This window comes from Aulonocara sp. 'chitande type north' Nkhata Bay, linkage group LG3 (assembly GCF_057382095.1).
Source record: "Aulonocara sp. 'chitande type north' Nkhata Bay isolate Kocher_YH1m ecotype deep benthic linkage group LG3, A_spYH_male_GT1.1, whole genome shotgun sequence".
Taxonomy (NCBI): Eukaryota; Metazoa; Chordata; class Actinopteri; order Cichliformes; family Cichlidae; genus Aulonocara; species Aulonocara sp. 'chitande type north' Nkhata Bay.
This window is the reverse complement of record NC_141346.1, coordinates 22,219,032-22,290,692: the sequence shown is the minus strand read 5'-3', so window position 1 is coordinate 22,290,692 and position 71,661 is coordinate 22,219,032. Positions and strand designations below refer to the sequence as shown.

Below are 71,661 nucleotides of genomic sequence, written 5' to 3'. Positions count from 1 at the left end.
AGCCCAGGGTGAAACTCAGCCACAAAGTAAGACTCATTGTGATTAAAAGCCATAATGTTATCATGGTTACCTATCTTTTCACTCCCACTGTTTCTTTCGGTTTTATTCTATTAGATGAAGGTGAACTGTCTTCTAGAAGCTTTTACTACAGTTTAGCCCAGGGTGACACTCAGCCACAAGGTGAGACTCATTGTGATTGAAAGCCATTTAATAGTGATGCTTAGATTAAGCAACAGCAGAAACATCACCTAACAAGTGTTTTATTATATAGAAATATGGGTTACCAACTAATTTATTTCCATCTATTATCAAAGCAGAATCAGAATCCACCACAAAAATCCTCTCACCAGGTATAAACCAGCCAATAGCAGAGGATCCCTTTTATTCTCCAATCCAGACGGTAAGACTGGGGGCAGTTATGCCTTACGTGTTGCATTCAGATAATATGTGATGAAGATGAATAAATGGGTTTCATAGTGTAGACACTCCAATGCTAACTCCAGTGTTATAATATAGATATACAGTGGTGTGAATAAGTGTTGGCCCCGTCCTGATTTCAAATCAAATCAAATCAAATCAAATCAAATCACTTTTATTGTCACATCACATGTGCAGGCACACTGGCACAGCACATGCGAGTGAAATTCTTGTGTGCGAGCCCCACAAGCAACAGAGATATGCAAAACACAACAACACAAACGAGCAAAATACAAGAATGGCCAACCTGAAACTAATAAATATATGTACAATATATAATAGTGTATGCATTCCTGGATGTGTATACTAAATATTATAATAATTTCCTAGTGTTTTGTATTTTCATAATAACATGTTTCAGATTATCAAACACATTTTAGTAACATACAAACTCAAGTAAATAACTCAAGTAAATACAAAATGCGGTTTTTAATTAACGATTACATTGATTGAGGGAGAAAAGTTATACAAACCTGGTCCTGTGTGAAAAAATGATTGCCCTTTTTGTTAAATCAGGAATTAACTGTGATTAATCACATTGTTCGGAAAGCTTGGAAAGCTCAGTTTCACTAACAGTACTCAGGCCTGATTACTGGCAGACCTGTTGAATCAAGAAATCACTTAAACAGAACCTGTCTGACAAAGTGAATCTGCTTAAAATATGTCAAAAAAACAATATCATCATCATCTAAAGAAACACCTGAGAAACAATGTCACTGAAATCTATCAGTCTGGAAAGGAAACAAAGCCATTTCTAATGCTTTGGCACGCTAATGAACCACGGAGAGAGCCATTGTACACAAATGGAAAAAACCTGGAACAGTGGTGAATCTTCCCAGGAGTTACTGGTCTACCAAAATTACTTCAAGAGCACATCAACGAATCATCCAGGAAGTCACAAAAGAACTCAAAGAACAACATTAAAGAACCACAGGCCTTGTGTTTCAGTTAAGGTCGGAGTTCGTGATTCAACAATAAGAAAGAGACTGGGCAAAAATGATGGAAGAATTCAAGGAGAAAACCACTTCTGAACAAAAAGAACATAAAGACATGTCTCACATTTGCCAAAAACATCTTCAAGACTTTTAGGAAAATATTCGTGGACTGACAAAACAAAAGTTAATTTTTTTGGAAGGTTTCAGTCACATGACATCTGTAATAAAACCTACAGCATTTCAGAAAAGAAACATCATAGCAACTGTAAAATATGGTGGTAGTAGTGTGATGGTCTGGGCTGTTTTCCTGTCTCAGGACCTCTACCAAAACATCCCGAAGGAGAATGTCAGGTCATCTGTTCAGGACCTCCAGCAAAGCAGACTTGCATTTTACAGCCGGACAATGGTCCAAAACACACAAGTCCAAATGAAGATTTTGGAGTGGCCCAGTCAAAGTCCTGACCTCAATACTGACCTAAACTGAGTTGCTGTTGCATGACCTTAAAAAGGCGCAATACCATGTAGGTTTGGATTTTTTTCATCCTTAAAATGAACACCTGTATTTAGGAACAGCATTTTGTGTTTACTTGTGTTATCTAGCTCTAATATTTAAATTTCTTTGATATGAAACATTCAGGTGTAACAAAAATACAAAAAAAACAACTCAAAAATCTGGAAGAGTGCAAACACTTTTCACATCACTGTATATAGCGTATTTACTCATTCCCAAACTTGTGTTAAATAATGCTGCCATGAAATAATACGTATGTAGAAAAGAAACCTTGATACAGTACAGAGTACAAGAAAAATATACTTGTTTTTGTTTTTTGTATTCCATTCTATCTTGCAGGTTGCAGAGTGATCTGATTGAAGACATAATCACATCTCAGTGAGAGATTTTGTAATTGAAGATTTTTCATTTGGTTTTGGTTTCTACATTTATAAATCGTGATAACTTTTGTCTAGTTAGTTAGACACAGCTGGCTGCCAGACCCACATGGTTATAAGTAGATATGAGGCTGAATGCTAATAAAAGCACCTGAATGCTAATAAAAGCACACTTGACCTGTCTGTTGTCTTCTATGTGTATGAATGCTGTTTACAAGAAAAGAGTCATTACAGCTTGTAACACACACACTCACTGTGGTCAACCACTAATCTAAAATTGTTGCATTACATTTTTTCCCCAAACAGACGCATCACCTTCTGGGTGAGCCTAACAAGCTTGTCTCTAACTGAAATATGGTCTAGTACAAGATAAAACACAGTGTTGTACAAAAAAAACTTTACAACAAATGATTCATTAAATTTAAACAGGATTTGCGTTTACATGACGCACCCATCCCTCATTGCAGTTAGACCTGGTGACTCACTTAAACAGAACTCATCTGATGAAGTGAAATACGCTAAAAGATCTCAACAAGCAGTAATAGACAAGGGAAAAGAAGGAGGACACTCAAAGCAACAAAGTCATTGACATCAAAATAAAGATTTTGGAGTGGTCTAGTCAAACTCTGGATCTAAGCAAACAAGAGTGGGCCAATTTCTTTTTTGCATAGGGCCAGGTAAGTTTGGATATTTCCATTAATAATCTAATCATCTTTTAAAAACTACATTTTTACTTTGGTTATTTTTGTGTTTTTCAGATTCACCACAGCCCTACCATAATGTTTACCTCATCTTGCAGACTGTGTTCATCAAGATGATGGTGGCTCTGCTGCTGCTGATGGGTCTACTTCACTATGGGAAAGTTGGAGCTACAACAACTAACTCATGTTCAACATCATGTAATTGTAACTGTCAGTAAATCAAAGATGGCGGTGTGCTTTGATGCAGTGGTTTTCTGCTCTTCACGTTCGGTGCTTTGTTTTCTATATTTTCTACATATACAGTGGCTTGCAAAAGTGTTCGGCCCCCTTGAATTTTTCCACATTTTGTCACATTACAGCCACAAACATGAATCAATTTTATTGGAATTCCACGTGAAAGACCAACACAAAGTGGTGTACATGTGAGAAGTGGAACGGAAATCATACATGATTCCAAACACTTTTTACAAATAAATAACTGCAAAGTGGGGTGTGCGTAATTATTCAGCCCCCTGAGTCAATGCTTTGTAGAACCACCTTTTGCTGCAATTGCAGCTGCCAGTCTTTTAGGGTCTGTCTCTACCAGCTTTGCACGTCTAGAGACTGAAATTCTTGCCCATTCTTCTTTGCAAAACGGCTCCAGCTCAGTCAGATTAGATGGACAGTGTTTGTGAACAGCAGTTTTTAGATCTTGCCACAGTTTCTCGATTGCAAAGACGCTTACACACATGGATAATGGTTAGAATAAGTCTCTGGGTCAGAGAGTCCCAAACATGATATTCTAAACCAACTTTGAATCACTAGAAGCAAAATGGATAATAGTATTCGATTATCAAGGCTAGGCAGAGAGGTGTTTTCCTTTTCTGTCTCTTACAGAGAAAGACGAAGACACCAGACGAGGTCATGGAAATATGAGGATGCTTCGCAGCAGACACCAAGACTGCCACATCCGTGCAGTAGGAGGATAGTTGCTATAATCTATGCTTTTGTCTCACTATATAATGTTGTGCAGCGCACTTGAGCGTTGTCCTTTTTATGAAGCATGCTGCCGATTCACACAGAGGTCACCAGCACTGTGTAAACTTATAATTTCAACTGCCAAAGCAAACGAAATCTTTTTTAAATGACAGATCTTTCTCCTGATGGGCCCTGCCCATGGGTGGATACCAGGGAGGTCCAGACCTTCAATGGAATTTTACAGCCACACACCCAGACCATGACACTTATGTGTGTTTAATTGATTTTCTTTTATTCTGTGTTCCCTTCCTCCTTTTTCAATTTCTTGTATTTAGTCTATGCGTGTTTGTGTGTCTCCATATGAAGTCTGTTTACTTTTTTGTCCGTGTCAAGCTCTTGTGTTGTAGTCAGTCTGGGTTTCCTGTTTTATTTATCCATCATTCCATTCAGCTGTGTTCAGGTGTTTTCTCTCATCCCTGAGCTCATTTATGCATTTAAGTTTTCAGTTTTCCTTTGTTCATCGACGGATTGTGATCTGTCCGAACCCAGGCTGTGTGCTCTCTCCTAGTATTAGTGTTCTTAGTTTCTATCAGTTGATGGCTGAGTTTTGTGCTTCAGCAAGCTGCTATTTACATTTAGTCTGCATTTAGTTCTTCCCTCTAGAACCACACAGTGCTTCCATGTGTCAGGTGTAAGGGAGCGGATGCTGTTGGCCCCTACCCACCACCCACCCTTACATGCATCGTAACCAGACATTTCTATGTTTAATTTAAAAGCAGATCCTGACGACACAATCGTTGTTTTGGATAACTAAACTAAAAAAACTAAACTTGTCGCGCTGACCTAGTAGGTGTGGCTGTTACTCCTCTCTTCCTCCTCCTGCCCACTACCTGCTCTGTGCTGCTGCTTGCACGTGACTGCTGATTAGACCTTGTGTGCAATCTACAACTAAGCGCAGCCTGGTGCGCGCCGCTCTGCCAGGTGAGCTGAATTAGAGCAATCAAGGGCTGGCGTGCCTAGTAGACCATAAAATGCATGCAGCAGTCATTTGACCCGGGTGCGACATACTGAGAGGACAGCAAATGAAGCACAATCCACTTTCCACTGTGAGGAAGACTTTGAGCTAGACGGGCTATTGGTAAACGCTTGGACTCGTATTTGCTGCTTATATGTTTTGGATCTATGGAAGCTCAATTGTGGAAATGTATTTGTGCTTTGGGAAATAGTTACTGCATTTAAGTTTAAAAAATTATATTGATATTAAAATGAATGTTTAAGTTTGAGTAAATTGTTTATGTAGATAGTAGTGATGGCCAAATGAAGCTTTCTGAAGCACTGAAGCTTGTATTGAAAAACGGTTCATTACTCGAAGCTTTTCAACACAGTCCTCTCTGGTGACATCTGGTGGCCAAAAATATGAAGAGCAGCTTGAATCCACAAAATAAAACCAACCGCTTCATTATGATTGCTCACTACAGAGTGGAATTCTGTCTGATATTGGGCCTCCGTTGTATGGAACGCCAGTATGGAGTGCCAGGACTGCCATAATGAATTAATTAAATGTGGCAATAATTAATTAAATAAATAGTTATGACACATGTAATTAAATTATTGACACATTTAATTAATTATGTATGTATTTCACATTTTAATTAATTATTGACACATTTAATTATTTAATGATTTATTTCATTTTGGCAGTCCTGGCGCCTGGCTCTCATCATGACATAATTTTATCTGTCAGCCTCACCCATCAAACTCAGGGGGCGGGGTTAACGCTGCCCATGCAGCTTCTCTAACATTTGATTGGTTGCCGTGCAAAGTAAGTCAAAACAGGTCGATCCTAGATAATCGATTGCTTGTGTAGACTTGGGGCAGCCAGGTATCCCAGAATGCAGATCAAATCACAGGCAGCAATGGTGGTGGTGTAGTTTTAAAATACCCAGTTTTTCTGTCACCAGCTACACTTTTAACAGTGTTTTAGCCGCGAATGTCGCGACGTATGTCTGGTCAGGTTGTCAACATAGAACATGTTTGCAAAAGTGCTCAGATGTTTTCAGAGATTTCACTAGCTCTGCTAACAATTAGCATGCAGAGTGCACCCAGGGGGTTACGTTAACCGGTTTGTTTACATATTCCACTCTCCGTGTTTCACATGTTGCATTCGCAGATTCTCATTTTCACCGAACGATCGTCTCTTTCCGCCTGGTCTTGTGTCTCTGTGCTTCTGTAACATAAAGAACGAGCTGACATTTTCCTCAGGACACCAGCGATCAGCTCAACAGGCCCTCAGTATACCTGCATGCATCCTCCTCATCATCTGTCAGCTGTTTAACACCTGCTGCTAATTCAAGAAACACGCCTACGTTTCCTGGTGATAGTCACAGTTTAACCGGGCAGCCGGTACTCGATATAAAGCAATGTCAGCGCATTTTTCTGCACAAGATAAGTAAATATAGTGTTTTCCCCGAGCGCAGAGCTGCTGGAGCTCTTTTCCTTACAGAGCACTTTATAGGCGAACAGCTTCATCAGCGGCTGATGTCCAATCACCGGCACACAGCTTTGAAACCTCAGCTGAGTTTTAGCTCTCAGTGGTTAAACGCTGGACTTCATTCACTCAGGTTCTGTCTGTCGGGTCACGTTTACTTCGCTGTTTTATTTACAACTGAGCAAATCGGTTTGGCTGAGGTTAAAGCTACGTTTCATAACTGCATAGTTTCACAGACATTTAATGGTTCACTGGCACATGTGTTAGACTGAACTATCATCTAAATATCATCTGTTTTTTAATAGTTATTCAACTGTATTCTAAGCACCAGCTGTCTGTTAGAATGTGATTTTTTTTTTCTCTCTCTGTTGGCAGAGGTATAAAAATGCGCAGGAAACTGTGACGTGCATGGCAAACTTCACCGACAATATTTAGGGAGGAATAAACACACATCAGACATAAATGAACCATTTGCCTGTCTCCATAATTGAGAGAATTTTCTCTTCTTATGTCAACACTCTCTCTCTCCTTTTTTTGCTTTTTCGGTCATGTTATGTTTACCTGTCAAAGGCTTGTTACAAACTATGAAACACATCGTGCAGACTTCTGGATGTTAGAAGAAAACTAATACTGCTCATGAAGGAGACTAAAGGCAGGAAGGTGTCCTTTAAAACTAAACATGCTAATAGGACCTCCCTATTTATATCATAGTTTATGATATAGCACGTGTATTTCAGTAATAGCCTGCTGACAAAAAAATTGTCAGGTCTCAGTTCTCAAAAAAAAAAGTTGTCAGATATCAGACAAAAAATTGTCAGGTCTCAGTTCTCAAGAAAAAAGTTGTCAGATATCAGAACACAAGGTACCAGAGAGAAAATCTTCCTGCAGGTGGCGGTGTTGTCATGTCCCACCCGAATTGATTTCCAAATACGTCATCAACGTGTGACAGTGGGAGAGCGTAAGGTCATTGACCTCACCGGAGTTTTACCGCAGTTCAGGCTCCTAACGACATAAGGTAAGTTTAACTTTTGTTCATATTTTTGCTACAGTTGTGTTATATTAAGTTGGCTAATTCATTCTAGCTAGCGACAGTGGTGAAACTGATTTTTTTTTTTTTTTTTTTTTATTCGGATATATTTCTGTTTTATTAGGAGACTGTCTCACCCCAACATCGTCAGACTCATGGCAGTTGCCCGCACTGAGTCCTGCTTTTTGTTGGCAGCTGAATACATTCATGGCGCAACCCTGCAGCAAGTGCTTCACACAGACAGCTGCTACTCTAATAGTCTGTGTTGTTGAAGGATTCAGCACTTATGTTTTTTTTAATCTATTTTTAGACAGCGATGATATCGGCTACACACTCCACAGAAGCCCAGAGTTACTGTTAATATCAAAAATATAATGCTGTCCTTTGAGATTTTAACATTTAAGACTGAGTGTAATGGATCTAAAACTGTTTAAATCTCTTCAGCCTGGTAACAAGGAAACTTTAAAAACAGCAGCAGAAGGTTTCAGTAGTGTAGTCTAATTTGTTCTTTTTATTTAATAATAATCCATATTATGTATAACAGCTACATTCACCCTGGAGAGAAACTGAGTGAGACCATGAGGACTAAGCTGGGTTTCCTGGGTCCAGAGGTTTGGAGAAACTTCTTCCCTTTCTTTCATCACAGCTGTCCTGTGCCAGAAGTTCTGTTGACCCACTGAAAGAGGCGTCATTTAAGAAACACCAGGAACACTGAAGCTCATCGCATTGATCAAGCAGGACTCATGATCTTCACCAGCAGCTCCCTCACAGGGAAATCTTCAGCACTCCTCCGTAGGCCCACCCCAGAAGATGGATAAACCCAGCATTTCATGAACACTGTGATGGAGACCTTTGGTTTGTGTAATGTTATAAATACTCGGATACTCCCCAGGGGCTCCGGACTTTTACATAAAGGTATTATATTCAGTCCTGTAGAAAGTTATATATTTAAAAAGATATGATCCTCTCTGGTTACTCTGGTATGAATAACTCTGAATCACATTATGGTAAATAACACACTATCTGCAAAAAACTGTGAAAACTGTGACCTTTGACCTTCATCAGGTTTTATTTAATTGTGTCAGAGAAACTCAAACGTGCTCTTTATACAGCTGAGTACATCAAGTGTTTAAAACGGAAGCTGTGCAGGTCTGAGATAAAAACTGAGGTCCTGTTAATGCTGATATATAGTGACACAGTTACATGGGTGATTAATCCTTTTGTTTTTTTGTCTTTAACTTTATCAATAAAACAGCTGCAGCTTTCACTACAGCACATGTGGTACTTTAACCTTTGTATTGTTTTCATCAGTTCATTTTGCAGTTAACATGTGAACATGTTGGATGATCTGTCTGCTGTCACTGGGTGGTGCTGAGGTCTGAATCTGAGGGCAGCTCCTGTAATCACAAAGAGAACAGAACCATCAAACTCAAATATAAATTTTATCCCTCAAAATTGAAACAAAGCTGATTCTTCTGTCCTCACACAGTCAGGATCTGAAGTTGTTCTCTTACATTTTTTTCAGTATTACAGTACACTACAGTACTTTAATCCATAGTTCCTGATTAATGAAGAGCTACAAGGTACAAGCTTTTTTTTTTTTTAAAGTTGTCTTTACAGATGTGGCAAGAGACGTGCAAACAACAGCATGTTTTCAATATTTAATAATCAGCTCTGCACAGGAGCTGAAGCAGGATGCAGCCTGTTGCTTTTACAGTATAATACTTGTAATAAAAGTACAGTAACAGTAATTAGTGACTGAGTAGCCCGGAGCGTTTCTCTTGATTTCTTTAGTCGGTGTAAATTCATTCACCTGCACAGATTAGCTAAACGAACCCTGACAGCAGAGTCCTCATCTTAGCTAGCTAGGTCTCAGGACCGAGCTAAGGACGGTAGTTACGGATTAGCTGACAAACACGTTTAACTTACCGAAAAAGTGCAGCAGGGCCTCGGGTCCTTCTGTCGGGGAGTCCAGTTTACTGAAGAACACCTCAGACTGTCAGGTTAAAACACTCGGTCGTGTTTTCGTAGCGTAAACGCTGGCCCTCCTCTCAGAGCCTACGTTCTATCTGCTATTCCCGAACAGAGATACGCAAGTTTCTCCGTGACTGCAGCTGCCAGTCAAAGCTGTTATGATGACGTTTCACCCCAATTTAACATCACCGCGGTAGGAATTAGAATCAAACTTATGGGAGAGGAGACCCCTTGAACATCAATAAGCGTGATGAGAACTATTGATAACAAAAGAAAGAATCTTTGGAAAAAAATTATCTGAGGAGAATAAATTTATTTTAGTCTGACCCCAGTCCCATCCGCTAACGTGGGGGAGGCGGGGTTTATGACGTATATACTGCAGCCAGACACCAGGGGGCGACAGAGACGTTTTGGCTTCATTTTTGGGGAGCTGTCGTGTCGTCCATCTTTTATACAGTCATTGGGTGGGACATGACAACACCGCCACCTGCAAGATTTTCTCTCTGTATGGTACCTTGTGTTCTGATACCTGACAACTTTTTTCTTGAGAACTGAGACCTGACAATTTTTTGTCTGATACCTGACAACTTTTTTCTTGAGAACTGAGACCTGACAATTTTTTTTCTGATACCTGACAACTTTTTTCTTGAGAACTGAGACCTGACAATTTTTTTGTCTGATACCTGACAACTTTTTTCTTGAGACCTGACGATGTCCTAAAATGTACACCGTACCAGAGGTCCCTTTACTATGGTTCGGAGCCGCAGACCTGTTTTATATACGCGCGGAATAGTTTTCTATAAGAGATCACTGCAAAAAGTGCAGCCTTACCTAATGTCCACCCTACTGTTACTCATTTTATATTAAGATTTAAAAATCGAGTTCATATTGGTATGGTGAGTAACCTTCAATAATAGTAATAAACCACACAGCAATAGTAGCTGTGTGCATGATAACATATTAAGTATTCCAAAGTATTCAGAATACGATACTCTCATTGAGTAACATAACGGAATCCGTTACAAAATACATTTTTGGGACATGTATTCTGTAATCTGTAGTGGAATACATTTTAAAAGTAACCTTCCCAACACTGGGTGTTATCTTATAATATTAAGCCTCTTAGGGTGACTTGAAATGAAGTTTGTAAAGCTGTTGGACACCACCTACCAACCTATTTAGTGATGAAATATCACCATGAAACAGCATAGATAGAGATTTTCTAGTTCTTAATGCAGGCCCTTTTCAAAGATCCACCTTTAGTTCACGATCAGTGAACAATGGAAAGTGTTACTGTATTGAGTCCAGGGTAATGCTGCTATAATGACATGAAATATAGGGATGCATGTATTTCCAATTTCATCTTAAAAGAGGTGACATATTACAGGGTCTAGCTTACAATAAAAAGCGCCTTGAGGTGACTGTCATTGCAATTTTGTGCTGTATAAATAAAACTGATATATGACAAACCTTCCGAGACCATCTTGATCACATAGCAGCACCATGCAGTACAGAAACAGTAGCAAACAGAGAATCTGCTTGCTTGCTTCAATGAAAAAGACAAACCAAAAGATCAAAGTTTTGATCACACTACATTAAAATTGTGTTTTGAATAGTTATAACTATGAATTCAACAAATCTTAAGCAGGTATTCCAAATGCATTCTTATGGAATTCAGACTATAAGAAGAGTACTTTAAAATGGTCATACCTGTTTGCGAACTACTTTTTGAAGATAATATTGGAATAAAATATTAAGAAAACAAAATTGTTTCTATGTGTGTTTGTCCTTTTAAATGCTGTTTTTTTTTTTTTATTCTATACCATAATACCTTACATGTTGCAGAGTGAACTGACTGAAGGCATAATTACATCTCAATGAGTATGAGAAGAATAAAGTAATCTAGATGTATTACATATTGTTTTTGTTTATTGAACATTTGTCACTTGGTCTTGGTTTGCATGTTCATAAATTGCAATAACTTGTGTCTTGTCAGTTAGAAACAACTGGCTGCCAGACCCAGATGGTTAATAGTACATATGAGGTCTCGCCTGGCTGGTCTCTGGTTGGCTCACACTGGCTACAGGTTTTGTTTACATTTTGCTTCTCTCTCTCTCTCTCTGCTGCCTGGCTGGGCGGAGCTCGTTAAGGGCTCTTGATCTTGGCACACGCACCTGTGATGATTGCCACCACCTGATGATCTGTCCGGGTTTGTCTGTAACTATTTAACGCAGTTCACCACTGGAACGTTGAACCTCCCGTGGTCCTACTCTTAGCTCTTTCTAAGAAATCTCCCTGTTGGAGTAACCTATGCTGTCTGTATATAGATTTCCCTGGACCTTGTTATGGACCCTCCCTTTGACTCCTGTGTGTCGCTGGCAAGAACTCTGTCTGAGTCCATCCGTTAGCCATGACAGAACATTCCAGCCAGAATATGGACTCAGCAGACCAAGACCAGGACCCGACCCAGTGAGCCCTGGCAGCACAGGAGGCGCTGCTGGTCCATCACGAGGAGATGTTTTTGCATCTCCTAGGCGAAATTGTTACCCTGATCTAGGCAGCAGCCCAGCTTATGCCACTGGTGAGAATGCCTCTTGTGGCTGATCTTCAAGAATATTTATGCAGTTGAGAGTGGTACTGGTATTAGACTGAAGAAGGGAACAGAAGCAACAGCATCAACTCTATCACTTGTATGTTTACAACAAGGAAACAATATTTGGGGATTTTAAATTATTTTAATAGATGAATACATCTGACTATTCAGATACAGCTGATTTTATAGTTTAATACTCTTAACAGCAATAAAATACCATCCATAAATATTCAGGCTACCCACAGAGAGTCTTCGTCTCCTTCACGAATGCTCCCGGGTACTGCACCATCCACTGGACCAGATCTGGGGCACCCTTTCTGCACAGGCACCAACAAGGAGTAGTAAAAACCAACTCCAAAAACCTTTTTGTTTTTTGTTTGGTTTTTTTTGTTGTTGATGTTTTTGTTTGTTTGTGTGGGTGTGGGCAAGATGCGATGGCTGCTGTTTTGTCCATCCATCCAACCGCACACTTCTTTGGCTTGGCCGTGAGCCCCACCTGCATCAAGGATTCCAGGTCGACGGCCACTTGCTGCACATGCTCTGCCCATGTGTTGCTGTAGATAATAATGTTGTCCAGGTGGTAATCAGCATATGTTGCATGTGGACGTATCCTGTCCATGAGGCACTGGAAGGTGGTTGTGACTCCAAACAACGGAAGTGAGACAAATTGGTACAAACCATAGGGAGGCCATTTTATTTTCCTTGGACTCTGCAGACAAGGGAGTCTGCTGGTTGCCATTGATTAAATTCAGTGTCATTAAAAAGGAACAGTACCTAAAAAGGTCCAGGTATTCACATTTTAAATCTCAGTATTTTTGCACATCTGCAAAGTTGTTTTCAATTTTGATGGGAGACCTGTAGTGTTACTAAGACCTCAATACAAATTTTATCCCCTCAAATTTTATCTCATTAACTTTCTCTTGTTTTGCAAAATGATAAAGACATTAAATACTTTCATCAATACTTTTATTTTATTACCACCCCAACACAAAAGCAACCTCTATTTCTTGGATCATTTTTTAGGCCAGAGGCATCTGTTTCTCTTATCCTAGAGCATCACCATGGAGTGCACTTAGTGACAAAGATGGAAATAAATGTTCAAAAGTTACACTAAATTAAAGTAATGTTTTTTATCATGTATTGAGATCAGAAATACAAATTTTAGAATAGAATAGAATAGAATTCAACTTTATTGTCATTGCATATGCACAGGTACAGGGCAACGAAATGCAGTTTGCATCCATCCAGAAGTGCTTTAGTGATATAGGTATATTACAATATATATTAGCAATAATATACACAGCAAATCCAGCATGTCCAAATTAACACTGTCGGATTTGATTTCAACACTATTAAAGTGTCTATATGGGTCCACACCAGAGAGTGTTAATTTAACTCTTTTTGGAGAGTTGGTACGTTAACTCTGATTTAGTGTTAAACACCAAATCTGTCTGGAGTTGATCATTTAACACTTGGTGTTAAGAGTTTATATATTAACTCTCAAAGAGTATTTTAGTTTAACTACGTAAGAGTTATCTTCTAATTCATTCTAAAAAGCGGGAATTTTACTGTTCTGAACTTCTAGAAATTTCTTTTGGAAATAAACATTTACTAAAAAGATGCAATGGTTTTTGAAAAACATTTATTCTGAACTGTGCACCACAATTTCAAAACATTTTCTGAAAGATGTAACAGTATACATGTTCTCACTTTCATTAGAATTTTGTTTATCAAAAGGTCTGACATGGTAAATGCAAATAACAGCATTCTCATCACTTATTTCTTCAATACAATATGCATGTCCTTCATTCATCCCTTTGTGGAACTTCAACGCACTTCTGCTCTCCCCCATATTCCATCTTCACAAGCATATCCTGTGCGGAGATTGAATAAAAATTAGTTGACATTAATTAACGGCACAAATAATCCAGTAAACAATTGCAGCACAGTAAAAAAAAAAGGAATCCTCTTTGAGCCATTACTTGTGTAAAGTATTTTCCCAAAAGACAAAGACACAGGCAACAGGTAATACTGAACTAAATGTAAAACCTCAACCTTTTTCATTTTTACCTAAACCGTGTGCACAAAACTCTGGAGGGATCTATGCTAACGTAGAATCCAGTCAGGACGTCAGCTACTGCTGTTTGCTCGTGTTTTTTATGGGCGATCGTTTTCAGGCTTCAAGTAGCACCATTATACCAACATTTCACATTCTAGACATTGTTTTATTTGTATTTGACCAAAAGTTTGACTGAAAATTCACATGCAAGCTTTTTTTCAAGGCTGTGGTATTTGCCCGCAGACAATACCTTTCAGCTAGCTAAAACAGAATATTATGCTATCACCGAGCAACATGGCTAATGCCTTTCACACAGCTTTGTCTCAACTCCAAAGAGCCACAGAAGTAAAAGCTAATAGAAATAATTGAAACAATCTTTGAAAAAATGACTTACCAAGCATGGCAAACAACTCAAATATGTAGAGCAAAATGTTCTGAAACGGCTTCACTTCAGCTTCGATTGGAGGCGTGCTGGGGGCGGAGTCTGTGAATTTACTCTGTTGGTGTCATAGCCCCTCTAGGAGTTCAGAGTTGAGAGGTCAGGAGTTAATGTTTCCATTGTAACACCTCCAGATTTGACATAGAAACACTCATTTTTAACACTCGATTTTAACTACTTCATTTTACACCTCAGAGTTACATTAAAAGAATGTGACTCTGCTTAGAGTAAAATTAACTCTACTTTTGCAAGAAGACTATTAACACCAAAAAATTTAACACTTTTGAATTTGCTGTGTAGATATGTAAGTATATTACAGAAATGGGTCTATTATGGTATGTTATAATGTACACGGTATGAAGTATGTTGTGAATATTCTATAACTAAGTATGTACAAGTGAGTACAAGCTATGTACATGTTATGAACAGGATACAAATATGAAAAACTATACAGAATATGAAATAAATAACTTTACAGAAATCTGAGATATACAGCTATACAGAAATGGGAACTATGCAAGTTGTAAACAGTTGTAGGATTAAAGATTATCGAATGTACAGAATGATTATTTACACAGAGCTATACAGTAGTGCAGTTAAGATAAGTGAGGGTGTAGATAGTTTCTACAGAGGCTATATAAAGTGCTAGTGGTTGTGAGTGGTGGTTCACTCCATGTTATTATTGTGTGTTTGAGGGTACAGTTGTCCATTGTGGGGGTGTGTATGTTCAGTCCATGAGTTTAACGTGGGTCAGATGTCAGGAGGCAGAGTTCAGGAGTCTGACAGCTGTAGGGAAGAAGCTGTTCCGGTACCTGGTGGTCTTAGTCCGGAGGCTCCTGTGGCACCTCCCAGAGGGCAGGAGGGTGAAGAGTCCATGTGATGGGTGACTGGGGTCTTTGATGATTTTCCCAGCCCTTTTCAGACACCGCTTCCTGTAGATGTCTTTTATGGCAGGAAGTGGTGCTCCGGCGATGCGCTGGGCAGTTTTCACGACCCTCTGCAACGCCTTCCGGTCCGAGGCAGAGCAGTTCCCGTACCAGACTGTTATACAGTTGGTCAGGATGCTCTCGATGGTGCAGCGATAGAAGTTCACCAGGATGTCTGAGGACAGGTGGTTCTTCCTCAGAGTCCTCAAGAAGAAGAGGCGCTGGTGAGCCTTCTTGACCAGCTTGGAGCAGTTGGTCGTCCAGGTGAGATCCTCGGAGATGTGGACTCCCAGGAACTTGAAGCTGCTCACACGCTCCACAGCCGTCCCCTTAATGTGGATGGGTGGATGTGGGTCAGCATTCCTCCTGTAGTCCACGATGAGCTCCTTGGTCTTCTCGGTGTTAAGCAGCAGGTTGTTTGTGTCGCACCACTCAGCCAGACGATCCACCTCCTCCCTGTAGGCGGCCTCATCGTTGTCACTGATGAGGCCAATCACCGTGGTGTCATCTGCAAACTTAATGATGGTGTTGGAACCATCAGCAGGTCTGCAGTCGTGGGTGAAGAGGGAGTAGAGGAAAGGGCTCATCACACAGCCTTGTGGTACACCGGTGTTCATTGTGATGGTAGATGAGCAGCGGTTATCCAGCCGGACATGTTGGGGGCGGTTGGTCAGGAAGTCCAGTAACCATTTGCAGATGAGGGAACTGATGCCCAGGTCTGTCAGTTTCCTGATGAGTTGTGAGGGGTGGATTGTATTGAATGCTGAACTGAAGTCTATAAACAGCATTCTGGCGTAGGTGTTGTTGTTGTCCAGGTGTGAGAGGACAGAGTGCAGTGCGATGGAGATTGCATCCTCTGTGCTCCTGTTCTGGCGGTATGCGAATTGGTGGGGGTCCAGGGTGGGGGGGAGACAGGATTTGAAGTGTGCTAGGACCAGCTGCTCTAAGCACTTAGTGATGATGGGGGTGAGTGCTACTGGGCGGTAGTCATTGAGGCAAGATGGGTTGGAGTTTTTGGTTATCGGGACGATGGAGGTGATTTGAAGCAGGCCGGTACCACAGCGTGGGCCAAGGACAGATTGAATATGTCTGTGAGCACTCCTGCAAGCTCCCCAGAACACGCTCTGAGAACACGCCCGGGGATGCCATCTGGACCTGCAGCCTTGTGGACATTGATCCTGCTCAGCACCGCTCCTACATCGGTGGGGGAGAGAGTCAGAGGTTGGTGGTCTGGCGTCACGTCTGCTTTGGTTGTGGTTGTGGGGTTCCCTCGCTCAAAACGAGCATAAAAGTTGTTGAGCTCGTTGAGGAAGGAGACATCAGAGGATGCGGGGGAGGGTTTGGTGGTCCTGTAGTCTGTAATGGTCTGGAGTCCTTGCCACATGCCAAGCAGGACTCCAGACCATTACATTTAAGCAGAAATGGCAATTATCATACATGAACAGATTCTCTCCCTGACATTTTTGGAGTATATCTGAGTTAAATCATTGGGCAGATAAATATCTACTATGTTTGAATTACAGAATACTTTATCTATAATAGCATTTACTGTCCTGTAACTGAAAATAACTTCAGTGACTTGACTTCAGACATGACCCCTAGAAAATGTTTAAAATGTTCACTACTTTTGAGACATATCTCAGCACAGTTCACCAAACTGAGCACAGGAAACAGGAACCAGTCTACAAGCTGCATCAAACACAGCATTAGTCTGAACTGGTTTGTTGTTCCGCCCACTGACAGTGAACTGAAACAGTGAGGCTTGATTTGACACAAAAACAGCTCAGCTTCTTTGGGAACGCTTCTTTTGTAAAACTATATAATAGCATTAAGTCTGAAAACTATTTAATTATTTTAAAAATACTTTTAGTAGCAAAGAGTCACCTGTGCTCACTATTGTTAAGTCTTCCATCTACATCAAGACGACATGGAGATCAGAGCTCTCTGCATCAGACTGTGTGAGTAGTTGCTCTAGTTCTACATTATTAATAGATTTAGGTTATTCATTCTGATTAAAAATATGACAGTTTACTTTGTTTTATATTTTAGGCTAGAAAAGTAGTATTTTTGTGGACATATGAGATGTAATAATACTTTTAAACTTTTAGTACATTTAGCAATTTTACAGTACATGTGTTAGTTACTCTGTACCTCGTTTATCTCTGTTCAGTGATGACCATCATGATTATCTTGGGTGTACAGGATGAGAAAGTTGGTGAGTACCAGCTGTTTGCTTGTCCATATCAATGTTCACATTTTGGACAAGGAATTTAGCAGAAAAAAAATAACTTGTGAGAGAAAAAAATGTTTCTGTGATATTTGTTATTGTTTTATTTACTGTTTTATTCATTCACTGTTGATGTGTGGGATGCCAGATTTAGTAGTAAACTTTAAACTGAGTCTTTCTTTTTTCTTTGTTTCAGATGCAGTTTCTCTTCGTGTTGTTCCAAACAGATTGCAGTTCTTTGAATATGAATCAGTGACATTTTATTGTGAAGGAGTCGATTATTGTGAAGTTGTGCATAGAATTAAAGGAAAAATAGAATCATGTAGTAAAACTAACAAGAGGACACCAACAGGATCATCCTGCTCCATTCAAATTGTTTATGCAGACAACAGTGGAGAGTACTGGTATGAGACTGAAGGAGGGAGAAGAAGCAACATTATCAACCTCTCTGTCACTGGTACCTTTGAAGAAATAAACATTAAACAAAAATTAAAGAACTTTTTTATAATAAGTTTTAATTAAATTTAATTTCTAGTATTTAACTATCAAATGCATCTCATTTAGCTGGTCCTGTGATCCTGGAGAGTCCTGCTGTTCCTGTGTTGATGGAAGAAACTGTGACTCTGAGCTGCAGAAGCAAAATTCCTTCCTCCAACTTCAAAGCTGATTTCTACAAAGATGGATTTTTCACCCACAGAAGCTCCACAGGAAGCATGACCATCCAGAGAGTTTCCAAGTCAGATGAAGGACTTTACAAATGTAGCATCTCAGGAGTTGGAGAATCACCAAAGAGCTGGCTGAAAGTCACAGGTGAGACACTGAGATGTTTTAAAATAAGGTTTTTATGTATAATTGTGATATAAATGACAGCTGATGCTCTTTATGTAAAACTGGTAAATCCGTTTGTATTAGCATCTTTGAAATACTGAGAAGTTTCCAGTGTGCAAACCTAAATTTCAAATTTAAACAACTAAAACAGGTGTGCCAAACTTCCATAGTGTTTTAGAAGTTTTAAGTTGGTTGGAAAGATATTTCATGTCATTATGAAGAAGCTAAAATTAACGTTTGATAGTTTACCATTCTTTTCTCATTTAAATCTTCCTGTCTTTTCTAACCATCATTTAGATTCTCAAAATGTAAATTACACGATTAATCCAGACAAAGAAGTGCGCCATTCCTCCTCTGCTGCCACACCTTGGATCATTTTAACCATTTTAGTCAGTGCTCTGTTGGTGGCAGTGGGACTGTTTCACTTTGGCAAAGGTTACTGGAAGAGAAGTAATGAAAATTATTATTATTGTTATTATTGTTGTTGTTGTTGTTATTATATTTATATTGAAAATTAGTCTGTCAGACAGATACATTGTCTGATTTTCTATTCAAAATAATTAATAAATATTTATTTCTTTAATCTCCGTAGAGGCTGGCACAGTGGAAGCAGGCAGAGCAACATATTCTGCTGTAAGAAAGACAAGAGGTATTTTACTTTGCAACAGTAGCACAAAATTACTTTTCTGAAGAAATGGATTGGTTTTGTTTTTTGCATCTTTGTTAGATGTGTATGTGATATTTATAAATGTATGGATGCAAGTGATAATTTGAGCTTCCAAAAGCCTCCAATGAAAACCGCAGAATACAATTTTAAAGCTCATCTTTTAGACACGTACTGTATCTCAATATAGGTCCATGTGGTATTAGATACAACTTCAGACATGCATTCAGTTTCAAAATCAACTTTAAATTGAACCCAATTACTTTCTCTTTCAAACATTAATATTCAGTGACTAGCATTAATTGTCTCACAAAGTATTCTTCAAGAGAAAAAAATGCAGAATACAACCAAGAATTTTACAATTTGACAACCCATAAAACAAAGAAATATATGATTTCCTTGTTTTGTCATTAAGTCATCAAAAATTTGAAAATAAATAAAATACCTTCAAATGATATCTGAGATTCTTAGGGGGTAGAGTATATACTGTACACTAAACCTAATACAAATAGTTAAAAACTGTAAAGTTTTAATATATATTTTAGATTAGAACAAAATAAGCTACAATACAATAAATATGTAAGATTAGATTCCCTGCTTATTACAAAGAAAATACCACAGGTATTTGAGTCGTAATAACTTAGAAATTTCCCCATTATTATGTTCTTTTGTCTTTCTTGTTACTCTACAATAAGCGTTTTATTAACAAGCTGTAGTTCCACATTATTACCTCCAGTTTTGGGGCCCTTATTATCCATATTATACATACATTTAAGTGTAATATTATTAATCTGTAATGACTATTGTTACCATGCTGTTAAGTGACTATTACTTTGGTAACTGCATGGTCATAACTTGGAAATTCCTAAATTATGTTATTGTTGTTACCATACTATTAAATCTTTACTTCTAATAGAAAGTGCTACCCATTTAATTTAATCTCTTGTCAAAGCAGAAGCAGGACCCAGCAGAGTGATGTCCTCAGCAGGTCCTTGCCAACCCATTGCAGTGGATCCCTTCTATTCTGTAATACAGTAGGTAAGACTGGGGACAGGGATGCCTTATGTGCTGCATTCACACAATGTGTGATGCATAGTTTGGGATTGGTAAAATAGACAATTTCTTACATGTAATATGTATACTTTTTCATGCATTCGACTCACTCACTCCCAGATTTGTGTATGTAAAAATGCTGATTTCATTATATCCTCCAGAGAACCAGCCTTTACATTTATTTCCTCTGTAATGAACATTTTTTGGGGTTTTTTTTGTCTAGGTCTTGATCTACTAAACAGGACTTTCAGGGCTTTTCGCTGATATCTCATGTGTTTGGGTGGTCTCTTTTAGCTCCAAAGATGCAGGGAATCATAAAAAAAAACGTTAATGGGAAGATTCTCTTTTTCTTCAATTCTCAGGAGGATATAGAAACAGAAACCTAATGTTTTACATTCACCGTGCTTATTTGGGAACTACTATATGAAGTGGATATTGCTGTGAAATATGCACCATTAAAGTAATTTTGTTTTCAATTCAGTTTTTTTCCCCCTCTACACTTCTTTTGTGTGTCAGGTTGAAGAAAGAGACCTGTCTGAAGACTTAATCACATCCGAGTAAGAGCGAAAACAACGAGATTTTATCACATATTGTTTTTGTTGTTAACCAAATTGTACATTGTCATCTTAGTTTGGTGTACATGTCTGTAAACCGTTATAACTTTTTTTACTCAGTCAGATGCAGCTAGTTGCCATTCCCATGTGGTTATAAGTATATATAAAGACTGAACACAAGCACAAGCGCCTGCCTGATATGTAGAAGTTGAACTTTAACCAACGTGCTTGATCTTTCTGTTTTTACACATGTATGAATGCTGTTACAATAAAAGTGCTGCTGCAGCTTTCATAGACACCCACTGTGGTCAACTGCTGAAGTCAAAATGTCACATTACTTTATTTGAAAACAGATGACCCGAGTTTGTGGTCAGCAATGAAATATAACAGCCAAGTTTGATACTGAGGATGACTTTAACTGACTTTAACTGTGGTCTAGAACTGAGACAAAATAAGTGGTGACTTCATGCTGCAACTTCTCTTCAAACAAAGCCAAAATAATTATGTGAATTTCTACATTTTTTGGTCAGACTGTGTGAAAGCAGAAGTCGTGAGGTAGGTCAAACATGATTTGAGCAAGCACATAAATATGGGGAGATGTAGAACTGAAACAGATACAAAAAAAAAAGAAAATATCGCTGATGGCCCGCAGTCCAGTTGAAGATGAGAAGGAGGAAAGTTCTTTATATTTGTAGGGTGTTACCTTACAATGTTAAGCCTCTTAATAAATAAATGATTGTAATTGGATTGTAAGGCTCTAGAGGTACAACTTACCGACCTATTTAGTGACCTTTGTGACCTTTGATCTTTGAAAAATCACCATGAAACAGCAGAGACAGAGGTTTACTAGCTCTAAATGCAGGCCCTTTCTGAAGATATACCTTTAGTTTGCAATCGATGACAAATAATGATATGAAATATAGGGATGCACATATCTCCAATTTCACCTTATAAGAAACATGCTCGAAATGTTCCTGTGCAGGACAGGAAACATAAGAAACTAAGGAGGGCCACTCCTGCTGACTATTGCTTGAACCCCCAAAATCTGAAGATGGTGCTAAATTTTCAAAGCACTGAGATGAAGACAGAAATGGACATTGTTAAAAGTCCGCTTGTTCACTGTAGCTGGTTTATACTACGTTACCCATGATGCACCTCGGTATCTGTACTTCCGGTTGGGAACGTGTTCAGCGCAGCGCTGCACAGATGAGAGGTGTGTCGGAGGAGTAACGTATTAACGTGCATTCGGTGTGAGTTAATACTGCGTGCGTGCTTACCATGTGAGTATTGTAAGATGAGAGTGAGGCTTGTTGACTTTATCTGTGTAATTTGCTATCGCTAAGAGGCTAGTCCCGTTGCTATCGCTAAGAGGCTAGTCTCGTTGCTATCGCTAAGAGGCTAGTCCCATTGCTATCGCTAAGATGCGTTTTGTTTGGCCTACTACAGGCAGCCTTGTGTTCAGCCCATATTTCATTCCATATACGACTTACTGTCAAGCATTGTGGTTGTAGGTGGATGTAACTATTTACTATGTTTATTCTCTGAATCGTTGCAATCTGCAGAGGTCTGGTTTGCCAATGTATATACAAGCCAGAAATTCATTTATGGTCTTAGGGTGCCATCTAGTGGCCATGAGGTTATGGCAGATTGTATAACATTACGCTGGAAACCCACAGTACTGTATAAGGGGTACACTGCTATCCATAGTGGTTAATACAAATGTTTGTTCTTTCTGTTTACAGATGACCACACACACACATACCCATATACACACTCACACCCCCGTTACCTGCATGTGAATACTGTAATGCCTCCCTACCAACGCTGTACATCCTGTTGATGTCATCTGCCACCTCTTTAGTAAAGTTATTTGAACTACATCACTGTGGAGTACCATTCCTTCTGACCGAGGACGACTCAGTTGAAGCGTGATCGGCAATCAGTGCAAACATACATTACAAGTGGTCCTTCGAGCCGGATTCGCCTTGGCTGAGTTAATGAGATGGCAAACCCTCAGGATAGAGGTGCATCGAGTAGCCCCCGTCCAACGCGGGAGAAGAAACTTCCAGGACATCTGGTGGACTATGAGCACAACCTAACTGAGCCATCTAGCGCTCCAAGTAGTTCAAGCAGCTCCGACTATGAAGAGGATGAGAGATGGCAGAAGATGGAATCAGTTTGGAGCAGTGTCCTCCAACACATGACTCAACTGCAAGTGTCTATGGAGGAAACTCGTGGGACATTACTGAAGCGGGTGGAGCGTTTGGAGCAAGCTTCTAAACCTGGCAGTCCTCTTCCCCCAGAAACAGGAGCGTTAGAACAACCCCAACATATTTCCTCCATAACAGAAGTTGCACCACTACAACCTAGCAATGAGGTGTTACATGACACCACAACACCGGCGAACATGCCGACGCCAGTGGAAACATCTGCTCCATCACCTCCCCGTAAAGCGAGCCTTCACATTCAGCCAGTGCTGCACCCTGCCACTTATGTAGCTGCATCGACGCCACTCAGGAGACCTGGGCGATGCACTGCTGAACCCTTCTCATATCAGCGATCGGAACATCAGCTCCTGATGAACAGGCCAGGCCAGGTGCAGCTATTACATTCTGCATCCCCAGCTGATCAGCCACTACAACATGCTCATCTTTCAGTGTACCAGCTATCACAGGCTGTGGACCCAATGAGTCTGCAGCAGATGTCACATCCCGCTGCTCCTGTCTTCCAAGTCAGACATCCAGCTAATCCTGTGTACTTGCAGCAACCTTCACGTCCACCAGCGCCTGTGACCCAGCCATCACAGTGGACAGAAGCTCATCGCCCTGTGCCCACCATACTGCATCCTGAAGCTGTGCCTGATCCAGCTGGCAAGTACTATGTTCCTTATCCCTCAGGCAGTAACTATTCATCATCTTCCTCTGCTGAACACCATAATCCACAGGTTGCCACAACTCACCCAGCAGGAACGCCTCTACCAAACCTGATGGAGATGATGGTGGCGTCTTCATATGGCATCCCAAAGCCTAAGCTGGTGATCTTCCGGTCGGGGAGAGAGAGTGACTTTGCCTTATTGAAGAAAGGGCTGGACAGCACCTTAGGGCCACATTCTCATCTGGGAGAAGAGTACAAGTATCAGGTCCTACTAGATCATCTAGAGCATCCCAGCGCCTTACAGGTAGCCAAGCGCTACATTCACGACCGCACTCCCTACACTAGTGCAATGAGGGCGCTAGAGCAGAGGTATGGACAGCCAAGGCAGTTAGTCCAAAGTGAGCTTAGCACTATATTAAACTGCCCCCCTATTAGAGCCGGAGACTCTCAAGCTATTGAAGACCTCTCCCTGTCGGTGTCCAGCCTGGTTGGGCTTCTCAGTACCATGGATGAAGTAGCAGCCAGTGAGCTTCATTGTGGTTCACATGTGGATAGACTGCTTACCAAGCTCCCTCTGAACTACAGGGACAACTTCATCGAGTACTGTATCACCCGGGGGATCATCCGCAGTGGCAGCAGCCGAACATACAATATGTACGACTTCTCAGAATGGCTCGAACGGAAATCCCGAGTCCTTCAGCTATCCAGACAAGCCTCTCAAATGCCCCCGGACAAGCCACGTCCAGAGAAGAACCTACTCAAAGCCTCAGCAGGGCTCAAGCCACACAACAGATCTGCTTCCATCTACTACGGCCCAAATCCAGCCCAAGCCAAGCTAAAACAGGAGGGAGAATCTACAGCTCCAGATCCGACAGTCCAACCTAAGAAGAAACAGAAGTTCAAACCTTATTGTCCATACTGCGAAGGGACAGAGCATTATCTGAATGGCTGTGATGGATTCAAAAGGCTAGACCTCAAAGCTATGGCTACCTGGATTACCGAGAAGGCCAAATGCTGGCGCTGTGGCCGTAAACATTCTCCAGAGCAGTGTACTCTGAAGAAGCCGTGCAGCACCTGTGGTGACCAGCATTTGTCGGTGCTCCATGACCTGGTTGAGGCCAAGAAGCGGGACCCTAACATACTAACTGTGAGTACTAGTATGGTCTACCTAGACTATTCAAGTCACTCAGGTCGTGTTATGCTTAAGGTAGTACCAATCCAACTACATCATGGGAGCAAATCACTGGATACATTTGCTGTGCTCGATGATGGCTCAGAGAAGACTGTTGTGCTTCCAGCGGCAGTTACAGCTCTAGGTTTGGAACAGGAGGAAGCAACACTCTCACTGAGAACTATCCGTCGAGATGTAATCCAGATGAAGGGAGGCTTTGTCTCATTTCAGGTGTCACCAAGGGCTAAGCCCAAAGTGAGGTACAAAGTAACACATGCCTTCACAGCCCAACAACTGAGCCTAGCTACTCAGTCATGTCCAGCTGAACAGCTAAAGAAGAAGTATCTTCACTTACAGAAAGTCCAGATTGAGGGATTTAACCAGATCCAACCTTTGGTGCTGATTGGCTCAGATAACGCTCATCTCATCACCCCTGTCCGCCCCGTCCTTCGGGGGTCGTCCAAAGGGCCAGTAGCTATCTGCACCAAGCTCGGATGGGCCATCCAGGGGCCGGCCAGTAGTATGCCTACATCTGAGGGGGACCTGCAGTGCCTGAACATGTGCCTTTCTCCTGCAGAGGCCCTGCATCAAGATGTGAAGCGTTTGTGGCAACTAGATGCTCCCCCCTACAGGACAGAGAAGGAGGTCACACGGTCAAAGGAGGACAGAGAGGCGGTAGCTATGTTGGAGACAAAGACTATCAGAGTCCCAGTAGACGGTGTCGAGAGATACGCCACTCCGCTGCTGAGAAGAAGGGACTTTCCACGGATGTGTGTCTCTCCTGAAGCAGTAAAAGGCCTCCTCAGATCCACCGAACGTAAGCTGGCCAAGAATCCTGATCTGACCCTCACATACAGCCAGGAGATCCACAGGTTAGTAGATTCTGGTTATGTTGTTAAGCTGAGCCCAGATGAGACACATAGCCCTTCTGAGTCATGGTATGTACCCCACCACATGGTACATCACAATAATAAGGCTAGGGTGGTCTTCAACTGTTCGTTTGAGTTTCAGGGGGCCGTCCTGAACCACTACCTCTTACCAGGACCTCCCTTGGGGCCCACTCTGCTGGGGGTATTACTCCGCTTCCGCCAACACCCTGTAGCTGTGAGTGGAGATATCAGAGCCATGTTTCACCAGATTCGGCTGCTCCCAGAGGATTGTCCTCTGCTACGGTTTCTGTGGAGGGATTGTGAAACTGACCGGCCCCCAGACGTATATGAATGGAGAGTTTTGCCCTTCGGAACGACATGTAGCCCCTGTTGTGCTATTTTCGCCCTACAGAGACATGCAAGGGAGCACGAAGACACCCACAAGGACATCTGTGACTCTGTCCACACAGCCTTCTATGTGGATAACTGTTTACAGTCCCTATCCAACCCAGAAGAGGCAAAGCAGCTCATCGACCGAATGAGAGATTTACTCATTCAAGGAGGATTCGAGATACGTCAGTGGGCGAGCAACGTGCCCGAAGTAGTTGCTCACCTGCCCGCTTCAGCTAGATCAGAGAGCTGCGAGCTTTGGCTGAACTTCAAAAGTCTCGACCCACAAGAGTCAACATTAGGACTCAGCTGGCACTGCCCGACAGATGTCCTGGGATATAAGCACCGCCCTATAACCTACTCCACGGTCACGCTGCGCAACGTGTACAAGGTACTAGCTACCCAGTATGACCCCCTAGGTTATATTTGTCCCTACACTACAAGGGCCAAGCTGATTGTACAGGCCCTGTGGAGCACAGAGAGAGGATGGGATGAGCCCATCGAAGGGAATCTACTTCAGTCCTGGCTTGAGTGGGAAGGTGAACTGTCACACCTTCAGCATGTCACCATTCCCCGCTGCTACACTCCTTCTCACAACTCCAGCAATGTGACATACGAGGCTCACATATTCTGTGACGCATCAGGAAAGGCGTATGGGGCTGTGGCTTATCTCCGAGTAATCGATCAACAACTGCCCATCGCCACATCATTCCTGATGGCTCGCTCCAGAGTGGCCCCACGTAAACAGGTGTCAATACCCCGGCTGGAGCTTTGCGCAGCGCTCACAGGGGCCCAATTGGCCAAATTACTCCAGACAGAGCTCACCATCCTCCTGAAATCGATCTACCTGTGGACAGACTCCACAACGGTGCTGCAGTGGATCCAGTCTAGTTCCTGTCGCTATAAGGTGTTTGTGGGGACTAGAATCTGTGAAATACAGGAGCTGACATCTCCTGAACAGTGGCGGTATGTGACCTCTGACCTCAATCCTGCTGATGACATCACCAGAGGGAAACATCTCGCTGACCTAACTGTCCGCAATCGTTGGTCACATGGTCCACCCTTTCTGTCACAAACTGCTGACACTTGGCCTAAGTTGCCAACAGAGTTCCCGGCATGCAGTGAGGCAGAGCTCAGGAAGACTGCATTCTGTGGGCACGTTTCTGCATCCCCGACTTTACCGGATCCAACACAGTATGCCACGCTAGATGAGCTGATTGCTGCTACCTACCAGACCCAACACGGGGCGGCTGACGCTCCTATTACAGCAGCGGAGCAACTAGAAACCAAAACCATGCTGCTTCGCTCGGCACAGACTGACAGCTTCTCAGAGGAGGCCCGAGCCCTCCAGATCGGGCACCCAGTCCGCTCAGACAGCCGTCTTAGCGTGCTGTCCCCTGAATATGACAGTCTTACCGGTCTCATCAGAGTCGGAGGCCGCCTCCGTCGAGCTGCCGACTTAGATCCAGACAGTATTCATCCCATTGTATTAGCAGCTGAACATCCCCTGACCAAGCTCATCATAAAAACTTATGATGACCAGCTCCTTCATCCAGGTGCAGAGAGGCTGTTTGCGGAAATACGGCGCACCTATTGGATTCTCAGAGGACGTCAAGCCATTAAGAAGCATCAGCACCAGTGTGTGGACTGTAGGAGATGGCGCGCCTCACCTTCTACACCCAAAATGGCTGACTTACCTTCATCGCGGCTGAGACTCTATAAGCCGCCGTTCTGGTCAACGGGCGTAGACTGTTTTGGGCCATACACGATAAAGATAGGTCGTAGAAGAGAGAAACGCTGGGGAATCATCTACAAGTGTCTTACAACCAGATGCGTGCACCTTGATCTCCTCCCTAGTCTTGACACCGATTCCTTCCTTATGTCATTACGCAGATTTATTGCACGCCGAGGAAAGCCATACGAGATGTGGTCTGATCGAGGGACCAATTTCAGAGGTGGGCACAGAGAACTCCAAACGGCGTTTGAAAACATGGAGCCGGACCTCAAGCAGCAACTGGCCAAGCAGACTATCAACTTCTGCTTCAATCCCCCACACTCTCCTCATTTCGGAGGAGCATGGGAAAGGGAAATCAGAGCAGTGAAGTCAGCTCTGCAAGTGGTCCTGAAGGACCAAGTTGTGGTGGAAGAAGTCCTACTCACTGCTCTCATAGAGGTTGAGGGCATTTTGAACTCAAAGCCGCTTGGCTATGCATCGGCTGACATAGCTGACCCAGATCCCATCACACCAAATCTTCTCTTGATGGGGCGGCATGATTCGGCACTACCCCAGGCAGCTTACGGCCCCTCAGGCACTCTTTCTAACAGAAGATGGAGGCACAGTCAGGTCATCAGCGACCACTTCTGGAAGCGGTTCATACAGAACTACCTCCCAGGACTGCAACTCCGACAGAAATGGAGGAGGTCCACTGACAACATGGCTGTGGGACAAGCTGTTATGATTGTGGACTGTAACTTGCCTAGAGGCCTTTGGCCTGTGGGTACCATTGCCAAAGTTTTCCCAGGGATTGATGGCGTTGTTCGAGCTGCCGAGGTCAAGGTTAAAGACAGTACCTATGTTCGCCCGGTAACTAAGTTGGTGGAACTTCCCAAAGTTCCTGAGGACTCAAATGACACTGTTTCAAAATAGAAGGACTCTAGCGGGAGTGTATTTGCCTACAAATACAGGGGCGGCTGTTAAAAGTCCGCTTGTTCACTGTAGCTGGTTTATACTACGTTACCCATGATGCACCTCGGTATCTGTACTTCCGGTTGGGAACGTGTTCAGCGCAGCGCTGCACAGATGAGAGGTGTGTCGGAGGAGTAACGTATTAACGTGCATTCGGTGTGAGTTAATACTGCGTGCGTGCTGAAGAAAATATAATCTGATCAAACATTATTCAGCTTTAAATATTGTTCAGCTTTAAAGTTACTGTGCAACTGTGTAATAAAAATGTGCTCACGACTTTGGCCTTGAGAGCGATAAGAAGCGATCGCCTCATCCTGCAGGTGCAAGATATCTGCAAGCGAAGAGACTAGAACACCCAAGGCCGATTTCCTTTTATGGAGTTGTTTTTCTGCTAATGCAGCACTTTCCTCACAACCCCCTCCTGTAAGTTTTAGAGAATATATACCCATCCTCACAGCAAATATTAGGAATCTCTTGATGTGAGCTGTGTTGAGAGGTTGTCTCTGTCTCAATAAAAGTTCACTGATTCCCCATCTGCAGCAGGTGTCCGGTTGTCTTCATTCTCCGCCAGCCTGGTTAAGTCAATTCCTCCTTAACATCTAAAAGAACCTATTTAATGAAGGAAGACGGGTTCACTTTGTGTTTAATATTATTCTGTTGTTGTTGTTGTTTTTTTTATATCCTTCAATTGGCGTCACGAACAGGATCCGCTCCAGGTCAACTGGAACGGAGGGGAGGACATCGGCCGTGGTCTGAGTGAACGGAGTTTGGACAAAAGCTGTGTGCACACAAAAACAAGGTAAGCAGACCTTTTATTTCTGCTATATTGAACATTATAAAAATACTTAGTGTCCAAACTCCTAGTAATTCATAACCAAAATTGTCTGGCTTACTTAAGGCTTGTTGAGAATCAGACAAGTGAATAAGAGATAAGTGAATAAGAAATAAGTGAATAAGTGAATAAAGATAAGAGTGAACTGAGGTCTGACCACGGTTGCAGCCGACGGGTTGCTCTCCGGTGTCGGATACATACCTCAGTGCAGGTCTGGGACCTTGAAAGGGTTTATTAGTAACGCCTTTCTAAACAAATTAAAAGGTTAAAGGCCTTGAGAATATTTTTTAGTAATATTCTCTAAACTACAGAAGGGTTAGGAAGGCCCAGAGGACTTTATTAGAAAAGATCCTCTAAAACTTAAAAAGGAGAAGTACTGGTTGGAGTCCAAAGGAGGGGTCCCTTTGATCAATAGGAGAAAACGGATCTCTTCTTAAAACCCCGATGATTTTAGTGTTTTAAATGTTTTGATGTTCTGTTTGATATTGGACACACATAAATACACGCTGAATGCTTGCTGTGGAACACTGGGCAGGACAGTTTGGTTCTCCGTTGTTCACAGATTACACAATTAAAGGAACTAGGTTCCTCTTTTGGTTAAAATAATACACCACACATAGAATTTTTTTTTTTTACACATTTATTACATACATAAGGAGGGTAATGAGTGACTGCAGGTAATGTATGAAGTGTGAATGAGACGTGTGAACAAGGTGACAACCAACTAGCACCCCTATCAGGAAGCTCTAGGCAAGGTTACCCGCCAGACTCCGGTTTGGTAGAAGCTTGGTAACACCTGAAGGGATATTTCAGTGCTGACTCACCTTTAAAGCAGCGCCCCAGCTGTTAGTGCCTAACAGAGGCAGAAACCCAGCTGGCCCAAATTCTCCTTTAAAATCAATAAAAGAACACTCCTCCATTGACAGTAAAATGGATGGAGAATTAGATCGACAAACTAATGATGATGGTTGGGGTCCCGGTGTTATTCTTAGCACATTGGGAGAACAATTAACATGTGTTGAGACAGTCATCAACTCCACACACCAGCCTAAAGAAGCAAAAAAGCAGAAAGAGTCATTGAGGAAAACAGCTGAAAGGTTAATGAAAGAAAAGGGAAAGGACGAGGGGAGTAGTGGTAACTGGGGAATAATTTGGCAGAATAAGGCTATGCAGGCAAAAGAGAAAGAGGAAGAAGCCAACTCAGCAGCAGCAGGTGCAGGTGTGATGAGCGGGGTGAGACACAGAAAGGAAGCAGATAAGCACGCAGGCCGCAAAGCTAAATTTAATCACTGGGTGTGTTTATGGGAAACTGCAAAACCACACATGAAGAAAAATAGGTCTCAGCCACCTCCCTATTCTGCCTCAACTCCTCCCTCAGCAGGCATATATCCGGTACTTAATATCTCTGGTGGAATAATGACTATTGGAGAAGAACCGCCCGTAGCTCCAACTCCCATAGATACCAAGCATTTTTGCCCAGGAAGCTCCTCTCTGTCGGCGACATCCTCAGCTAGTAGTAGAGCCCCCTCTTCTATGTCCCATTGTTTTGGAACCGGATCTGAGGGCCTAACTGACCCATTTGCGAGCGCACCATTTGCGGTTCGAATGAACAGACAGGAACCCACTGAACAACAATTAACTGATCTAGAAGCAGCATTACGCAGCTGCTTAAACGAACATAGGTCAGTGGTCCAGGTGAATAATCGTGTTGCGTCAGCCCCTCTTTCCCGGTCCAACCCCTTTGCCAGCACTCCTGTCGCTGTTAAAGGAGATCTGACCGCTACTGCAAAAACTGAGCCTGGCACTTCACCAAATGTCACAGTTACCATGTCTTTGGTGGGCCGTCAGGATCCGGAAACACAGATGAGTTTAGCCCACGCTTTTGCTGACACTGCTACCCCACCAGGCGGGGAAGAAACTGAGGATACTGATGATGAACTCAGTGACCTTAACAATACACCCCCTCTACCCCTCCCAGTTTAGGATATCAGACTAGATCTAAGGGCCCTGTGCCTCAGCCTCCAGGCATGTTTCCCCTGGTCCAGACTAAAGCGCAACGTAGACCAGTGTATCAACCTTATTCATTCGGAGATGTCCAGGCCCTAGTGGACAAACTCCCTGACATAATGGAGGGAGGGAATGCCTGGTTGGCTGGTTTGGATAAATACACAGCTGGACAGGACCTCGCACTGGGAGATTTTAGAGCTATTATAACTAGGTGCACATCCCGATCTCAGGCAGCGGACCTGGAACAAAATGCGGGTACTACCACGCATGAGAACGAGGTGCCACTAATGCAGGCCTTGAGGTTTATTGGACCGGCCCTGCGCAAACAATTCCCACCCAAAAATCAAGGCACCTTACAGAAATTTAAATGGGAGGGAAAGCAAAATCCCACCCATTATCTAAATCAGGCTGTTGAAGACTGGGTGAACCATACAGGTCATCACCCCAGTAGGACTTGTTCACAGAGCATGTGGTTTAGAAGGGCGGTGCTGAGGGGCATTCCGGAGTCAGTAAGCCAGAAAATGGAGGATAATCCTGATTTGCAGGACTGTGACTTTGCAATCTGGAAGAAACATTTGATTTTTAATCTTAACAAAGTGCAGATTAAGTCTGATGATAAAGCGGAGAGCGTCGAAGATTTACAGTTGCAACTGTTGAAGGTTCAGCTGCAGAAAGCTAAAAACGACCTGGGTGGAAAAGGTGACAAGCCTAAAAAGCAGCTTGTGGCCGCTGCGGCTCCCCCTCCTGGTCCAGTTGCCCCTGATTTGTATCCGAACCCATGGCCAACTGATCCACAGCCCCCCCAGTATGGTGCTTATCACTCCCCGGCCCCTTATGGGCAGAGAGGTTCCCCATTTGGAGGAAACAGAGGTGGTTTCAGGGGAAGGGGTCAGATGGGAGGTGGTAGGGGAGGCCAGATGTATGTTTGTTTCCGGTGTGGACAACCTGGACACTGGGCTAAAGCTTGCCCTTTGAACCCGGCTGCTGGAAGAGGCAGGGGAGCCCGTGGTGGGCCCTATCAGCATCCTGGCCACAGAGGTGGACCTCGTGGTGCTTTAGTTGAAGTGCCCCCGGCCCCACAGATGCCTGTGATGGGGTGGGAGTACTACGAGGGTGGTCCCCAGCTATAGGACACCCCACAGACTGCCCAGGACGGCGAAGGGACAACGGCGGACCCTATGCTGTCCATAACTGTAGATAGAAGAAGAAGCAGCTTTTTAGTGGACACTGGAGCTACGTACTCCACCATTAAGGATGTTGCTCGTGAAAGACTTACTGACACAGTGATTACAGTGGTGGGCATATCTGGGGAACCTAAAACTCTGCCTTACACCGTGCCCCTCCCCACAACGGTTGGAGATCAGACTTTGTTACACAGCTATGTTTGTTCAAAACAGGCGCCTGTGAATTTACTGGGAAGAGACTTGTTGATTAAATTAGGAGCCACAATACTCTGCTCTTCACAAGGCCTAACTGTGACTCTCCCTACTGGGGTTGTGCTTCCCTGTTCTAATGGGCCAGAGGGAGGTGGTCAGTTTCTGCTGCAACCCTCCTCCTGTTTGGCGGACTCTGCTGACGTCTACTGGGCATTATTGGAAGTTGAAACACCTGCTGAACCAGGAGTTTGTACTGCTTTTCAGCAATGGCGGCCGTGGCTCTCACTCCTACATCCTTATGTCCCTCCCCCTGACCCACCTCATGTTACACTGTTTTATGACAGGCATGACACCACCTGGTACCAGCACATGTTCCAAAAGCAGTGTGAGGGGCGGGCTTGGTCTCTGAACATGTCGTGCATTTTTGCGGCACCGGAGGGAGTGGCAGCAGCGGTTACTTTTACAACAGATCAATTACAGTGGTACATGATGTCTGATGAGGCAGCTCCCCATGTGTCACTGGCCTTACATCCTGGACACCAGGCTAAGGAGCTGGGTGGAATGGTTAAACGTTCCCTTGCGGCCACTGACTGGACACCTACAAAACTCCCACAGGTTTTGTTTTCTCCATCTACCAACACATACCAAATTTTAAATGATTGCTTTAATTCCTCAACACTGCAACATGGAGTGGTCAGCGGGTCACATGGCAGAGAACACACAGACCACTGTGATGCTGGGCCTTTACTCGACTCTCTTCCAGATTGTTTGTGGTCCCTTGGACCCACAGATGTAGGTTTAGTTGATGTGGAGCCAGTCTCTTTTCAACTGTCATCTGCTACCCCTTTGTGGCAGCCTCAGTACTCACACAGACCGGAGGCTGAGGCTGGGATTGCAGAAACAATTTCTGGTTTGGTCACTGCCGGTGTCTTGGAGCCCTCCTGCTCTAAGTGGAACACGCCCATCCTACCCGTTGAGAAAAAAGGCACGGGGAAGTTCAGAATGGCACATGATTTGAGAAGGATTAATGCCTTACTTGGCACTCCTACTTTGCCTGTGCCTAATCCTTATGTTGCCTTGACCAACCTCCCACCATCTCATGCCTGGTTCACCTGCATTGACTTGGCTAATGCCTTTTTCTGCCTCCCACTTCGTGAGTCACTGCGTGACATTTTCTCATTTACATTTAGAGGCCGACAATGGCGTTACACTCGCTTACCACAGGGATTTGCCCTCTCCCCAGGACTGTTTAATCAGTGTTTGAAAGAACTTTTACAAACCAGCCCACTACCATCTGACTGTATGTTAATACAATATGTGGATGACCTTTTGCTGTCTGCCCCCACGGCTGACATCTGTTTGGAGGCCACCAGAGTGGTACTTCACCACCTGGCCAACACAGGTTTTAAAGTGAGCAAAAACAAACTACAGATTGCAAGAAAACAGGTTTCTTTTCTAGGCCGCATGGTCTCACAGTCCGGTATTTCCTTGTCCCCAGAACACAGGAACTCCATTTTGCACCATCCAAAACCTCTAACTGTAAAAGACATGTTGTCATTTTTGGGCCTGACTGGTTACAGCAGGACCTATGTCCCAGACTATGTTGGCCTTACTTCCCCTTTGCGCGTTTTGGTAAATGAACAAGGCATGAGAAACCTCTCTGCTCGCCTCTCATGGACTACAGAAACAGAACAGGCGTTTATAAAGTTAAAACAACAGCTTTCTGTCGCCTCTGACCTTGCTGTGCCAGATTATGCTTTGCCTTTTCATCTTGATGTTTCTGGAACTGGAACCCATATCAATGGTATCCTGTTCCAGAAAAAAGGGGGAGAGAGAAAAGTGTTGACATATGTAAGCGTAATGCTTGACAACACTGAAAAACGCCACCCACCGTGCACACAACACGTTTCTGGACTTGCAAAAATCATTCAGAAAACAGCACACATAGTGATGAACCACCCACTAAAAATTTTGACATCACACAGTGTGGTGGCCTACGTCTCTTCACAGGCCTTCACACTCACTTCACTCAGGCAGAGACGCCTCAGTACCATTTTGGAAGCACCACACATCACCTACTCACATGAAGGCATAAACATGGCTGATCACATGGGATCAGGGGAACCACATATGTGTGAAGAGGTTGCGCAGGTACAGGAGAAAATCAGGCCAGATTTGCAGGCAGAACCTCTAATGGATGCAGAAAAAGATTGGTTCACAGATGGATGTTGTTTCAGAACTGAAAGTGGAATGTTGAAGGCTGCATGGGCAATAGTGGAACAGACAGACATGAGATGGAAAACAGTGAAAGCAGAGCAGTTGACAGGACAACAGTCTGCACAGAGAGCTGAACTGAGAGCGGTGATTGAAGCCTTAAGGATGGGAAAGGGACAGAAAGTGAATATATACAGTGATTCAGCTTATGCTGTGGGAGCAGTGCATGTGGAGCTCAAGCAGTGGCTAAGAGCTGGTTTTTTGACAGCCAGCGGAAAGCCTATTAAACATGAGATAGAAATGAGGGAATTAGCGGAAGCACTGTTGTTACCTGTTAAGGTGGCAGTGGTAAAATGCAAAGGTCACAGTGCCGGATTGGATTTAGTGGCATTAGGTAACAAACAGGCCGACTTAGTAGCTAAGCAGACAGCTGGTTACTTACCCTCCCTGATTATGGTAATGGACCCAGAAGCCACACCCCCTCCAGAAAGACCACCCATACAACTAGGCCTAGCCACAATCAGAGAGTTACAGGACAAAGCCAGCCCCCAGGAAAAATCATTATGGGTAACAAGAGGGGCCACAAACACAGATGTTTGGCGTGGCCCAGATGGAAGGCCCATTCTACCGCCAGGGGTCAGACAGACAGCAATGGAAGAGGCACATGGAGTGGGGCATGTGGGACCTGCACAAATGATGAGGAACTTAGCCGCCTGGTGGCACCCTTATCTAAAAGACATGACAAAATACATGGTTAAAACCTGTAAGGAGTGCAACCAATTTGGAATCAAGCCCGCCTTCAAGCCAATAGCAGGGTACTTCCCCATCCCACTTTGCCCAGGGAAAGAAATAATCATTGATTACACAGACATGGTGGACAGAGTAGGTAGTTACAGGTACCTGCTGGTGGCTGTGGATGCATTTTCAGGTTGGCCAGAAGCCTGGCCGACAGCAAGTGAAAACAGTAGAACTGTGGTGAAGTGTCTGATTAATCATTATATACCACAGCATGGGTTTCCCGAGGTCATAAGGTCGGACAATGGTTCACATTTCAGGAACCACGATCTGCAGAGGGTTGAAGCCGCATTAGGTTTGAAACATAAGTTTGGCTCAGTTTACCACCCCCAGTCCCAGGGGAAAGTGGAAAGGATGAATCAAACTCTAAAAACTAAATTGGCTAAAATCTGTGCACAGACCAAATTAGATTGGGTTAAGGCATTGCCTCTTGCATTAATGTCCATAAGATGCTCAGTAAATCAAACCTCTGGTTACACTCCATTTGAGTTGGAGCATGGCAGGCCTTTTCCTGGCCCCTCCTCTCGCCTGTTAATGTCGGATGGAGCTGATTCAGACCTCGATCCGAGGACATATTATAACATGCTCCGCAGTTTTGTTGCCCAGTATTCCTCACAGGTCGCTGAAAGAAACCAGCAAGAGCTGAAAGAGGCGGCTACACCTGGAATGGACTACGTCCTCCTGAAAGTCACAAAGAGAAAGTGGGCTGAGCCTCGCTGGACAGGCCCTTACCGCATAACAGAGCGGACCTCCCACGCTGTCAGGCTCGAAGGGAAAGGTGACACCTGGTTTCATTACACACAGTGCGCTGCTGCCACCGAACCAGGAAGAACCTTGAGAGAGGTGCAGAAGGACCTGTCAGAAGGAGCTGCAACAGCATCACCAACCACTTGAGGGAGCCAAAACTCAACCTACAAGCCGGCTGGTTACAAAAGGGGGTGTTCTTCATACTGAAATAAACACTTTTATTTTTCTATTTTTAACATCTTTTATGACTTTGCTTTTATATTGGCTTGAGTTTTTAAGAGTTACATTTTACATTGCAATAGTTTTAACCGCTGAAAGCTCATTTAAAGTTGTGTCACTGATACTTTTTGTTGCTCTTTAACTCCTAGAACACGCCCTTGGCGAGGTGGGGGGAACTGGACCACCTTTCTGTGCCCCATCATCCTCTATTAGACGACATCCAAGCTAAGTAAACATGTCTTGGCCCTTTCCCCCTGAAATGACAGGCAGGCAAAGATGTTGCGTCTTTGTTTGCTTCCTGGCCCTGGGTCTCATTCCCATTGGCATAATCCTGATCTGTGAAGGGCCCCCGACACTTGTGACACCCTGAAGTTCAAAAGCTTAGCCCCCTTCTGACAGTCCCAATCTGACAAATGTAGCCCCTAGGGTCTTGCTCACCACTTCCTCTCCAGTTTTGCCCACGCCCGATCCATTTAGAAAGAAACGACACACGGTTACCTCCTGCACCCCAAGTACGACTAGAATGATTACTCTCTGTGTCCCCAACAATAAAAGTTGGGTAGTCGAAATAGATTTCGCTAGCTTCCCAGTCACTCCCGTCACCAAAGACCAAGGGGGGGATCTTTTTAACCTTGCAGTACATCTCTCCTCCTCAGTGTGGTATATAACCCTGGGAGGTTGGCATCAGTGGAAGTGGTCCAGTTTAGTGTCAGAAACGGACCTCGATTGGTCCAAGCACTCTAGGGGTCAGGCTTTGCACTGGAGAAACCAAAATATGCTCAGAATAGCAAAAAAACCGGATCTTTCAGGCTTAATTTTTACCCTAAAGGATCTGGCCTTGACCTCCTCGCCAACGGATGATGAAAACTCTGATCGTGAGGGTGACGAACATTATCGTCTTTCTCTTGTTTAAATGCTTCTAGAATGGTTGTTTCTCTGTGGTGTTTTGTATTAGGCTTGTTATTAATTGTTTCCCTCACCCACTTCCTCTTGAAGGATATATCTGGTTGAACTGTGTCTGGTCGGGTTGTGAGGGTTAAGCGATGTTCTCAGGGTCTCCGGACTTAAGCCTGAGCGAATGTGTACTCGCACCACTGGATATAAATTGTTTTTTTCCACACCCCTTCCTCACGTTTTACCATATTCACTTTTGAATGTCCTTAGCAGTTACCGTTCTGGGTTTATTTTACGGTTGATTTATTCTTTCACATTTTCACGTTTATATCTCTCATTATTATAGTATACTCTGTACTCTCCACATTTTTATCATTACTTATCCTTTTTGGTTGCTGAGTTACAGGAACTGTTAATTTTGTGTCACTACCCTGGTTGCACTAACTCGTTGTATCCTTGGTTGCAGGACAGCTGTTACTGCTTTCCTCGGGAACCGAGACTGCTTGCAGCCGACCCCTGGGCAGGGTGGTGCCTGGACTCTTTTCTCCTCATCTGCAATGACAGATAAAGACAAATGATAAGACCCGAGGAGTTTTTCGAGCCAGGCTTCGACACGTCTCTGTGTTCCTTTGAATGTTACTTATTTTTGTGTGTTGACCCATTTAAGATGGGTCAAAAGGGGGATTTGAAGAAAATATAATCTGATCAAACATTATTCAGCTTTAAATATTGTTCAGCTTTAAAGTTACTGTGCAACTGTGTAATAAAAATGTGCTCACGACTTTGGCCTTGAGAGCGATAAGAAGCGATCGCCTCATCCTGCAGGTGCAAGATATCTGCAAGCGAAGAGACTAGAACACCCAAGGCCGATTTCCTTTTATGGAGTTGTTTTTCTGCTAATGCAGCACTTTCCTCACAACCCCCTCCTGTAAGTTTTAGAGAATATATACCCATCCTCACAGCAAATATTAGGAATCTCTTGATGTGAGCTGTGTTGAGAGGTTGTCTCTGTCTCAATAAAAGTTCACTGATTCCCCATCTGCAGCAGGTGTCCGGTTGTCTTCATTCTCCGCCAGCCTGGTTAAGTCAATTCCTCCTTAACATCTAAAAGAACCTATTTAATGAAGGAAGACGGGTTCACTTTGTGTTTAATATTATTCTGTTGTTGTTGTTGTTTTTTTTATATCCTTCAGTGCTTACCATGTGAGTATTGTAAGATGAGAGTGAGGCTTGTTGACTTTATCTGTGTAATTTGCTATCGCTAAGAGGCTAGTCCCGTTGCTATCGCTAAGAGGCTAGTCTCGTTGCTATCGCTAAGAGGCTAGTCCCATTGCTATCGCTAAGATGCGTTTTGTTTGGCCTACTACAGGCAGCCTTGTGTTCAGCCCATATTTCATTCCATATACGACTTACTGTCAAGCATTGTGGTTGTAGGTGGATGTAACTATTTACTATGTTTATTCTCTGAATCGTTGCAATCTGCAGAGGTCTGGTTTGCCAATGTATATACAAGCCAGAAATTCATTTATGGTCTTAGGGTGCCATCTAGTGGCCATGAGGTTATGGCAGATTGTATAACATTACGCTGGAAACCCACAGTACTGTATAAGGGGTACACTGCTATCCATAGTGGTTAATACAAATGTTTGTTCTTTCTGTTTACAGATGACCACACACACACATACCCATATACACACTCACACCCCCGTTACCTGCATGTGAATACTGTAATGCCTCCCTACCAACGCTGTACATCCTGTTGATGTCATCTGCCACCTCTTTAGTAAAGTTATTTGAACTACATCACTGTGGAGTACCATTCCTTCTGACCGAGGACGACTCAGTTGAAGCGTGATCGGCAATCAGTGCAAACATACATTACAGACATACCTGCTCAATATTTTGAATTGTATGACAAACCTTTCGAAACCATCTTGATCACATAGGAGCACCATGCAGTATACACACAGTAATACACAGGGAATCTGCTACTCAGTGAAAAAGACAAACCAAATGTTCAAAAGTTTGCTCTCACTGCAATAAATTCAGAATCAGAGAAACTTTATTAAACCCAGAGGGAAATTGAGTTGTCATAGCAGCAAATATACAACAAACAAGAAGCAGTCAAGAAAATGAGTGTAGAAACAGAGTGATGATAGGTAAATATTAAGATAGATAAATATAGAGAAGTGACAGGGTGCATTGAGGTGTAATTAATTCTTTTCCACATATGTGCGGAAAGAGTCAGATAGCAGCAGGAAGGGATGACCTTCCAACAGATAGCAAGGTTGAAGGAACCTGTTGCTGAAACTGCTCTTCGGATTGTCCAGTGTGTTATGGAGGGGGTGGGAGCATTCTATCACTGATCATCTCCTCCAGGGTGGCGAACTTCATGCCAACAACAAACTCAGCCTTCACAATGACTTTGTTCAGTCTGTTTGGGTCCTTTGCTTTGATGCCTGCACCCCAGCACGCCACAGCAAATATAGCTTGTGATCCAGATGAACTCCCAGATACTTGTAGGCTGTGACTATTTTCACATTAGTCCCACCAATGCAGACAGGGGAGGGTTGGGATCTGTTTCTGCCAAAGTCCACCACCAGCTCCTTTGTTTTGGCCACATTCAGCTGCAGGTGATTCACCTCACACCACCTCATGAAGCGATCAATCAGTCCTCTGTACTCTGTACTCCTCTTCCCTTCCCATCCCCACACTTTTCCAATAATCAGAGAATTTCTGGAGGAGACAGGTTTCTGTGATATACTTGAATTTGGCGGTATAGATGTTGAAGATATTGAAGGGGACAGAACAGTTCCCTGGGTTGCTCCTGTGTTGCTGTTCAGACTCTCTGACACAAAGCTCTGCAGTCTCACAAATTGTGGTCTGCCTGTCAGGTAGTCTGGACTGGTGGAGCCTCCACCTGCATGTCATCCAACAACAATCTCAGAGCCCGGGCTAGATTGTGTTAAAGGCACTGGAGAGGTCAAAGAACATCATCCGGACTGTGGTTTGGGGTCTGTGGAGGGAGGAATACACTCTCTGCAGCAGATGTATCACTGTGTTGTCCACCCCCAAGTGGGCCTGGTATGCAAACTGCAGAGGGTCTTGTGACTTGCTCACCAGGGGTCTGAAGTGTTCCAGGATAAGTCTCTCCATAACCTTCATATTATGAGAAGTTAGTGCTACAGGCCTGTAGTCATTTAATGCCGCTGGATGGTACTTCTTAGGCACTGGGACCAGGCATGATGTTTTCCATAGCACTGGGACTCTCTGGAGGTGCAGGCAGATACCACATACTATCTTACAGGTTGCAGAGTGAACTGACTGAAAATATAATTACATCTCAGTGAGATTGAGAAGAATAAAGTAATCCAGATTACTTACATATTGTTTTTGTAATTGAACATTTGGGAGTTGGGTTTGGTTTGCATGTGTATAATTTAGAATATCTTGTCTCTTGTCAGTTAGACACAGCTGGCTGCAAGACCCACATATTTATAAGTACATATGAGGTTTGAATGCCAATAAAAACACCTGACTTAGTCCATCTGCTGTCTTTTGAAATGTATTGATCCTGTTTACAAGAAATGAGTTGTTACAGCTTGTACATGCTGATACTCACTGTGGTCAACCACTAATCTAAAACTGTTGGTTTACTTTTTTCCCCAGACACATCACGTTTGAGGTCAGCATAACAAGCATGCCTCTAACTGAAATATGATCTAGTACCAGACAAAACACAATGTTTAAAAAAAATTTGACAAGAAATGACTCATTAAGTTTAAATAAGTTTTTGGTTTCACAAGTCACACCCAAGCCTGGTTACTACCAGATTTACTGACTCACTTAAATAGAACTCATCTAACAAAGTAAAGTACACTAGATCTATATATCTGTCGCATATCAGTATTTAGATAGTGGTTTGCACACCAGCCAAATCATTACCTTGGATCTCATGGTAATAAGGTTGTGTTAATGTTAATGATTGCATTGAAGAAAACGTTACTTTGTGATTCTGTTTAAGTTTGTAATGTTGTTAAACTACTGTGTTGTTTAAAAAGTTTCACGCTGAGGAACCTTAACAAATTAATAAATGCCAAATAAAAAATATGTTTGTCAGTAGATTGCCTGAGTGGGCTGAGAAGCCCTAGAAGATATTTCTACATTTGTGACATATTTCTGCACAGTTCACCAAACTGAGCACAGGAAACATGAATCTGTCTACAAGCTGCATCAAACACATCATTAATCTGATCTGGTTTGTTGTTCCGCCCACTGACAGTGAACTGAAACAGTGAGGCTTGACTTGATGCAAAAGACACTCAGCATATTTACCAACACTTCTATTGTAAAACTATATAATAGCATTAAGTCCTAAAACATTTTAATTAATATTAAAATACTTTTAGTAGCAAAGAGATACCCCTGCTCACTATTGTTAAGTCTTCCATCTACATCAAGACGACATGGAGATCAGAGCTCTCTTCATTAGAATGTGTGAGTACTTTCTGTTTACTTTTCTAATCTATTTCTACATTATTATAAAATTTGGAGTGTAATTTTCAATCAAAAATATGACAGTTTTATTTATATTTTAGGTTAAAAAAGTAGGCTAATGTATTTTTATGGTCTGCGTATGAGATGTCATAGTACTTTAGTATAGTTAGTAATTATACAGCACATGTTTTGGTAACTCTGAAGCTCTTTCATCTCTCTTTAGTGATGGCCATCATGATTATCTTGGGTGTGCAGGATCAGGAATTTGGTGAGTACCAGCTCTTTGCTTGTTTATATCAAAGTTATAATATTACATTATGGATGAGCTAACCAACTGGAGAAAAGTAAAAAAAAAAAATGTGGGAGAAAGAAATGGTTTTGTGACTTTTTTTTTACTGTTTTATTTACTGTTTTATTTGTTTACTGTTGAAGTACAGTGTGCCAATTTTAGTGGTAAAACTCTAAAATTTCTTTAGTCTTTCTTTTTTCTTTGTTTCAGATGCAGTTTCTCTTCGTGTTGTTCCAAACAGATTGCAGTTCTTTGAATATGAATCAGTGACATTTTATTGTGAAGGAGTCGATTATTGTGAAGTTGTGCATAGAATTAAAGGAAAAATAGAATCATGTAGTAAAACTAACAAGAGGACACCAACAGGATCATCCTGTTCCATTCAAATTGTTTATGCAGACAACAGTGGAGAGTACTGGTATGAGACTGAAGGACGGAGAAGAAGCAACATTATTAACCTCTCTTTCACTGGTACATTTGAAGAAAGAACAATATTTTATGATATATTTCGATTAAATTTAATCTCATGTATTTAATTATCAAATGCATTTCTTTTAGCTGGTCCTGTGATCCTGGAGAGTCCTGCTGTTCCTGTGTTGATGGAAGAAACTGTGACTCTGAGCTGCAGAAGCAAAATTCCTTCCTCCAACTTCAAAGTTGATTTCTACAAATATGGAAATCAGATCCATAGAAGCTCCACAGGAAGCATGACCATCCACAGAGTTTCCAAGTCAGATGAAGGACTTTACAAGTGTAGCATCTCAGGAGTTGGAGAATCACCAGAGAGCTGGCTGAAAGTCACAGGTGAGACACTGAGATGTTTTAAAATAATGTTGATGTATAATTTTTATATGAATGACAGCTGATGCTCTTCATGCAAAGCTGTTGAATCTGTTTGTATTAGCATTTTTAACACAAAGGAATGTTCAGTGTGGAAACATAAATTGGACATTTAAGTTTGTACACCAAACTTTCCATGGTGGTTTAGGAGCTTTTAAGTTGATTGTCAAGATGCTTAATGTCATTATGAAGAATTTAAAATCAATATTTGATGGTTTAACCATTCTTTTCTTTTTAACCATTATTTAGATTCTCTAAATATAAATTACACAACTGATCCAGATAAAGAGGGGGGCCATTTCGCTTCTGTTACCATACGGATCATTTCAACCATTTTAGTCAGTGCTCTGTTGGTGGCAGTGGGACTGTTTCACATTGTCAAAGCTTGCTGGAAGAGAGGTAATGACAAGTATTTTATTGTTATCACATGGAAATGTAATCATCAGCCAGATACATTGTCTGATTTTCTTATCCAAAGTTTTTAAATAAAAATGACTATCATAAACTAAATAACTTGATCTAAGAAATCATCTATATCTGTTTAATGTCTTTAAAAAAAACAAGAAAAAACAATTCACTTATTTCTTTAATCTTCATAGAGGCCAGCACGGTGGATGCAGGCAATATAAGCAACATAAGAGCAGCATAAGTTGTAAGATAGACAGGAGGTATTTTACTGAGCAAGAATATCACAGAATTACTTATGTGAAGGAAAGTATTGGTTTTGTTTTCTCATGTGGTGTTGTCTGTATCTTTGTTAGACGTGTGTTTAATATTTATAAATGTATAGATGTGAGTGATAATTTGAGCTTCCAAAACTTCCACCTCAAATAAAAGCCACATAGAATACAATTTTAAAGCTCCTCTTTTAGACATGTACTGTATCTCATACAGCTCAAAATAGTTACATGTGGCGAGAAGTACAACTTCAGACATTCATTCGGTAATAGGTCAGAAATGTAATATCTTAGTTTTGTACAAAGGCATCTTTAAAACCAAGAAGCTCTTAAAAGCAGCTGATATTCTTGTGGTCAAAGTAGAAATACCAGGCAAACAGCAGAATTTTTTTTGTTAGCTCAGTGTTCCCTTAGCACCACCTTAGAAAACAGGCCAAAGTAGAAATGAAGTAGAAATGTTATCGATTTTCTTTCTAACCCTGAAAGTCAGATTTTCCTAAATGTTTAAATAAAGTCTACATTGAATAACAGACAGGGATCATCATGACTAATATTGCTGTGGTTGTTATTCCAGTCCCTCCCACTGTCCCTCTTCATTATTCTATTCTATGAAGCTGCATCACTGTCTCTCAGTGTACTATTACCCAACTGGTACCACTGTTGCTACCATGACATTACTTGGATATTAAGAGGTTATTACGCTGGTAATTGAGTAGTAATAACTTGAAAATTAACACGTTATTATGTTTTTGTTTTTGTCTTATTAACCTATGATTATCAAGTATTTTGTGTGTCTTACAGGTTGCAGAGAGAGAGCTGACTGAAGACATTATCACATCTGAGTAAGAGCGAAAACAAAGAAGTGACCCAGTTTTTATCACATATTTTTTTTGTTGTTAACCAAGCTGTACATGGTCATCTTACTTTGGTGTACATGTCTATAAATGTTATAGCTTTTCTTTGTTCAGTAAGATACAGCCAGTTGCCATTCCCATGTGGTTATAAGTAGATATAAAGTTTGAACACAAGCAAAGACACCTGCCCGATACGTAGAAGATTAACCAAATTGTTGGATCTTCTTTCTGTTTTTACACATGTATTCATGCTGTTAAAATAAAAGCTGCTGCACCTTTCAAACACATGACTCAGGACGAAAGTTCAGTGGTCTTATTTACACAGAGAATGATGAAACTATTTACAAAATCTCTAAAAAAAAAAAGGAAAATCCACAGTCTCTTTATACATTAATCCAAAAATCAGTGAAAGTATAAGTTTTAACCTTTAAAAATGTAGATGTTTTAAAATGTGATGCCAAAGCGTATGATGTTTAAAAAAGTTTAATCATTGTGCTGCAGCACTCCCTGTCACAGAAGGCAGCCCTTACAGTATCCCTTGCAAAATGTGAAATTAAAAAATAAAAAAGAAAGAAAAAATTCTTTACTATCACTGCTGTTAAGGTTAGGGTCATTTATTCATTTGTCTCAGAAATACATGATTTAGGAAAATTTAATAAAGCCCGTTGTCACAAGGAGTAATTACAGCGGATAACTCCGCTAACATGTTTTATTTGCCAGATTTGGAGATGCACTTCCTGGTGCAACATCAAAGGGATTTGTGTCTCTTCCTGGAGTTTAGAAAGTTCTAATGAATAAATACAATTCCGGAATAATAATTTTTCATAGTGAGGTACCCACTATCACAATATTATTAAATAATCTTTTTCTTGTTTTCTGTTGTGTTCTTTTCTTGATAAAAAGAACACAACGGAAAACAAGCATATTAAAGAGCTCAATTTCTCAGAACACGCCTTGTGTCCTTTTGTTGGCGTCATCCAAATGATCACGATCTCCAACTTGAGAATATAGTAATGGCTATGACCATTAAGCAGAAGAGACTCAACTCCTGAGTGCCCATCATTAGGAACTGCCATTTAAGCAGCAAGTAACATCTGAAGCATAAAAACTGTACAGCCAGAGGAAGACTACATTTTGGCCTATTATGAACGGGTCAGCATCATCATTAAGTAATAATATTACACTTATCCCTTTCCTTGAAAAGACCAGTGAACATTTTGTGTGGCTTTTGGACTGGGTTAAATATTCACATTTAGATAGTTTCTAGTCTGCTGTGAGCAAAAAAGGTCATAGTATATCATGTCACTACGCCTTAAGAGAAATTGTAGTTATAATTTAAAAAATTATTATTATTATTATTATTATTATTATTATTAATAATAATAATAATAATAATAATAATAATAATAATAATAATAATAATAATGTGTACACTAAGGCAAAAACTGGTTCATCCCAAAGACAAAACTTTAGGAGTAATTTACCAACAGGGTCTAACACTTACACAATATTTTTATTATTATATTATAAAAACTCCCTGAAAAGCCTTCAGTTAATCCAAAATGCTGCAGAAAGAGTACTGACAGGGACTAGAAAGAGAGAGCATATTTCTCCTATATTGGGTTCCCTTCATTGGCTCCCTGTTAAATCGAGAATTGAATTCAACATCCTGTTCCTCACATTAGAGGTCTTAAATAATCAGGCCCCATCTTATCGACCGTGGCTCAGGGGGTTGGGAATCGCATCTATAACCAGAAGGTCACCGGTTCGATCCCTGGGCTCTCTGTCCTGGTCGTTGTGTCCTTGGGCAAGACACTTTACCCTACCGCCTACTGGTGTTGGCCAGAGGGGCTGATGGCGCGATATGGCAGCCTCACTTCTGTCAGTCTGCCCCAGGGCAGGTGTGGCTACAACCGTAGCTTGCCTCCACCAGTGTGTGAATGCGAGAGTGAATGAATAGTGGAATTGAAAAGCGCTATATAAATCCAATCCATTATTATTAATAACCTTATAGTACCATATCAACCCATTAGAGCTCTAACACTGCAGGTATAACAGAGTTACAAAAAAGCTTAATGAATTTCTACATAATTGATGTGCTTTATGAATAGTTAGAGCCACCTGGAGGACAAATACCGCAACTGCATTCTTAAGGTTCCAAATCGCTGCACAGTGCATTCCTGAGCAAAGGAAAATAATCCCAAACTGGAGTTAGGAGCACATGAGCAATGCTGTTGTCAATTTTGTAGATATATTAGTGAAAACATTCTCACAGTGGTAATTGTCAATATGTATTTTTTATTGTAAGCAGTACTAACATGTGCCCTGAAAGTTACAGGCATTTTCGTGCATCAATAGTAACTTTATTCACGAGTAGCATTTTTGGTTAGCATGCTAAGCTAATACTAGTTAGCTATTTGAGTGCTCTCTGGCATGCACTCAGCTATGTTTCTCTATGAGATTCTAACTGTTGTAATCCTTGTAACAGAACTGAATGTTGCAGTTGCATAACAAACTGTTGATGACAACTGTGTGCTGTTATCTTTGTACCAGGTAGGCGCTGTTAAGCAAGTTTTACTTGATGTTGTTATATAAAAAATGATAAAGAATGATGTTTGCTTTTTATGAAAAAAAAAACTAATGCTCGCCTTGTCTCTTTGTCTTCTGTATCCCTTCCTGTGCGTCTGTGTTTGCGGGTGTTTGTGTGAGTTCTTTTGTCTGGTTTCCCATGTGTGACATTCTATGTTCCCCTTGCCTATCTTGTGTGTCCATATTTCCCAGCATGTCAGGTCTCTCTCTCCCTCTCATGCTCTCTCGGGTTCCCTCGCCCTTTCCCTCTTCTTTCTGTTCTCCTCTCACTTTCCCTTGCCCTCTTAGGAGTGTCTATGTTTTATTCCCCTGTTCACATGTCCCTCTTGTGTTCCACCCATTCTCCCCAGTCGGTCATGTGTTTCATGCCTGCACGTCTGGTTGTCACAGTCATGTTTCCTGTTTTACTTTGACAGTCCGTGTCCTGGGTTTGTGTTTTCAGTTTTGCTTTCTTTACCGTCTCAGGTCTAATTTGTGTCAGCTGTGTTGCCCGTGTGTTTCTACCTTCCTCGTTACCTTTTTGTGTATTTAGGTCTGAGTCTACCTCTGTCCTGTGTCACATTCTCCTTCATGGTTGTATTTTTCTCTGTGTGCCTCCCCGTGTGTTTAGTTCCTATATTTCCGAGTCGAGTAGTTGTTTTTAGTTTGTTAATGTCCTACCTATAAGTCTGCATTTGAGCCCAATTACGCCTGCTGTGCAACCTGTTCATGTCAGAACGGAATAAAACTGTTCTGTTGGCAAAAGTGGGTCAAACATGTAACTAGCAAAGTGTATAGTACCTAATGAAGAAGCCACCAAGTGTATATGATAAATTAAAATGATTTTTGCCATGTGATAGTCTCACTGTGTGTTGCATGATGAAGCCATTTGTTTCAGCTTCTTTATAGACAAACTGTATTGTTCTCAGATACATTGGCTTTCTGAGGAGATTGCAGATATTTTAAAGAGGAAAGGGCTCCATTAACCTTTAAAGTAAATTTAGGCATAAAAAGGCATTGTTTTATAGATGTTATTTCAAATTTAATGATTTTTTACTTTTTTATTTTTTTTTAAAATCACAATATTTTCAGCATTACATACTTCAATAGAATTTCTTTCCCCCACATTTTATCTGATTAACTTTCTTTTGTGTTAAAAAAAAGATAAAAACATTCAACATTCAAGTTTTTATTAGCATTTGCAACACACAACCAACTCTATATCTCTTTAAGACTGTTTATGTAGTCCATAGTCATTACTTTCTCTTATCATATAGCATCACAATGGAGTACCCTTCAGTGACAAAGACTAAATAAATGTTCATGTTTTACCATTAACGTGATGTTTTTATTGCTTGTTGACACAAGATCAACACATTTTAAGCAGATATGGCAAATATCACACATGAACAAATCACTGGGCAGATCAATATAAGAATGAATTATGTCAGAGTGGCATTATTATATATGCCATTTACTGTCCTGTAAGAGAAAATAGCTTTAATGACTTTCCCTGAGTGGGCTTAGTACCCCTAGAAGAGGATTAAATGTTCAATAGTTCTGTGACATAAATAAGCACAGTTCACCAAGCACAGGAAACATGAAGCAGTCTACAAGCTGCATCAAACACAGCATTTGTCTGAACTGGTTGTTGTTCCGCCCACTGACAGGGAACTGAAACAGTGAGGCTTGACTTGACACAAAAGACACTCAGCTTCTTTGGAAACAGCTTTTCTGAAACTAGATGCTTTTTAATTGATATTAAAATACTTTTAGTGGCAAACAGACACCACTGCTCACAACTGTTAAGCCTTCAGTCTACATCAAGACGACATGGGGATCAGCGCTCTCCGCATCAAACTGTGTGAGTACTTTCTCTATTTCTACATTATTATAAAATATAGGTTATTCATTCTGATTAAAAATATGACAGTTTACTTTGTTTTACATTTTAGATTAGAAAAGTAGGCTATTGGCAGCACGGTGGTTAGCACTGTTGCCGCACAGCAAGAAGGTCCTGAGTTCAATTCCAACATCAGGCCGGGGTCTTTCTGTGTGGAGTTTGCATGTTCTCCCTGTGTTTGCGTGGGTTCTCTCCGGGTACTCCGGCTTCCTCCCACCGTCCAAAGACATGCAGCTTGTGGGGATAGGTTAATTGGAAAATCCAAATTGCCACTAGGTGTGAATGTGCGATTGAATGTGAGCGCGAATGGTTGTCTGTCCCTCTGTGTTAGCCCTGTGACAGACTGGCGACCTGTCCAGGGTGTACCCCGCCTTTCGCCCTATGACAGCTGGGATAGGCTCCAGCGCCCCCCGCGACCCTGAAAAGGATAAGCGAATGGATGGATGGATGGAAAAGTAGGCTATTGTATTTTTGTGGACATATAACATGCAATAATACTTTTGAACTTTTAGTTCATTTAAAAATTTTACAGTGCATGTTTTAGTTAATCTGTACCTCTTTAATCTCTCTTCAGTGATGGCCATCATGATTCATCTGGATGTGCAGGATCAGAAAGTTGGTGAGTACTAACGGTTTGATTTTTTGATATCAAAGTTCACATTTTTGGATAAATAAGGAATTTAGCAGAAAAACTGAGAGAAAGAACTGTTTCTGTGATATTTGTTATTGTTTTATTACTGTTTTATTTGTTCACTGTTTAAGTGCAGTATGGCAGTTTTAGTAGTAAAACTTAGTAAACTGAGTCTTTCTTTTTTCTTTGTTTCAGATGCAGTTTCTCTTCATGTTGTTCCAAACAGATTGCAGTTCTTTGAATATGAATCAGTGACATTTTATTGTGAAGGGGTCGATTATTGTGAAGTTTTGCATAAATTCAAAGGAAAAATAAAATCATGTAGTAAAACTAATAAGAGGACACCAACAGGATCATCCTGCTCCATTCAAACTGTTTATGCAGACAACAGTGGAGAGTACTGGTATGAGCTTGAAGGAGGGAGAAGAAGCAACATTATCAACCTCTCTGTCACTGGTAGCTTTGAATAAACAAAACTTTTATGACATTCATTTTAATAGAATTTAATTTCATGTATTTAATTATCAAATGCATCTCATTTAGCTGGTCCTGTGATCCTGGAGAGTCCTGCTGTTCCTGTGTTGATGGAAGAAACTGTGACTCTGAGCTGCAGAAACAAAACTCATTCCTCCAACTTTAAGGCTGAGTTCTACAAAAATAGACGCTCCATCCATAAAACCTCCACAGGAAACATGACCATCCAGAGAGTTTCCAAGTCAGATGAAGGACATTACAAGTGTAGCATCTCGGGAGCTGGGGAATCACCAGACAGCTGGCTGAACATCACAGGTGAGACACTGAGATGTTTTAAGATAAGATTTAGACATACATATTATATGAATGACAGTTGATTTGGGGGAGGCTGTTGCTCAGGAGGTAAGAGCAGGTTATCTGCTGATCGGAAGGTTGGTGGTTTCATTCCTCCCTCCCACAGTCTGTTTTTAAGTAGATCTTCGATGCATGCTTCGGAGTATGAATGGGTGTGAATGTGTGTGTGTACATGTTTTGAATACTGATAACTTTCCAGCTTCCAAACCTAAAATGCAGATTTTAATAACTAAAACAGGTGTGTGGTGTTTTAGAAGCTTTAATTTCATTGGAAAGATTTTTAATGTCATTATGAAGAGCGAAAATTAACTTTTGATGGTTTACCATTCTTGTCTCATTTAAACCTTCCTGTTTTTTCTAACCACCATTTAGAGTCTCAAAATAAAAAATCCAAATCTAATCCAGACGAAGAGGCGTGCCATTTTTCCTCTGCTGCCACACGGATCATTTCTACCATTTTAGTTAGTGCCCTGTTGGTGGTAGTGGGACTGTATCACATTTGCAAAGCTTGCTGTAAGAGAGGTAATGACAATTATTATTATTTCTATTATTATTTTTTAAAAAACTTTAAACAACTTTTTAAAAAATAAAAGTGAATGTCATAAACTAATTGGCTTGAACTAAAAAAAAACATTTATACCTTTTATATGTGTTTAAAAAGCAAATTAAAAATTATTTTGTCATTTATTCCTTTAATCTTCATAGAGGCCGACACAGTGGATGCAGGCAAAGCAACACCTGCTGCTGTAAGAGAGACGGAGGGTTCTTTACTCAGCAACAGTAGCACAATATTACTTCTGTCAAAAGGATTTTTTTTCTCTTGTGGTGTTGTCTGTATCTTTGTTAGACGTGTATGTAATATTTTTGTATGTAATATATAGATGCGAGTGATAATTTGAGCATCCAAAACTTACGCCCCAAATGGAAACCACTTAGAAACAATTTTAAACCTCTTCTTTTAGACACGAACTGTGTCTCATACGTCTCAAAATGTGAAGTTCATCTTCAGACATCCATTCTGTTTCAAAATTAACTTTAAACGTAATTAGTGTTTTTTAACAATAACATTCAGTGACTAGCATTAACTGTCTCATAAAGTACACTACTGCAGGAGAAGAAAATGCAAAATAATAATTTTACCATTTGACAACACAAACAACAAAGTAATATATAATGGAGTAGTATAGTACAAGACATTAAAAAAGCTAACAAAAAATGTTTAGAGCTGTAAAGTGTAATATCTTGGTTTTGTGCAAAGGCAGGATCAAAAGTAGCGCAACTGATATTGTTGTCAAATTATCAGGCAAGCAGCAAAAATTCAATTTGAAAAGGAAGTTTTTAGTTAGCTCAGTGTTCCGTATGCCATCGCCTTACATAACAGGCCCATCTAGGAATGACATCGATTTTCTTTCTAAAATTGAATTTCAGATTTTCCCCAAAATGTTAATGAATACATTAAAAAACAAACAGGAATCATTATCACTAATATTGCTGTGCTTATTATCGCCACTATCCTGCTTCATTACTATATTACTATATGAATAATATAGCAACATATTACTATTACTTCCTTATTATATGAAGATGCATTGACCTGTATCTACTAACAATTAGGCTTTGGTGATGCTCAACTACAAGGTAATATTAATTGTGATAAAAAGGCATGCCCATGATAGCGGAGATAAGAGATGGACGCAAAATGCAGGCACCGGCTTGATGCGAGTGAGTGTTCATTTACAAAGGTGAGGACACAAACAGAAGTGGGCATGGCACAAACAGAAACTAAGGGAAACCTGAACTGGAAAAACTAAGGAACAACAAACCAAACTAACAAACCTGAAATGCAAGAGACAGAGAGTAGAGATGCAGGGAAACATGGAGAATGAAATGCATGAATACACAGACGGACCAACAGGAAGCAAAGGCAAATACACAATATAGACGCAGGTGAACCTACTTGGGCAAAGGACACAGACCTTTAAAGTAAAACAGGAAACCCACAGACTGAACTTACAGACGCAGACTCAGTGACAAAAAACAGAGGGAGCACAGAGTACAGGGACCAGAGTGACATGAGGAGCAGAGGAAACCAAAACCTAAGAACTAGAAACAGAAACCAAACCAAACCAAAATACTAACAAACGTGAACCAAGAAGAAACCACAGACTAAGAAACATAATACTACAAAATCAAAAACTGGGTCACAGAACTAGGAACGTGACAATCAGAAACATCACCAAGTAAGTGTTAATGAACTAAGAAGAATTTGTGTTTTTTTATTTAAAATTTCTTGTCTACCAATTTATTTAATTGTAGCATTCGTCCGAGGAGAAGCAGGAACCAGCAGAGCAATGTCTTCAGCAGGTCCCCAGCAACCCGTAGCAGTGGATTCCTTCTATTCTACTAAACAAAAGGTAAAACTATGGACACGGATGCCTTATGTGCTGCATTAAGGCATCCGTTAAGGATTGGTAAAATTGACAACTTCATACATGGAATATTTATACTTTTTCACACATATAACACTGCTAGATTTGCATATGTAAAACTCTGATTTCACTAATGTTTCACACTGAACATATTTTTTGGGAACTCCTCAAAGACCTGAATATTGGCGTGGAATATGCACCATAGTCATTCTTTTTTCTATTCTATGTTTTACATGTATGAGCAAAGATGGTGGCGTGCACAGATGCAGCGGCTCACTGCTCCTCACGTTTGGTGCTTTGTTTTTTACTTTTTATACGGATATATGTGTGGGTGCATGTGTTTTCTATTACTATACATTGAGTAGTCAACTTACAGTCGTCAAGACCTTCTGAATTTGGAATTAGTCTGACATAATATTCATTGCGTAGCATGTCACCAATTCCACGGCATTCCAGAAGAAATAATAAGAACTCCAGGGTCTTCCCAGCGGCAAGCCAAAGAAGAAATGTAAACAAAGAAGGCAAAAGTTTGTCTGCAGGGTAAGCCTGCTAGTATGGCTAACAAAACAACGATTTAAGCCACTGCTTCCAAGTATCTTTCTCTCAAACGTCAGGCCCATAACCAACAAAAGTATGTACAGGACAGCAGCATTGTACAGAGACTTGGCGGCAGTCATTAATTCTGGATTCGGCTATTGAGCTTGCAGGTTCCAGTTCCGAAACAGTCCTAGGGGGGTGCAGTTAGCCACTACTTCTACCTTGCTAGGGTCTGTGGAAACACCCTGATCAGAGATGACGTGGCCCAAGTAGCAAACCTCCCGCTAGAAAAAGGCAGGTTTACCAAACTTTGCTTTTAAACTTTTAAACCTCCAGCTGGAGCTGACCTAGCACTACATACAGTCGCTCAAGACGTTGCTGTACTGTTGATGAGAAGATTACAATGCCATCAAGATAGAGAAGCAGAGACTGGCATTGTTGATCACCAAAAATGCATAGCTTTAGTTTCTGGAAGGTGCTAGGTGCATTAAAGAGCCCAAACGGCATTCGGTTCCATTCAAATAACCCAAAGGGAGTGCAGAACGCAGTCTTGGGTCTATCCTCTTCCGTAACTGGGACTTGATTCAATCAATCAATCAATCAATCTTTATTTATAAAGCACTTTTCATACAGAGAAAATGTAGCACAAAGTGCTTTACATAGTTAAAAGCAGCCCACCCCACCCTCCAACTCACTCCCCACACTCTCAATACACATATATCCCCCCACCCACACACACATACACACACGCGCACACTTAAAGAGTAAAAATTGGGCTGGGCTCGCATGAGCCAAGTGAGGAAACACTATAACAGGGAGCCGTCTGCACCGGGAGCCGGTCACAGACCGCAGCCTCCAGGCTGGGCACACAGCAGGAGGGAGGCAAAGGAGCCCCCCAGCCAGGCTGAGAGGACCCCAGAGACCCAGCAGCCACGGTCAATAACAGCCCCGGTGCAGAGAGCGCCCTCCGAGGAAACACTGGAGATATGACGCAATACAATATATATAGGGTAAAATGATAAAATAAATAAGAACAGGATACAATATAAATATAAATAGAATAAGAAGATTAAAAAATGAATAAGAATAAAATCAAACAAATATTAGGTAAATCCTAAATTAATAATAGAATAACAGGATAGAATAAATAAGCATAAAGTAAATAAACGCTAAGTAAAAGCTAAATTAAAAAGGTGGGTCTTGAGCCTGTTCTTGAAACTAACCACTGGCTAAATCCATGGTGGAAAATCAACAGGCACCAGTCAGAGCATCTAGGGATTCCTCAATGTGCAGCAGGTGGAATGCATCTATCCTCGTTTTGCACGGGCTGCCACCCCGAGCAGTCATGTCATGGGAGATCAAGTTAGTGCAACCCAAGTCAGTCTCTTAAGCAGAAAAGACAGAGCTGTATTTCTTAAGGAGAGACCTCACCTACTCCTGTTCCTTTGCTGACAGTTTAGACAAATCAATTCCTTGAATCTGATCCAATTATCACTGATCTTATTATTATTTATTATTATTATTACTAACATCATGGCACTTTTGTAGTGCATGGACATGGAGCTTAGGGGCCTCTGTGACAGAGCCCAGACTAAACAATGCTTCACCATGTTGCCCAAAAAGCTTGTGGTAACATTTCCAAATAACATTCATCCCTAATGCACCTGGAGGATCTTTAACGATCAACATGCCATACTGTGTACCTGTGATATTGGTCTTCCTTCTACCACCTACCGCTGGTTTAGAGACTTCCTCTCAGACTATGTAGAGAGAGTTAGAGAGGAGCCCTATCTTTCCCCAGCCCTCAGTACACCACCTTGTAGTGAGTCAGGGTTAAGGCTAAGTCCCCTACTGTACGCTCTGTACACACATGACTGTGTTCATTCCCACCCAGACAACACAGTCGTTAAGTTGATACCACCATGGTGGAGATCATCTCTGGGGGAGACGAGACGGCAAACAGAGCTGAAGGTTAGACACTGTCAGACTGTTGTGTAGACAACAACCTGGACCTCAATATCACCAAGAAAAAAAAATTGGTAGTCGACTTCAGAAGGTGGAAGTATTCACTGCAGCTTTTAAGCATCAACAGAGAGTGTGTGTTAAGGGTGTCCAGTTTTAAGTTCCTGGGTGTGCACATAGACACAGACCTCCAAAGGAGCTCAAACACCTCAGTGGTTTTAAAGAAGGCCCAACAGCGTCTCCACTTTCTGAGAATCCTCAGAAAAATGGACCTGAAGAAGGAGCTGCTGATCGTCTTCTACCGCTGCTCCATTGAAAGTGTACTGACATATTGCATCGGTGTGTGGTTCTCCAGCACACAAAAAAGCACTTGAGACAGTCATTACTATGGACCCCAAAAATAATTGGACATCCTCTTCCCTACCTGAAGGACCTGTACAGCACTAATTGTCTCAAGAGGGCACGCAGCATCCTACTGGACTGTACACACCCAGGACACCGGGTTTAAGCTGGTGCTGTCTGGCAGGAGATTAAGGCTGCTGAGGTCTCAGACGAAGACACTCACAACAACAATAATAATACACAACAATACACATGCACTTCTTCTTCTTTTAAATAAAGTTACTGTGTTGTGTTGTGTTGCGTTGTGTTGTGTCATGTTGTGCCATGTTGTATGTAGTGCCAACTTGGGACAATATTCCAGTTTCATTGTACTATTCTACTATGTATGATTGTGCAATGACAATAAAGAGTTTTCTTGTCATCTATCTTACATTTTTTCTTCTACACTTATTTTGTGTGTCTCACAGGTTGCAGAGAGAGAGAGAGCTGAAGAAATAATCACATCTGAGGGAGAGTGAAAACAAAAATATAACTCAGTTTTATCACATATTGTTCTAGTAATTAACCAAGTTGTACATTGTCATCTCAGTTTTGTCTACATGTCTATAAATTGTTATATGTTTTCTTTTTTCAGATACAGCTATTTGCCATTACTGTGTGGTCATAAGTATATATAAACCTTTGCTTGAATACAAGCAAAGGTACCAGTGTGATATTTAGAAGTTGAAGTTTAAACAAAGTGTTCGATCATTCCATTTTTACACATGTATGTATGAATAAGTATATATGCTGTTAAAATAAAAGTGCTGGTGCAGCTTTTAAAAACACCCATTGTGGTCAACTGCTAATGTCAAAGTGTCACATTACTTATTACACAACAGACACACTGAGGTTGTGGTCAGCAATGAAATATAACTACCAAGTCTGATACTGAGCACGACTTTAACTGACTTCAAGTTAAAGTCTATTAGAGACACCACTTATTTTGTCTGGGTATACACAGACAAAATAAGTGGTGTCTTATTTCATTCTAAAAACTATCTTAAATAAAGAAAATGATCTGAATTGCTACCTTACATTTGTTCATTTGTGAAAAGCATAAATCAGGAGCTCTATATTTGCAATTTTGTGCAAATATAATGTGTCTTCAATTTAAAGATATAATTAATGCATTTATAAATTAATTAATGTGCAATTAATTTAAAAAAAGCCACATGCTCTACATACATTAATGCAAGTAGGCGAATAGAGTTGATTTTTTTTAGCTTTAATCTCAGCTGTTGGCAGTAGTCAAAAATAAAAATGTCTCTATTGTGGCGAGCTCAGACAAGGAGGAGACAGAGGTATCGTTTGGTCTTGCTTCCCGTGAGCCAGCCAGGGAGCACAGCCGTTTATTAACATTTGCAGAAGAACACTGCCGCTAGCTAACTGCTCAGCGCGGCAACAACAACAACACACAGGGCACCCTCTGACCCCGGAAGGACACACCGTCGCAGCGAGAAGGCGTCACTCATCACTATGGCAACATAAACAAAACAGAACCCCGGACAGCCCTGACCCGCTACAATATTACTATATATATATATATATATATATATATATATATATATATATATATATATATATATAATAGTATTATTTTAGGTTAGTGTGACAGAGGTAAAGAAAACTCTGATATTACTTTCGTTATCTGTCCCTTCACTCCCACTGTTTTTCATTCATCCAATGAATATAGACTTTCTTCTAGACCCATTTACTACTGCTCAGCCTAGGCTGATACTCACCCACAAGGTGAGCCTGGTTGTGATTAAAAGCTATTTAATGGTGGCATTGAGATTAAGCAACAGGAGACACATTAGCAACTTGAAAGAATCATCGATGCGCTCCCTGATGCAGCTGGTCACAGATGATCTGTACTCCTACCAAGTTGGTGTGGTTCAGTTCTCTTTTTCACTGTAGGGTCCCTTCATTCTTAACATATCTGTATTGACCTGAGTGTAAATTCGGGAGCTTAATGTGTATTGTACAAGCACACACCCTTCAGGGCAAAGCTATGCCCACAAACGGCAGCGTAGAAAATCCAGGCAGCTTCTCAGTGTCTGAGCAACCAATCAAAGAGCTCTTTACATCGCACTACATGGCTAGTTTGTATTGCTTTGGGATTTCAGAAATGAGATAGCTAAAGAGTAGTTAATCCAATAGCTAATATAATTTTAATGTCAGAACTAAATCTTTGACTTTTTAAAATCATTGAGTTATTTATCTTTTTAAAATGTGTTTTAAAAATGATTTTTAATTTTGAAATTAGAAACTGTTTTTTGAAATGAGGTTTTTATTGAGAGTTTATTTCTTTTTTTTTTGTGAAATTCATTTTCAAAAGTATTTATTTATGTATTAATAATTCATTTTGAAAAATAGTGTTTTTATTTAAAATTGAATTATTAAGCATTTTGAGTTTGCATGTGTTTTTGTCATTTTGAATTATGATTTATGTTTAAATCCACTTTGTTAGTCATGAGTTTATAGTGCCGAGATTGTTCTGTTTTGCTTTTGATTATTAGATTCCCTCTTGTGTTGTTCTTACTTCCCACGTGTTTCACTCTGTTCCCCCCTGCTTGTCATGTTTATCTTTGTTTTTGGGTTTATCTGCACCTCTGTGCGTGTTCCCATTACTTCCTGTTTTACTTTGGTAGTGACTGTGTGTGTCTGTGAATATGGTGTCTGTGTGCACCATGTTTTGGTTGGCTTCTCTTACTTTGAATGTACCTTGTCTCATGTATTATGATTAGCTTTGCCTTCTCTGCCTCGTGTGTAATTTGCCCCAGCAGTGTTCCCCATGTGTTTCATGTTCCCTCATCATTCCCTGTGTCTTTAAAGCCTTTTGTTTTCTTCTGTCCAGTGTTGAAATCTCTCTCCAGGCTTTGTGAGGCTCTCTGTGAAAAGTCTAATTGATTTTGCTTTCAGATTTTAGTTGCAGTTTTTTTCTTTACTTGGACATAATCAAGTGAAAATATACTGTAAAGATAAAGTAAAAAACAAAAACATCTTAATAATTACTAATGAAGTTGGTTACCAGAAGGAAAATGGTGGCCACTTGCAGAACCTGGCAGGGTAGAATATTTATCATTTTATATAAATATAACATACAATGTTAATTTCAGCTACCAGTAACAATCAGAATCACAATGTCTTTATTGTCATTGTCACAGGTACAACGAATGTAGAAGTGGTCTCCAACCAGTGCATCATCCGTAAAAATAAAAAAATGTCAATACAATCAATAAAATAAAATACTTAAAGTACTAATAAGAATAATCTTACTGTATGTACAAATATTTACATACATTCCCACACATATGCCTCAGTCAGTGCATAGATCATTTCAAGGGTAGCGTGATGGCCATTTTTTGGCAGGCAACAAGGCGGCTGGGAACAGCAAGTGCCAAACTATCTCGAGCCATCAGAGCAGCAAAGCGCACACATTGCAGAAGAATGTACATTAACTTCCAGGACACCAGTGATGCATGGCACATGTGGCAGGGCATCCAGGGCATCCAGGCCATCACCAACTACAGGAAGACGACACCTGCCTGCAAGGGTGACTCTTTCCTACTAGATGTGTTGAACAACTTCAATGCATGGTTTGACGCTCAGAATGACCTTGGTGAGAAGGTCCACCCCGTCTCACAACAACCAGGTTCTGTGTCTGACCTAGGCTAATGTAAGGAAAACTCTTCGTTACCCCACAGAAAGCTGCTGGTCCAGATAACATCCCTGGAAGAGTGTTCAGAGAACGCGCAGACCAGCTGACAGATGTCCTCACTGACATCTTCAGCCTCTCCGTGAGCACTGCTGTCGTCCCAACATGCCTCACGGTCACCACTATCATTCCTGTACCAAAGAAGTCCTCAGTGTCCTGCCTGAGGCGACTACCATCCTTTGCACTCACACCGATCATGATGAAGTGCTTTGAGAGGCTCATCATGAAGCACATTAAGACCTGGCTGCCACCCACACTGGACCAATTGCAGTTCGCCTATCGCCCAAACTGCAGATGAAGCCATCGCCACCACCCTACATTTTGCCCTCACCCACCTGGACAATAAAGACACATATGTATGAATGCTGTTCACAGACTTCAATTGAGCACTCAGTGCAATCATTCCTCAGCATCTGATGAGAAAACTGAGCCTGCTGGGCCTGAACACCTCTCTCTACAATTGGATCCCGGATTTTATGACTAAGATACTGAGAGACAGTCCAGATCATTAACAGCATCTCCAACACCATCACACTGAGCACTGGAGCCCCTAAGGTCTGTGTGATCATCCCACTGCTGTTCACTCTGTTGACTCACAACTGTGCACCAATGCCCAGTTTGAACCACCTCATTAAGTTTGACACAACTGTGGTGGGTCTCATCAGCAAGGATGATGAGTCAGAATACAAAGGGGAGATGCAACAGCTAATGGATTATTTTAGAGTCAGCAACCTGTCTATAAATGTGGACTAAACAAAAGAGATTATTGTTGACTTCAGGAGAGCATGGAGAGAGCACTGTCTACTTAACATTGATGTATCCTCTGTGGAGGTCATCAAGAGCACCAAATTCTTTGGATTCCACCTGGCGGAGAATCTCTCCTGGTCCCTCAACACCAGTTCCATAACTAAGAACACCCAACAGCATCTCTACTGATGCAGAGACTGAGGGAAGCCCATCTCTCACCATCTATTCTCACTACCTTCTACGGAGGGAATATTGAGAGTGTCCTGAGCAGCCGCATCACTGTCTGGTAAGGTAACTGCACCGCATCTGATCGCAATACCGTAGAACTGATAGTGGGAACAGCTGAGAACATAATTGGAGCATCTCCATCCCAGACCCTTAATGAAACCCACTGAATCCGCAAAGCCACCAGCATTGTGGAGAACCCCACACACCCCTAACACACACTCTTCACCCCACTGCTTTCTGGCAAGTGCTACTGGAACATTCAGGCCCTCACTATTAGACTGTGAAACAGTTTAGTCACCCAGGCCATCAGACTCCTGAACATTCAGTGGCTGTACTCACACACACACGCATACCTTCATATGGTATATGTCATATGTAGCACCATGGTCTTGTTTCACTGTGAAGACATGGTTGGAATGAAAATAAAGCCACTTGACTTGACACTAATGCCACCTGGCACTGTACCATCCACTGGACCAGATCTGGGGCACCCTTTTGGTTGTAATGATAATAATGGATTGGATTTATATAGCGCTTTTCAAGGCACCCAAAGCGCTTTACAATTCCACTATTCATTCACCCTCACATTCATACACTGGTGGAGGCAAGCTACAGTTGTAGCCACAGCCACCCTGGGGCAGACTGACAGAAGCGAGGCTGCCATGTCGCGCCATCGGCCCCTCTGGCCAACACCAGTAGGTAAGTAGGGTAAAGTGTCTTGCCCAAGGACACAAAGACCAGGACAGAGAGCCCAGGGATCGAACCGGTGACCTTCTGGTTATAGATGCGATTCCCAACCCCCTGAGCCACGGTCGCCCGTTGTGACCAATTAAAGGACTGGTCAAAGCCAGGAATGAAAAAGGAGTAGTAACAACTAGCCCCAAGAACGACTTCATCTCCTTTTTTTTTGTTTTAGCTTTGGGACACAGGCAGGATGCAATGGTTGCTGTTTTATCCATCCAGGTGCGCAGCAGCATGTGAAGCACGTGAATATAGCACCCTGTTCACGAGGTGCAGGAATGTTCAGGGCTCTGAACAAACTGAACAGATGTGTGGCAAATTGATATGAACCACAGGGAGTCCATTTTTTGACATTGAATTCTGCTATAATCCCTTGTTTAAATCCCTTGTTTAAGTCTTGAAACCCCAAGCAGTGCCTAATTGATCATGTCAATATGGACTAAAACATTCAGAGGAATGTTTCTTAAACCACGAGGTATAAAAGTAAATAAAAGTATAAAACGAGGTATAAAACTGCTCTGGAGGCAAAAATTGGTCCAAGATGACACTATCAAGATTTAAAGTATCAAATAAAGCAGTCACTGTATATGATCAATTTAAATCATTTCAAATTGAGTGATTGTTTTTTAACTTTTCATTTTTTAAATCACAATATTTTCAGTTGTAGTGTTACTAAGACTAACAGAATTTGTTTTCCCTACATTTTGATCTTAACCTTCTTCTCTTTTGCAAAAACATACTAAAAATATTTTTCAGTATTTTCCTCACTATTATTTTTTTGCTAGTATTTGTAACAAAAAAGCAAATTCTTATCAAATAGCATCACCACTGAGTACACTTCTGTTAAGTGACGGCTGTGTGCGGACAGGAATAGGACCCAAGGTGCAGACTCCAGAGACAGATGAGAACTCAAAACAACTTTAATATTAAACTCAAAAGTAACATAACTGGGGAAAATCAAAATAAACTTACACCGGCAGACTGACAGAACACACAGCTAAATAAACGGTAGATCGCCACTTGGACACAGAGAAACACAAGGCTTAAATACACAGAGGGAGCAATCAGGGAATGAGTAACAGGAGGGAAACACAGCTGGGGCAAATCAGGCTTAACGAGACCAGGGGAAGAAAAACCAGACAGATTAACATCAGTCATGGACTTTCAAAGTAAAACAGGAAACATAACACAGACTCACAGGCAGGCACTATAACAAAGGGAACAGAGACGTGGGACCAGGGCAGACACAGACACTGACTGGATGCGGGGATACAGCAGACAGGGGAGACAGCAACATGGAGCACAGACAGAAAACCAGAACACTAAAACTCTAGCCAACCCCACCCAGAGAACCTAAACTAAGAATGATCCTAAAACCCATAAAGCAAAGCTAGAATATAATGAAATAACAAAAATCAAAGAACCAAAAACACAAAACACTGGGTCAACGACCCAGGGACCCTAACAACTTCAGTGACAAAGATTAAATAAATGTTGAAATGTTACACTACCATTAAAGTGATGTTTTTATTGATTATTGCCAGTACCATTGTGTATAGTAACATTTACTGTTACTGACTGAAAATATCTTCAGTGTCTCTGGTGATTCCCTGAGTGGGCGAAAGACACCTAGAAGATGTTTCAAATGTTCCCTATCTCAGCAGCGTCCACCAAATTGAGCACAGGAAACAAGAACAAGTCTACAAGCTACATCAAACACAGCATTAGTCTGAACAGGTTTGTTGTTCTGCCCACTGACAGTGAACTGAAACAGTGAGGCTTGACTTGACACATAAGCAACTCAGCTTCTTTAGAACGGCTTTTGTAATGCTAGATAATTGCATTCAGACAAAAAACTAATTAAAATTAAAATATTTTTATCAGCAAAGTGACACCCCTGTTCATTTCAGTTAAGCTACAATTTTCTGTATACAGCAATACGACATGAAGGTCAGTGCTCTCTGCATCACACTGTGTGAGTACTTTCTCTATTTCTACGTTATTCTAATAATAAAATTAGGGTTATTCATGCTGATAAAAATATGAATTGTTTTGTTTTATACTATACTAAGAAGGGTTTTGCATTTTGTTGGACTATGTATGAGATGTAATAATAATTATTATTTTAATTTAACTTTTAAGCTTTTAGTACATTTAGCAAATAATACAGTATGTGTATAGTTACTATGTAGCTCTTTTTGTTCTCACTTCAGTGATGAGCATCATGATTCTGCTGTTTGTACAGTATCAGAAAGCTGGTGAGTACCAGCTGTTTGATCATCTAAATCAGTTCATTCATTGTTTAGATGCATTATGGTGGTTTTAGTAGTAGAGTTTAGTAAAACTCTAAACTGATAGTTTTTTACTTTTTTCTTTTTCTTCAGATGCAGTTTTTCTTCGCATCATTCCAAACAGATTGCAGTTCTTTGTATATGAATCACTAACATTTCACTGTGAAGGAGTCGATTACTGTGAAGTTGTGCATAAATTCAGAGGGACAATAAAATCATGTAGGGAAGTTACTGAGACAAGACCAACAGGATCATCCTGCCGTGTTAGAATTGTTTATACAGACAACAGTGGAGAGTACTGGTATGAGCCTGAAGCAGGGAGAAGAAGTAATGTTATCAACCTCTCTGTTACTGGTACTTAAACAAACATTTTATGAAATTTATTTTAATAGAATTTAATATCATGTATTTAATTATCAAATGCATCTCATTTAGCTGGTCCTGTGATCCTGGAGAGTCCTGCTGTCCCTGTATTAATGGAAGAAACGGTGACTCTGAGCTGCAGAAAGAAAATTTCTTCCTCCAACTTTAAAGCTGATTTCTACAAAAATGGACGTCTCATCCATACAAGCGTCACAGGAAACATGACCATCCACAGGATTTTCAAATCAGATGAAGGATTTTACAAATGTATTATCTCAGGAGTTGGAGAATCACCAGAGAGCTGGCTGAAAGTCACAGGTGAGACACTGAGATGTTTTAAAATAATGTGTTTCTACATAAATAACATATGATTTGGGGGAGGCTGTTGCACAGTAGGTAGTAGGTAGAGCAGGTTATCTGTTGATCAGAATGTTGTTGGTTCTATTTCCCCCCAGTCTGCATAAGCTTAAGATAACTCTCCGATGCATCAAACCAAATGTGAATGTTAGCTTTAAAGCATAGGAGGAATTGCTATTGTGAAAGAGTCGATGTGACATATTGTATAAAGCTCCAGAAGAGTAGAAAAGCTCTGTACAGTATAAGAATTACCTCTTTAAACAAAGAGGTTAAATCTGTTTGAATGATAATTTTTGAAATACTTTGAAGTTTCCAGTGTGCACATCTAAAATGCAAATTTAAACAACTAAAACAGGTGTGCCAAACTTTCCATGGGTTTTTAGAAGCTTTAAGTTGTTTTGAAAGGTTTTTAATGTCATTATGAAGAAGCTAAAAATAACATTTGATCGTTTACCATTCTTGTCTCATTTAAGCCTTCCTATCTGTTCTAACCATCATTTCGATTCTTTTAATTTAAAATACACAAATAATCTAGACAAGAATGTGTGCCATTCCTCATCTGCTGCCACACCTTGCATCATTACCACCATTTTAGTCAGTGCTCTGTTGGTGGCAGTGGGACTGCATCACTTTGGCAAAGGTTACTGGAAGAGAGGTAATGAAAATTATTATTATTATTATTATTATTATTATTATTATTATTATTATTATTATTATTATTATTATTATTATTATTACTGTTTTTATTATTAAGTGGAAACTTTTTACATAAAAGTGAATGTCATGGACTAAAAGACTTGAAACAAGAAATCCTTTTATTTTTTGTGTTTAAAAAACAAAACACAAAACTTTTTCTTTTTTTATGTATCTTGATAGAGACGGGCACAGAGGATGCAGACAGAGAAACATATGCTGCTGTAAGAAAGACAAGAGGTATTTTACTGAGAAACAATATCACAAAATTACTTCTGTGAAGAAAAGTTTCACACTTCTTTTCTCATGTGGTGTTGTCTGTACCTTTATTCAACGCATATATATTATGTATAAATGTCAGTGATAATTTGAGCTTCCAAAACTTGCGCCTCAAATGAAAACCACATAGAATATAATTTTAAAGCTCTTCTTTTAGACACATGCTGTATTTCATACAGTTCAAAATAGTTGCATGTGACATAAATGAAAACTTCAGTTTTGAATTCAGCTTCAAAATTAAGTTGAATCATATTACTTTCTCTTTTTGACGATAACATTCAGTGACTAGGATTAAGTTTCTCACAAAGTGTTGTACTGCAGGAGAAAAAAAAATGCAGAATACAACCAAGAATTTTACCATTTGACAACCAATTAAACCAAAAAATATATGATGGAGTAGTTATAAATTTAAAACATAATAAAATAAAAGACATTAAAAAATATCAGACTTTTTGGGAGAAAGAGTATATTTTGTACATTAAATCTAATATAAATCACTCAGAAGTGTAAAGTGTAATATCTTTGTTTTGTAAAAAGGCAGAATTAAAAAACCAAGAAGCTGTTAAGAGCATCTGATATCCTTGTGTTCAAAGTGGAATTACCAGACAAACATCAGAAATTCAAATAGAAATTTAAAATTTTAGTTAACTCAGTACTTCTTACCTTGCATAATGGTGGGCCCATGTAGAAACAACACTGATTTTCTTTTCTTTCCAACCCTGAATTTCCAATTTTCAAAAAATTGTAAACCTAATGAATACATTGAATAACAGACAGGGATCATCACTAATATTGCTGTGGTTATTATTTCCCTCATCCCACTGTCCTTTTTACAAGATGAAGATACATTGCCCTCTAAACCTAGTTGCCACAGCGTAGGCCTTGGTGATACTCAGCCGCAAGGTAAGACTAATTGTGATTTAAAGCCATTTCCTTTATAGCATTGAGACATCAGAAAAAAAATTGAAATGACAAATAAGTGCTTTTTTTTAATTATGTAAAGTCTTTTTGCTATCAATTCATTTATTTCCATCATGTGTCAAAGCAGAAGCTGGAACCAGCACAGAGATGTCCTCAGCAGGTCCCTGCAAACCCAGAGCAGAGTATCCCCTCATTTCCACTAAACCACAGGTAAGACTGGGAACAGGTAACAGATAACTTATGTGATCCATTCACACAATATGTGTTGGATAATAGAGATGTATAAGTCTGGGATTGGTAAAACTGACAACTTCATAATATTCAATTTATGGTGATGTATATATGTAAAAATGCTGATTTCACTACATAGAATAAGAAAAGTAATTTGTTACACTGAACATACTTGTTTGGGAACTTCTCAAAGGAGTGAATATTGGTGTGTAATATGCACCATAGTCATTTTTTGTTTGTTCCATGTTTTTAATTGTGTCTTCTACACTTTTTTTGTGTCTTACAGGTTGCTAAGAGAGAGCTGCCTGAAAAAATAGTCACATCTGAATGAGAGCAAAAACAAAGAAGCATTTTCACATATTGTTTTTGTTGCTAAGAAATTTGTACATTATCATCTTAGTTTGGTGTTCAAGTACATAAACTGTTTTAGCTTATTTTTTTTTTGTTCAATCAGATCCGGCTAGTTGCCTTTCCTATGTTGTTACAAGTAGATCTAAAGTTTGAAGACAAGCAAAGGCACCTGCCTGATAATTATAAGTTTATCTTTAACCAACTTGGTCTATCTTCTTTCCATTTTTAGACATGTATGAATGCTGTTACAATAAAAGAGGTACTGCAGCTTTTAAAAGAGCCCACTGTGGTCAGCCGCTAATTTATTTTTTTATTTTTTTTATTTTTTTTGTTGTCCCGTTTGGATCTATAGCCATCAGAATTGTTGTCTTAAGGCCAAGAAAGATGCCAAGCGGATTTATTTTACCAAGTGGATCATCATGGCCTTGCCATATTGGTCCATTTGATTGACCTTTATTATAATTATGTATTTATTTTATTTTATTTTTGGTTGCTACAAACGGGACAGACATTACTGGGGGATAGGACAGCGAGAAAGAATGAAAGAAAGAGAGGGAGAGAAAGAAAACCAGAGGGGAGAAGAGACGGTGAGAAGGGGGGGAAGAAAGAAAGAAAAACAAACAAAACACCTGGATCACCTGTATGGAGGAAAAAAAACAGAAGAGAAAACAAACAAAAAAGAGCAACATAATAACAAACAGCACCATCACAATAAACTAGCTAGCAGTAGATAACAGTAGATACTAAATATTAAACGATATTGTGCAGCATGTAAGATAGACAGCGCACAATGTGCTTTGAGGCAGCAGCCAAGAAAGCTGTAGTCCACGTCTGTGAATACCTGTGTGTACACCTGTGTGCATACCTGTGAGGATCAGCATGCTTGTATTCCAAAGGTTTCTCCATGTAATGATCTGCTAGGGAGTGTGGGGAGTCATAGCCCCATCCCCCAGTGCATGAAGCAGGTATGGAGGAGATCCAGGCCCCATATCAACCGCAATAGCAAAGGCAGGACCAAACCATGACCCCCCACCCCCACTAGGTGATGAAGCCGATCATAGGAGCCCAAAGGGATTGATCAAATGTGATGGCAGAGGCTGTATCAAGACTAATGTGATCTATTAGATGGTTTTTATATTGGTTAGAATTAAGATTTTTTTTATTTTTTATTTTTTATCCAGTTAAGTATGTATGCTGAACAGACTCATGAGGAGACAGTATGACTGACTTGACAGAGGGGACCCACAGGAGGGTCCAGGGTAGTGTTGAAATCTCCCAATTCTTTGAGTCTTTGGGCTGAAGGAAGGACAATACTCGGTGTATAAATGCTCAATCAACAATCATTTATTTCCATATAATTCAATACTTATGAGCATTAGAACCATCATGATGGGGAGACCTGCCTGCAGAGGGTCACAGCAAGTTTCAAAATGGTGACGGGTTACTCAGCTTTTTATACTCTCTAGTGGCCCCCACCTAGTCGTAAAAGCCTAAACATTCACATTCTTTCTCTCTTACGGCGCCTAAGTTATGACCTCGGCTCCCTGTCTTTCTGCTCTTCTGAAAGGTGGGGGTCTGGAATGTGGTCTGTTTCTTCTATTATCTGCCCAAGGTCCTCTGCACACAACATTCTCTTCATGATTCAGCAGTATGACATGTCAAGAAACAGTATAACACATTCAACAGTGTTGAGTAATACAGGTCAAACCAATAGATCTAATGATTTTCACACTCTTTTAAGTCAGAAGTATAATGCAAACTAAAACTACATACTGATCACACACTCTATATTAAAGGGTATAATATGATCTACAGCAGTATCATACTTCAACTACTTTGATTACATATATAAGGTAACATATGATAACAGGATAATATCACAGTAGGCACAGAACAAAGGGGCTCAAAAAAACAAACAGAAACCAAAACAGCCACCTCAAAATACTCGGTCAAAATTACCAAGAACTGTAACAGAGCATGACTTTAACTGACTTTAAGTGTGGTCCAGCTGGAACTGCATGATAGTTTGAATTACTTGTTGTGCTTTGGAAAACACAGCAAAATATGGAGAATGTCTTTTCATTCAACATATTTCACATACAAGGGTCAGTACTAAAGACAGAAACGTGTGTTTGGGAAAGACGGCTGTGTTATCTACCCTGGAACACCACAATTTATTGATTCAGATGTGGATGACACCTCGCTGAAAATCAAATCTCAGGACGTACCACAATTTGCTGATCACATTAACTCGGTGGACCAACACAACATTCTCCAGTGAAGATATGAAAAGTGTCAGGTTAGCCTTCGTAGACTGTGAGATTTCCATCAGTAATGGGGGACATTTAAAAGTTGAGTACAGGAATCAAAGCATACAGATCAGTATTTAAGGTCTGATTCTCATCATCCACTGGAGCATAAACCGAGTGTCATCAGGACGCTTAGGGTTATGGTGTTAGGGTTAGGGTTATGGCCAACGGTGACAAGTCCAAAAATAATTAATTGAATGTGGCACTGCTAAAGATTCTCATGGGAGTTTCTTGCCCCGTCTTCGCTGCTTAATGTTATGAATGCTATATCTTTAACAAATATAGTAATCAATCTTTTCCCTGCTGAGAATGCAGCTGAGACTCCCTTTGCCCATTTCCACTGCCCAAATATGTGAAAAGCCCTTCCTTAACAAATACAGTAGCCTACCTACCTTTTATTTTTATTTTTATTTTTATTCCTATTTATTCTATTTATCCCCTTCGTATATTTTATTTATATTGTCTCTGTATTTATATATATGTGTGTGTGTGTATAACTCTGTAACTTCTGTCGGTGCTGTGCTTTTTTGGAAATCGAATTTCCCAGAGGAACCCACCCGAGGGATTAATAAAGTTCTATCTTATCTTATCTTACCTCTGGCGGCAAACCCAACAAAGTTGAAAGATTAATTGTGTTTGCTCTTCAGCTGGATTGTTATCTGTAGTTTTGCAGACTTTTGGACTCAACTTTGGTCCACAAAGCCACCAGCATTGTGGAGGACCCCACACATCCCTCACACACACTCTTCACCCTGCTGTCTTCTGGCAAGAGGTACTGGAGCATTTGGGCCTCACTGCCAGCCTGCGAAACAGTTTCCTCTCCCAAGCTGTCAGACCCCTGAATACTCAGTGATTGGACTGACATGCACGCCCGCGCGCGCGCGCACACACACACACACACACACACACACACACACACACACACACACACACACACACACCTTTATACATTCCAATTACCAAATACCTTTTTTACATTCATTGTTGCACAGCTCACTGTCATTATTCATATTTTCTATTGCAGGCACTGTCTTGTGTCTGCATAATTCTGTTCAGTCCTTTGTTGCACTGTTTGCATGTCTTTTTATGACATTACGAAGCTTTATCATGTTTTGTCATGATTGACAATATACAAAGTAAATTGTTACGCTGCATATTCAAATTTCATTAAAAAATTTGAATTTGAAGTAGTTGACAAAAAAACCCCACAAGTTTCTACAAAAAAGTAGATATCCATGTGAAAGATGTCTTAATGTTGCACTTTTTGTATTTCATCTTAGAAAAATTGCTTTGATTCTTCAATTGCACAGAGAATAATGTACATGGACTATGTCGGCCAAACATTCTTCATAAAAAAACAAGAGCCAGTAAGTAAAGAAACTAATGCACCAACATTACTTGAGTAGCATAAAAAATAAACACCACAGAAGCGTTAACTAATAAAGTACTAAAGAAGTTTCTTTAGCTGTTTTACTGATAAGTGATAATCTGTGGATGGTCACTGATCATTATGCAGTGAAGAGAAAAAAACTTTCTTTTGCTGCAATCTAGTGGTTACTCTTGGTCCTGAAATGTGAGGATACCAGAACCACAAATTATGTCACGTCATCTGCAGACTCATTAAACTGTAAAGATCCAGTGTCTGTGGACATGTGGCAAAATTTCAGTTATCTGTGATTCCCTGTTTAGTTCCCTTAGGTCCCCGCATCCTTAAATGTCTCCAGTTGTCCCAAGTTCTCTTTGACTGTCTCTTTGCTGCATTTAAACCCCTGTTTCTTCCTGTCCTTGTCGTCTGTTGTCTTCGTCTCCATATTCAATTCAATTCAATTCAATTCAATTCAATTTTATTTATATAGCGCCAAATCACAACAAAAGTCACCTCAAGGCGCTTCATAGATACAGAGAAAAACCCAACAATCATATGACCCCCTATGAGCAAGCACTTTGGCGACAGTGGGAAGGAAAAACTCCCTTTTAACAGGAAGAAACCTCCGGCAGAACCAGGCTCAGGGAGGGGCGGCCATCTGCTGCGACCAGTTGGGGTGAGAGAAGGAAGACAGGATAAAGACATGCTGTGGATCATCATCAGAGTCATCAGAGTTTTAACATCTCTGTGCATGTCTGCAAATTTCTTTATTAAATAATAAGATTCTTAAATTCATCAAGTCT

General features: G+C 40.8%; 5 protein-coding genes and 1 pseudogene across 5 annotated transcripts in view; all 6 read left to right on the top strand.

The window, feature by feature from the left end:
• The window catches only part of LOC147334574 (uncharacterized), a 4,822-nt gene extending 4,371 nt beyond the window's left edge, over positions 1 to 451 (top strand). The window contains exons 8-10 of the mRNA XM_086287370.1: positions 1 to 26; positions 115 to 180; positions 318 to 451. The exon at positions 1 to 26 is cut by the window's left edge and continues 31 nt beyond it. Of these exons, the coding sequence (XP_086143496.1) occupies positions 1 to 26; positions 115 to 180; positions 318 to 451 (226 nt within the window). The remainder of the gene's footprint in view (positions 27 to 114; positions 181 to 317) is intronic.
• Positions 452 to 17,391: 16,940 nt separating this feature from the next.
• On the top strand, positions 17,392 to 20,622 carry LOC147334573 (low affinity immunoglobulin gamma Fc region receptor III-B-like). The gene is made up of 7 exons (XM_086285951.1): positions 17,392 to 17,422; positions 17,635 to 17,679; positions 17,888 to 18,148; positions 18,256 to 18,501; positions 18,817 to 18,954; positions 19,112 to 19,168; positions 20,531 to 20,622. Exons 1-7 carry the CDS (start codon positions 17,392 to 17,394, stop codon positions 20,620 to 20,622), a joined length of 870 nt encoding a protein of 289 aa, XP_086142077.1.
• Positions 20,623 to 28,968: 8,346 nt separating this feature from the next.
• Positions 28,969 to 33,161, top strand: LOC147334572 (uncharacterized; annotated as a pseudogene).
• A 9,169-nt stretch (positions 33,162 to 42,330) lies between these two features.
• Positions 42,331 to 44,991, top strand: LOC147334571 (Fc receptor-like protein 5). Its single transcript, XM_086285950.1, has 6 exons — positions 42,331 to 42,361; positions 42,585 to 42,629; positions 42,861 to 43,121; positions 43,209 to 43,454; positions 43,773 to 43,889; positions 44,969 to 44,991. The coding sequence occupies exons 1-6, from the start codon at positions 42,331 to 42,333 to the stop codon at positions 44,989 to 44,991; spliced, it is 723 nt and encodes a 240-aa protein (XP_086142076.1).
• Positions 44,992 to 49,419: 4,428 nt separating this feature from the next.
• LOC147334570 (uncharacterized) lies at positions 49,420 to 53,333 on the top strand. Its single transcript, XM_086285949.1, has 7 exons — positions 49,420 to 49,453; positions 50,067 to 50,111; positions 50,319 to 50,579; positions 50,667 to 50,912; positions 51,363 to 51,473; positions 51,657 to 51,697; positions 53,268 to 53,333. The coding sequence occupies exons 1-7, from the start codon at positions 49,423 to 49,425 to the stop codon at positions 53,331 to 53,333; spliced, it is 801 nt and encodes a 266-aa protein (XP_086142075.1). The 5' UTR covers positions 49,420 to 49,422.
• Positions 53,334 to 63,641: 10,308 nt separating this feature from the next.
• Positions 63,642 to 67,163, top strand: LOC147334569 (uncharacterized). Its single transcript, XM_086285948.1, has 8 exons — positions 63,642 to 63,672; positions 63,911 to 63,955; positions 64,082 to 64,342; positions 64,424 to 64,666; positions 65,196 to 65,363; positions 66,518 to 66,583; positions 66,729 to 66,811; positions 67,119 to 67,163. Exons 1-8 carry the CDS (start codon positions 63,642 to 63,644, stop codon positions 67,161 to 67,163), a joined length of 942 nt encoding a protein of 313 aa, XP_086142074.1.
• The last annotated feature ends 4,498 nt before the right edge of the window (positions 67,164 to 71,661 follow it).

Excerpts from the sequence above, each read along its gene's own strand:
- LOC147334569 (XM_086285948.1), top strand. The coding sequence starts at position 63,642 with ATGAAGGTCAGTGCTCTCTGCATCACACTGT. Across the intron at positions 63,956-64,081 it reads TGTACAGTATCAGAAAGCTG|ATGCAGTTTTTCTTCGCATC; the intron begins GTGAGTACCAGC and ends CTTTTTCTTCAG. Across the intron at positions 66,812-67,118 it reads TCATTTCCACTAAACCACAG|GTTGCTAAGAGAGAGCTGCC; the intron begins GTAAGACTGGGA and ends TGTGTCTTACAG.
- LOC147334573 (XM_086285951.1), top strand. The coding sequence starts at position 17,392 with ATGGAGATCAGAGCTCTCTGCATCAGACTGT. Across the intron at positions 18,955-19,111 it reads ACTGTTTCACTTTGGCAAAG|AGGCTGGCACAGTGGAAGCA; the intron begins GTTACTGGAAGA and ends TAATCTCCGTAG. Across the intron at positions 19,169-20,530 it reads TGCTGTAAGAAAGACAAGAG|CTCCAAAGATGCAGGGAATC; the intron begins GTATTTTACTTT and ends GGTCTCTTTTAG.
- LOC147334571 (XM_086285950.1), top strand. The coding sequence starts at position 42,331 with ATGGAGATCAGAGCTCTCTTCATTAGAATGT. Across the intron at positions 42,362-42,584 it reads AGCTCTCTTCATTAGAATGT|TGATGGCCATCATGATTATC; the intron begins GTGAGTACTTTC and ends ATCTCTCTTTAG. Across the intron at positions 43,890-44,968 it reads CAAAGCTTGCTGGAAGAGAG|GTTGCAGAGAGAGAGCTGAC; the intron begins GTAATGACAAGT and ends TGTGTCTTACAG.
- LOC147334570 (XM_086285949.1), top strand. The coding sequence starts at position 49,423 with ATGGGGATCAGCGCTCTCCGCATCAAACTGT. Across the intron at positions 50,580-50,666 it reads TATCAACCTCTCTGTCACTG|CTGGTCCTGTGATCCTGGAG; the intron begins GTAGCTTTGAAT and ends CATCTCATTTAG. Across the intron at positions 51,474-51,656 it reads CAAAGCTTGCTGTAAGAGAG|AGGCCGACACAGTGGATGCA; the intron begins GTAATGACAATT and ends TAATCTTCATAG.